This window comes from Euphorbia lathyris, chromosome 6 (assembly GCF_963576675.1).
Source record: "Euphorbia lathyris chromosome 6, ddEupLath1.1, whole genome shotgun sequence".
Classification (NCBI taxonomy): Eukaryota; Viridiplantae; Streptophyta; class Magnoliopsida; order Malpighiales; family Euphorbiaceae; genus Euphorbia; species Euphorbia lathyris.
This window is the reverse complement of record NC_088915.1, coordinates 46,561,740-46,633,828: the sequence shown is the minus strand read 5'-3', so window position 1 is coordinate 46,633,828 and position 72,089 is coordinate 46,561,740. Positions and strand designations below refer to the sequence as shown.

The following is a 72,089-nucleotide window of genomic DNA, read 5'->3' as shown; positions in this document are numbered from 1 at the left end:
TAACCGAAGGTATGAACCAAAACCTTATTGCTCCTTTTAGAATCGAGGAGTTCAAAGCAGCTGCTTTCTCCATGCATACTGATAAATCGCCTGGGCCTGATGGGCTTAGTCCAGGATTTTACCAACACTTCTGGGAGTTAATTGGGGCAGACATTTTTAGGTCAGGTGTGGATTGGTTGGAGAAGGCACAGTTTCCTGCGCACCTAAATGATACAACAATTGTGTTGATTCCAAAAATTGAGGTTCATGTGTCAATAAAGGACCTTAGGCCTATCTCCATGTGCAATGTTTTGTACAAAATAATTGCAAAGGTCTTAGCCAACAGGCTCAAAGCCTATTTACCTGACATCGTGCACGAGAGACAATCGGCTTTTGTGCCTGGTAGGTCTATAATTGACAACGTACAGATTGCTTTTGAGACTATACACCATATGAATAGGAAGAGTAGAGGGAGAGAAGGGGAGATTGCCCTAAAGATTGATATTAGCAAGGCCTATGATAGAGTTGATTGGGGATTCCTAAAGGCAGTTTTGGAGAAAATGGGGTTCCATGAGAAGTGGGTTGGTTGGATTATGCTTTGTATTACATCGGTAAACTATAAGGTATTGGTAAATCAGAAGCTTGAGGGACCCATTTTACCAGGCAGGGGGCTCAGACAGGGGGATCCCCTGTCACCTTATCTGTTTATTTTGTGTGCTGAAGTTTTGTCAAAATTAATTGTAAAAGCTGAGCAGGAAAATAAGATTCAGGGAAGCAGGATCTGCAAAGAGGCGCCATCAATTAGCCACCTTTTCTTCGTAGATGACAGTTTCTTGTTCTTTGGAGCAAGTACCACACAGGCACAAAACATAGTTGACATTCTTCATGTGTATGAAGCGGCTTCGGGTCAGGCGATAAATTTGAACAAATCAGGAATTTTTTTATAGCAGAAACGTCCAGGGGAGTCTGAGAGAAGAGATTGGCACTGTACTAAACGTGACCCAGCCACTTGATACGGGCAGGTATCTAGGGCTGTCGTCTTTGATTGGTAGATCAAAACGGAATATTTTTTCATTCCTTATTGACAGGCTCAGGAAAAGATTTGGAAGCTGGGGGTTCAGGTTTCTTTCTAGTGCAGGTAAGGAGGTTTTGCTAAAATCGGTCGCACAGGCTCTACCAACGTTCTGTATGAGTACGTTTCTGATCCCAAAATCTATTTGTGTAGAACTGCAAAGAATGATGAATTCGTTCTGGTGGGGTACGAAGGAGGGGGGTGTTGGTCCCGTGTAATTAGTTCCAAGGGGGGTATAATATAACTTTTTCGTTAATTATTTATGCTGACTTATATGTTTTAGATGAATTGGTCAACTCAGCTTTTGGTCAGCTTGGGCGAGCTTAGTGCAAAATAGCTTTAGTCAGATGTTGAATAAGGCTATCAAGCTTGTGAGTTAAGAATTGACACTTTAAGGGGTCAACTTCTAACTCAGCACCTTAATTTACTCAGGGTCAGTTTAGGCAATTTATATGTTGAGTAAATATGTCAAACAACACATGCAATATATATATATATATATATATATATTTTGAGAGAGAGTTTAGAGATTACTCAGTATCACTTATCCTGGTTCGGCCTCTCTGCCTACGTCCAGTCCCCAGAGTCCTCCGGGCTTTTTGAATCCAATACTGAGCTCTTTAACGGTAGAGCACAAACCGATTACAAGGCAGTTGAATATGCAAGAGTACCGTCCTCTATTTGTCTATTCAACTCCTACTAAGCACTACAGCCCAGTACTTAGATTTCTCTACCACAGAATGTTTATAACTAAACACTCTGCACAACTCTCTCAATTTTTACAATTGATAAACACTTGTTCCTTTTCAAATAAAGAACACTTTAGAAGATTGCAAGTAATCACTCTAGCATTTACACAGGAATATAAGATGGGTGTAAATCTCTTTTTGTATCTAAGTGTTTTTGTATCTTTTCTCTCTTGTACTTTTCTTTTCTTTTCAATCGACAATGATCCAAGGAGTTTGATTGTCCTTATATAGGGGAAAATCTGTGTTGGATCATTTTGAAATGATTTAGCCGTTGATGTCAAAACGGCTCTTTTAGGGGACAACTTCTGGTCAGCTTCAGACTGTTCTGGCCATTCCCTTCCTCTGTTTTCCTTCAGACGTCAGGCTTGTCTTCTTGCGTCAGGCTTGTCTTTTTGTGCCAGTTGTCTTTTACCAATAATCCATTGACCCACACATCTCGGAGTGTGTCTTTTGTGTAATTCCAAAGTTTCAATTATTGGTGTAGAGGGGTGGCATTCTTTGTCTTGTAGCAAACGACTCTTTCATGCTATCTTGAGGAATCACTCAGCTTCTACTACGTAAGTCTTTGTCTTCGGCAATTTCTAAGCTGAGTATATTTTTAGTCAGCTCAGCTTCGTAAGACAATTGTTGTTGCAGCTTCTTATGCTGAGCTTTATTTCACTTCTCTTTGTTGGGCGTTTATGTCTTAGTCTTTTGATGCTAAGTTTGATTCCACTCAGCTTGATACTATGCTGACCTTCATTCCACTTAGCTTGTTTTGTTCATCTCATGCTGACTCCGTCCTGTCTTGCTTTTTATATTTATCTTTATTTATATTTATACTCAACATTGAACAAACGGATTAGTACAATTAAAATAAAGCACTTAAATTTAATTGTCTCTTAATCATGGATGATTTTGTCAAATCCAAATCTTGTGGAAAGGTGTTTCAACAAACTCCCCTATTTTGATGTTGGCAAAATGCATAATTATGGAACTCAGTTTTGAAATTCCCCATGATTGATTTATTTTTCATATTTCTGAAATTGCTCCCCCGTAAGGGTTGCATCTGTTAATTTACCTCTAAACCTTCCAAGATTTATTTGGGACAAACTAAGAATGTGTGTACTGACTAGATTCAGTTCTAATTTATTTTGAGTCTAGGTCCGCTTTCAGAAATGCTTGAATACTCAGTTTGATTTATTCATTATTATGTATACTGAGTATTTGTTTGTTCAATTTGCTTATGTTAATGTGCATTGATAAGCATGGCATTTGGACAGAATGAAAGACAAAGTTCATTGGATAGATAATGAGACATACAAAATATTTGTGCCTACAGAATAGAAAATCTTAAGTTTCACTAGTCTCTCTTCTTTAGATTCACTTGTGCTTCATGCACAGCCTTACCCTTTCCTTTCTCTTTGCTCCCTAATGTACCTGCCCTTTGTTGAGTTCCATCTTGAGTTCTCTCCCTCGTTTTTCCAGCATCGGGGGTATAGACAAAGGTGTTATTTCTCGTAGCAGAGGATAGAACATTTGAATAGCGTTGTAATCTCTTTGTGCTTTCACTCAAGCCATCAATCACAGGAACACAATCATCTCGAACGTGTCGAGGAACTGGTATTGACCCAGTGGTCAGGCTGATAATGCACTCATGGGACTTACTAAGCCAAGTAAGAGAGCTGGTAATTTGAGCAAAGGATTGATGATACATCTTTAGTAGGGCAGAGTCATAGAAGATGCGTTGAGCATTGTTGATGCGCATGGCCTGCAGAATACCTTGTGAAAGTTTCGACAGATTATCATTGGTGATGGGGTCAACATCCATCTGAGCTTTGTTGACATTGAAAAGACTCACGGCTTCACTCAGTTGATCAATTGTACATTGAGAAGTGGAGGAAACGAGTTCACGTGTACAAGTGAGATCAGCAGTCAGCTTGGCAAAGCATTCGTGCAACTCAGCATATGTGGCATACTCAGGAGTGACCGTTATCCCAAGGTTGGGAAGTTCTGTTCTCAGTTTGGCAAAGTGTTGATCTAACTCAGCCGAAGTTGCATATCTTGGATTTGGTGCAGAGAGATTGTTGATTTTACCTTCAAGGGAGTTCATGTGGTTTATCATCAGAAGTAACAGCTCAGTCAGTTTGGCAATGTGATCTTGCTTAGGTTGCTGTGTTTGGACGGAGGTCATAACACTGATAAGATCCTTGAGTCCTTTAATTTCAGTAAGAAGTTGAGTGATGGCAGAGACATTTGGTGACTCAAGATGAGCAGACCCATCAGCATCAGAAGTGCTGAACTCCTGGAGAAGAGATTGAGCAGTTTTTATGATTCGACGACCAAACTGAGTTGCACTAAGATATGCAAATTGACCAGTGGAATTTGGCTCAGACGCAGGAATGGAGGTGGAGCTGGATGGTGGTGGAGTTGGCTGCTTATTAGCTTGAGTAATTGGTTCTTGATGTGGTTCAGTACCAGGAGCTGAGTGTTCTTCATGAGGTTGAAATTGAGTAGGTGGATCCATAGTTTTCTCCCCGTGTTGAGTGGCTGGATCTTCGAGCTCTTGCTCGGCAGGATTTGGATTCTGTGGAGTCTTGGCATGTTCCTCAGTACGAGTAACAGAGGCTTGATTTTGCTCTGGTTCCTTAGGAGGAGACTCAACATGGTGGGAAAAATACTCGAACTGGATATCGGATAGATTCGTAAGTTGCTCCAGAGGTGGAGAATCTGCCAAGAGATCAATAAGAGGAGCTTTAAAAGCTTTCTTTTTCAGTCTTTTGAGGGACTTAGTTTTTGGAGGTGAAAGGTCAGTTTGAACATTTATATCCTCAACCTCGGCTTCAACATCCAGATCCTCACTTTGCTTATCTTCTTCTTCTTGGTCAGCATGTACCTCCTGATGTTGCTCAACATCATCCGACTCAGCATGATCTTTTTCTTCAACATTAGGCTGAGTATTATCCTGTCTTTGTTCTTCCCCTTCATCAGCTTGCTCAACTGGAGTTTTCTCAAGATCAATCCCAATGTTCTGAGTGCAGTGAGATTTGGGTGTCACAACCCAATCAATGGGATCATCTTCAACAATTTTCAACCCAGAACATCGACTTTTCTTCTTTAGAGGTTGTTCTGGGGATTCTTCACTTTCTTCTTCGGGCTCACCTTGCCCTTTCCTTTTCTCTGCTGACTTAGGTGTACCCTGAGGTTGGTCAGCATCAACATTCTTTCCTCTGGTCATAGCCCGCTTCTTCCTAGGCACAGTTTCAATATCCTTTGCATATGTTGCAAGTGCTTTTCTCTTCTTCTTTGCCTTAGGGGACTCAGCAGGAACCTCCTTCCCTTTCTCAGGCTCAGCTTCCTGCTCAGCATCATCAGCTTCTTCTTCTTCCTCAAGTTCTTCAACCCCTTTTAATGGCTGGTTGAAGATTAACCCAAACAGCAGAGCTGCGGTTATTTCTGTTCCCAGACTCTTAGTCTCATTGATTGTCTCTATTTTGTGATCTTCAAGAATTTTGGTGATTAGAGAACCCAGTCTGAGTTTCTTACCTCCTCGTTGAAGTGCACCAACCAGAAATACAGGTAGATTGAGTGGGTTATAGGTCAGCATGTGCCATATGAAGCACTGTTCGAAGTTGGATGCCGACGAGGCTGAGCTGAGTTTGGGGAAGATGAAGTTGGTCAATATGTAGTGCGCCATCTTCTGGTTTTGCCCCAAACTAGTGCTGGGTATTTCTCCTTTGTGATTTTTGGGTTTGCAGAATCCCTTCATCTGGTCAAGCTGTTCCGTTGATACCTTTTCCTTTGTTGTTCTAAACTTGGTTCCTTTGTTAGGCAAGTTGAGTAAGGTTTCCAAGTAGGAAGGAGTGATTACAATCTTGTGACCCTTAACGTGCGTCTCCAGATAGTCAGCATCGTCCTTATCAACATGGAGACTGGAGTAGAATTCCCTAAATATCTGAGGGTATGTGGTTCCGGGGAGAGAGAAGAGGCATGTCCACTCGTTCTTCTCAATCCATTCACAGAATGGTTTTTCGGCGGTGATGAAGCTGGGAGAGAACCAGCGGAATTTTAGGACTTCCAAGTTGTTGACTTTCGTGTGAACCTTTACCATGGTTCTAGCCTTGGGTTTCTTTTGTTTTGAGGAGCTTGCTGGGTCAGCTTGACGGCGTTTGCTCGGAGTTAGGTTAGATTGAGGAACAGATCTCGGGCTTTCATCGGTGATCAATTTGCCGGAATTTTCACCGGAGATGTTCTGAGTGTTGGACATTCTCAGAGATTTTTGTGGAAGTTTTGAGAGAGAGAGAGTTTCGATAGCTTCCCTTAGTATGTTGAATTGTTCACGTGCCAAGGGCTTGGTGAAGATATCTGCAAGCTGTTCATTTGTTGGCACATAGGTCAGCTTAATCTCATCTTTTAGTACGTGATCTCTGATGAAGTGATGCCTTATGCTGACATGTTTCATCCTGCTATGTTGGATTGGATTTTTGGACAGATCAATGGCACTCTTGTTGTCACATTTGATCTCTATTGTTTCAGTCTTCACTCCATAATCCTCAAGCTGTTGCTTTATCCATAGAACTTGAGCAACACAGCTTCCAGCAGCCACATACTCAGCTTCAGTTGTAGATAGGGCTACAGATGATTGCTTCTTGCTGAACCAAGATACTAGACAGCTTCCAAGGAAATGACATCCTCCCGAAGTGCTCTTACGTTCTAGCTTATCTCGTCCGTATTCCGCATCAGTATATCCAATGAGGGTGAAGTCATTTGAAGTTGGATACCATAGACCTGCATCAATTGAGCTCTGCAAATATCTAAAAATTCTTTTTACAGCCGTTAGATGAGATTCTTTGGGGTCAGCTTGATATCTCGCACAATAACATACTGAGTACTGTATATCAGGTCTACTAGCTGTGAGATAAAGTAGGGAACCTATCATACCTCGATAGAGTTTACTATCTATTGACTTACTTTTCTCATCTTTGCATAGAACAGTATCAGTACCCATAGGGGTTGATATGGGTTTGCAATCTACCATGCTGAATTTCTTTAACATCTCTTTTGTGTACTTGGACTGACTTATGAAGATGTCATTCTTACCTTGCTTAATTTGAAGTCCAAGGAAGAAGTTGAGTTCACCCATCATGGACATCTCAAACTCAGTTTGCATCTGTTTCTAAATTCTTTACACAAAGATTCGTCAGTAGCACCAAATATTATATCATCTACATATATTTGTGCAAGTAGGGTATGTTTACCCTTTTTCTTAATAAACAAGGTTGTATCAGCTTTTCCTCTGACATAGTTCCTGGTTAACAGGAAGTTGGTCAACCTCTCATACCAAGCTCTTGGAGCTTGCTTCAGGCCGTACAAGGCCTTCTTGAGTTTATAAACGTGGTTCGGATATTTTGGATCTTCGAACCCAGGAGGTTGATTAACATATACCTCTTCGTTTATAACACCATTAAGAAATGCACTTTTGACATCCATTTAGTATAATTTAAAATTCATAAAACTAGCATAGGCACACATTATACGTATAGCTTCTAGCCTAGCAACTGGTGCAAACGTTTCTCCATAGTCAATACCCTCTTGTTGACTATAGCATTGGGCTACAAGTCGAGCTTTGTTTCTAACTACGTTTCCATGCTCATCTAGTTTGTTTCTAAAGACCCACTTAGTTCCTATAGGCTTTTGATTCCTAGGTTTAGGCACTAAATCTCATACCTCATTTCTGGTGAATTGGTCAAGCTCTTCTTGCATGGCATTGATCCAATATTCATCGTGCTCAGCATCAACAAAGTTCTTTGGTTCATGCATTGAGACGAATGCAACATTGCTGAGGTATTTCCTAAGCTGATCTCTGGTCATCAGCTTGTTGTCAGCAGCATCAAGAATGGACTTTTCTGAATGTCCTCTTGGGATTTTTATTTCTTTGGGCAATGTTGAGTCATTTGGAATAGGTGTTTCTACAATCTCTATAGGAATAGATTGGTCAGTAAATGTTATTTCAACTTCTTGCTTACCTTTGGTCAGCCCTTGTATAGATGACACAGAGGCTCCATTTTGATCAGCGGAAGCTGAACTTGGTTCATCTTCAGTGAGCTGAGTTGTCTTTCCTGCAGGGCCAGCTTCATCGAACTCAATATGAACAGACTCTTCTACAACCTAAGTTCGTTTATTATAGACTCTATATGCTTTACTGTTTGTTGAGTACCCTAAGAAGATCGCTTCGTCAGCTTTAGCATCAAATTTTGCAAGATTGTCTTTTGTATTGAGTATGAAACATTTACACCCAAAGGCACGAAAGTAACCAATGTTGGGCTTTCGTCCTTTCCAAAGTTCATATGGGGTTTTCTTAAGTATAGGTCTTACTAGAGCCCTATTCAGTATATAGCATGCTGTGTGGACAGCTTCACCCCATAAGTACTTTGGAAGCCTATTTTCACTCAGTATGGTTCTAGCGATTTCGACAATTGTTCTGTTCTTCCTTTCAACAACCCCATTCTGTTGAGGCGTTTTAGGAGCAGAGAAATTGTGGTCAATACCACTGGTTTCACAGAATTCATCAAACTGTTGGTTTTTGAATTCTCCACCGTTGTCGCATCTAATATGAGCTACTTTTAGGTCTTTGTCAATTTCAAGCTTTCTAATAAGTGTAGTAAACATCTCAAAAGTTTCATCCTTGCTACTCAGCAAGATGATCCAAGTGTACCTAGAGAAATCATCTACAATGACCAAGGAAAATTTCTTACCTCCCAAGCTGAGTGGCTGGATAGGTCCGAAAAGATCCAAGTGTAGTAATTCCAATGGTCTCTTGGTTGAGACAATATTTTTACTTTGAAATGACTTTTTGGTTTGTTTCCCTTGCTGACAAGCTTTACATAATTGATCTTTCTCAAATTTTAATTTGGGTAATCCCTCAACTAATTGCTTTCTAGCTAATTTGGCAAGAAGGTCCATACTGACATGACCAAGTCTTCTATGCCATAGCCAGGAGTTATCCTCTTTAGACACCAAGCATATATTTTTAGAAAACTGTTTTTCCAGACTCAGCATGTATACATTTTCTACACGAGGAGCAATTAATATCAATTCGTTTGTATTTCCCTCGAGTATTTGACACTTAGTATCATCAAATATAACCTTTCTGCCGCTCTTGCAAAGCTGAGCTACACTCAGTAGATTGTATTTGAGACCTTTGACTAAGGAGACAGACTCAATGGTTGGGTTACCTCCGATAGTACCTGAGCTGACTATCTTACCCTTCTTATTGTCTCCGAAGCTTACACTTCCACCTCGTTTAAGTTCTAGAGTGATGAATTGAGTTTCATCACCTGTCATGTGTCTTGAGCATGCGCTGTCTATATACCACAGCTTTGACTTCTCTACGCATGTCAAGCTGACCTGCATTTTAAACTATTCATTTTTAGGTACCCAATTCTTTTTGGGTCCTTTCTTGTTAGTGTAAACAGGTGCAAAATCATACTTTAACTTGTGACGACATACTTTTATAGTGTGGCCTGGCTTATCACAAAAGTCACAAAAGATTACCCTTTGGGGGTTGTACTGAGTGCGGTCAGCATTGTTGTGCTGGGCATGCCAGCATACCTTTGTGGAATGTCCTTTTCTTCCGCAGAAGTCACATTGGACAACTCGCTGTTATGCCAACACACTTCTTTTGTGTGCCCCCTTTTTCCACAACATTCACATTGAGTGAACTGATTATGCTGACTAGTACTTGCGTACTCAGCATGGGGTTTATTTCCATTTGAGCCTTTTATTTGACTCTGTAAGGTTGTAACATCCTTTCTAAGTTTCTTTGACTCGGATTGAACCTCCGTGACAAACTTATGCATTATTTGTATTTTGGTGTGTAAGTTTGAGTTGTCTTGGAGGAGATGTCGGAGGTCACTCAGTTTGACCTCTTCAATCTCGTCACATCGCCTGCTGAGTGTCTTTATTTTCTTATTGCATTTCTTAGTTAGCTTATATAAATCACTCAGGGCATTTACCATCTCATTTCTAAACAGTAGTAAGGGAGTTACCTCATTGTTGTGTACCTCTTGGTCAGTTTCATCAGAGAGGTCAGCTTGCTCAGATTGAGATTGGTCAGCTCCATCATCTGCCATGAAACATATATTGGCAGTTTCATTTTGCTCAGCTTCTGATGAGGTTGACTCATCACTATCACTCCATGTTGGCACCATTGCCTTTTTGCTTCCTTTCTTTTCTTTCTTTAAATTTGGACAGCTTGACTTGATATGCCCAGTTTGGTGACACTCGAAGCAAGTGACAGACTTGGAGCTATCTTTCTTATATCTGTTGTCACTTGGCTCAGCTTTATACCTATCACCTCTTTTGTATGGACTTTTGCTGTTCCTGTCATTTCTTCTGAACAGCTTCTTCATCTTTCTAGTGAACATAGCTATTTCCTCATCATCAGTTGACTCAGCTTCTGTGGAGTCAGCTTTCATCACTAGAGATTTCTGTTTCTTATCTTCAGATTTTTCTTTTGCCTCAAAATTTTTCATAGAGATCTCGTGGGTCAGCAGGGATCCGATCAGCTCATCATATTTGTAAGTAGTCAAGTCCTGAGCTTCTTCTACAACGGTTTTCTTTGCTTGCCAACTCTTAGGTAAACTTCTCAAGATCTTCTTCACTTGTTCTTCTTCAGTGAAGTTCTTTCCAAGCCTTTTAAGCTCATTTATAATATTTGTGAACCTTGAGTTCATTTCAGAGATGTCTTCGTTCTCGTTCATCTCGAACAGCTCGTAGAGTCTCATATGCTGATTGACTTTGGACTCCTTAACTTTACTAGTGCCTTCATAGGTCACTTCAAGCTTTTTCCAAATCTCCTGTGCTGAATCACAACCTGAAATCTTATTATATTCTGCAGCATCTAACGCACAGTGAAGCATATTTATAATCGAAGCGTTATTTTGTAATTTTTTAAGATCATCCTCTGTCCACTCAACTTCACTCTTAACAACTTTCTCATTGTTAACAGTTTTGTATGGCACATGTGGACCTTGAACAATTGCAAGCCATGCACTCATGTTTGTGGCTTGAATAAAGTTCTTCATTCTATTCTTCCAGAATGTATAATTAGACCCAAAGAATAAAGGAGGTCTAGTGATTGATAATCCCTTAGGGAGTATCTGTGTTGTTTGGTTTCCTGGAAGGAAACGAGTGCTATTCTCACCCATTGTTCGGGATCAGCTCAAGATTGTTAGATCTTTGAGTAGTGAGCTTGGGCTCTAATACCACTTGTTGGTCCCGTGTAATTAGTTCCAAGGGGGGTTAGGAACTAATATAACTTTTTCGTTAATTATTTATGCTGACTTATATGTTTTAGATGAATTGGTCAACTCAGCTTTTGGTCATCTTGGGCGAGCTTAGTGCAAAACAGCTTTAGTCAGATGTTGACTAAGGCTATCAAGCTTGTGAGTTAAGAATTGACGCTTTAAGGGGTCAACTTCTAACTCAGCACCTTAATTTACTCAGGGTCAGTTTAGGCAATTTATATGCTGAGTAAATATGTCAAACAACACATGCAATATATATATATATTTTGAGAGAGAGTTTAGAGATTACTCAGTATCACTTATCCTGGTTCGGCCTCTCTGCCTACGTCCAGTCCCCAGAGTTCTCCGGGCTTTTGAATCCAATACTGAGCTCTTTAACGGTAGAGCACAAACCGATTACAAGGCAGTTGAATATGCAAGAGTACCGTCCTCTATTCGTCTATTCAACTCCTACTAAGCACTACAGCCCAGTACTTAGATTTCTCTACCACAGAATGTTTATAACTAAACACTCTGCACAACTCTCTCAATTTTTACAATTGATAAACACTTGTTCCTTTTCAAATAAAGAACACTTTAGAAGATTACAAGTAATCACTCTAGCATTTACACAGGAATAGAAGATGGGTGTAAGATCTCTTTTTGTATCTAAGTGTTTTTGTATCTTTTCTCTCTTGTACTTTTCTTTTCTTTTCAATCGGCAATGATCCAAGGAGTTTGATTGTCCTTATATAGGGGAAAATCTGTGTTGGATCATTTTGAAATGATTTAGCCGTTGATGTCAAAACGGCTCTTTTAGGGGACAACTTCTGGTCAGCTTCAGACTGTTCTGGCCATTCCCTTCCTCTGTTTTCCTTCAGACGTCAGGCTTGTCTTCTTGCGTCAGGCTTGTCTTTTTGTGCCAGTTGTCTTTTACCAATAATCCATTGACCCATACATCTCGGAGTGTGTCTTTTGTGTAATTCCAAAGTTTCAATTATTGGTGCAGAGGGGTGGCATTCTTTGTCTTGTAGCAAACGACTCTTTCATGCTATCTTGAGGAATCACTCAGCTTCTACTACGTAAGTCTTTGTCTTCGGCAATTTCTAAGCTGAGTATATTTTTAGTCAGCTCAGCTTCGTAAGACAATTGTTGTTGCAGCTTCTTATGCTGAGCTTTATTTCACTTCTCTTTGTTGGGCGTTTATGTCTTAGTCTTTTGATGCTAAGTTTGATTCCACTCAGCTTGATACTATGCTGACCTTCATTCCACTTAGCTTGTTTTGTTCATCTCATGCTGACTTCGTCCTGTCTTGCTTTTTATATTTATCTTTATTTATATTTATACTCAACATTGAACAAATGGATTAGTACAATTAAAATAAAGCACTTAAATTTAATTGTCTCTTAATCATGGATGATTTTGTCAAATCAAAATCTTGTGGAAAGGTGTTTCAACAGGGGGTAGGAGGAATCTGCATTGGTTTGATTGGGCCACTTTGTGCCGCCGGAAAGATCAAGGAGGGTTGGGTTTTAGGGATCTTCACTTGTTCAATCTGTCACTATTGGGCAAGCAGGGATGGAAGCTGATCAATAGTCTGAATACACTGGTTAGTCGAATGTTCAAAACTAAATATTTTGCTACTAACTCTTTTTTGTCCTCCAAATTAGGCAATAATCCTAGTTTCGTTAGGAGAAGTATTTGGTGTTGTTCCCGTGTGATTAGTTCCAGGGGGGGTTAGGAACTAATATAACTTTTTCGTTTAATTGATATGCTAACTTAGTTATTTTGCAAGTTTGTCAACTCAGCTTTTGGTCAGCTTGGCCAGATATGCTATAAGACAGCTTTGGCCGGATATTGACTAAGGCTGTTTTATTTGTAAGTTAGATATTGACACTCTTGGAGGTCAGCTTCTAACTCGGCACTTGAAATTACTCAGAGTCAACTTTAAACAATTTTATATGCTGAGTAAACTTCACACACAACACATGCACATATATATATATTGAGAGAGAGTTTAGAGATTACTCAGTATCACTTATCCTGGTTCGGCCTCTCCGCCTACGTCCAGTCACCAGAGTCCTCCGGGCTTTTAGAATCCAATACTGAGCTCTTTAAAGGTAGAGCACAAACCAATTACAAGGCAGTTGAATATGCAAGAGTACCTTCCTCTATTCGTCTACTCAACTCCTACTAAGTGCTACAGCCCAGCACCTAGATTTCTCTACCACTGAATGTTTACAACCAAACACTCAGCACTACACTCTTAATGTTACAATTGATAAACACTTGTTCCTTTTCAAATAAAGAACACTTTAGAAGATTACAAGTAATCACTCTAGCATTTACACAAGGAATAGAAGATGGGTGTAAGATCTCTTTTTGTATCTAAGTGCTTTTGTATCTTTTCTCTCTTGTATTTTTCTTTTTGTGTTTCGGCAAATGATCCAAGAGGTTTGATTGTCCTTATATAGGGGAAAATCTGTGATGGATCATTTTGAAATGATTTAGCCGTTGCTGTTAAAACGGCTCTTTTAGGGGACAGATTCTGGTCAGCTTCAGACTGTTCCGGCCATTCCCTTCCTCTGCATTCCTTCAAACGTCAGGTTGTCTTCTTGCGTCTGGCTTGTCTTTCTATGTCAGTTGTCTTTTACCAATAATCCATTGACCCATACATCTCGGAATGTGTCTTCTGCGTATTTCCAAGGATTCAATTATTGGTACAGAGGGGCGGTAATCATTGTCTTTTAGTAAACGACTTTTTCATGCTGTCCTGAAGAATCACTCAGCTTCTACTGCGTAAATCATTGTTATTGGCAATTTCCAAGCTGAGTATATTTTTAGTCAGCTCAGCTTCGTGAGACAGTTGTTATGGGCGATTATGTCTTTGTCTTTTGATGCTAAGTTTGATTCCACTCAGCTTGATACTTTAGGCTTCTATGCTGACCTCTTCCTGTCTTACTTTTTATATTTATCTTTATTTATATTTATACTCAACATTGAACAAACAGATTAGTACAATTAAAATAAAGCACTTAAATTTAATTGTCTCTTAATCATGGATGATTTTGTCAAATCAAAATCTTGTGGAAAGGTGTTTCAACAAACTCCTCCATTTTGATGTTGGCAAAATGCATAATTATGGAACTCAGTTTTGAAATTCCCCATGATTGCTTTATTTTTCATGTTTCTGAAATTTCTCCCCCGTAAGTTTTGCATCTGTTCATTTACCTCTTAAACCTTCCAAGATTTATTTGAGACAAACTAAGGATGTATGTACTGACTAGATTCAGTTCTAATTTATTTTGAGTCTAGGTCAGCTTTCAGAAATGCTTGAATACTTAGTTTTGATTTACTCGTTATTTATGTATACTGAGTATTTGTTTGTTCAATTTGCTTATGTTAATGTGCATTGACAAGCATGGTATTTGAACAGAATGAAAAACACAGTTCATTGGAAGAATAAAACATACAAATGCAAAATACTTTGTGCCCACACAAAATAGAGTCATACAAAATTTCACTAGTCTTAAGATTCACTTGTGCTTCAAGCACAGCCTTAACCCTTTCTTTTCTCACTCTAAGGCCTTACCCTTTCCTTTCACTTTGCTCCCTGATGCACCTGTCTTTTGTTGAGTTCCATCTTGAGTTCTCTCCCCCGTTTTGCCAGCATCGGGTTTATAGACAAAGGTGTCATTTCTCACGGCAGAGGATAGAACATTTGAATAGCGTTGTAAGCGCTTTGTGCTCTCACTCAAGCCATCTATCACAGGAACACAATCATCTCGAACGTTTCGAGGAACAGGGATGGACCCAGTGATCAGGTTGATAATACACTCATGGGACTTACTAAGCCAAGTAAGAGAGCTGGTAATCTGAGCAAAGGATTGATGATACATCTTCAGTAGAGCAGAGTCATAGAAGATGCATTGAGCGTTGTCGTAATGAATGGCCTACAAAATACCTTTTGACAGATTATCATTGATGGGGTCAACATCCATCTGAGCTTTGTTGACACTGAGAAGACTCACGGCTTCACTTAGTTGATCAATTGTACATTGAGAAGTGGAGGAAACGAGCTCTCGTGTACATGTGAGATCAGCAGTCAGCTTGGCAAAGCATTCCTGCAACTCAGCAGATGTGGCATACTCAGGATTGGCCGTTGTCCCAAGGTTGGGCAGTTCTGTTCTCAGCTTGGCAAAGTGGTGATCTAACTCAACCGAAGTTGCATATCCTAGAGTAGGTGCAGAGAGATTGGTGATTTTACCTTCAAGGGAGTTCATATGGTTAATCATCAGAAGGAATAGCTCAGTCAGTTTGGCAATGTGATCTTGCTTAGGTTGCTGTGATTGGACGGTGGTCACAACACTGATAAGATCCTTGAGTCCCTTAATTTCAGTAAGAAGTTGAGTGATGGCAGAGATATTTGTTGACTTATGATGAGCAGACCTAGCAGCATCAGAAGTGGTGAACTCCTAGAGAAGAGATTGAGCCGTTTCTATGATTCGACGGCCAGACTGAGTTGAACTAAGATATGCATGTTGCTCAGGGGAAGTTGGCTCAGACGCAGGAATGGAGGTGGAGCTGGATGGTGGTGGAGTTTGCTTCTTATTTGCTTGAGTATTTGGTTCTTCATGAGTTGGAATAGGTGGATCCATAGTTTTCTCCCCATGTTGAGTGGCTGGATCTTCGAGCTCTTGCTCGGCAGAATTTGGATTCGGTGGAGTCTTGGCATGTTCCTCAGAGCGAGTAACAGAGGCTTGATTTTGCTCTGGTTCCTTGGGAGGAGACTCAACATGATGGGAAAAATACTCGAACTGGATTTCGGATGGATCCGTAATTTGCTCCAAAGATGGAGACTCAGCCAAGAGATCAATAAGAGGGGTTTTGACAGCTTTCTTTTTCAGTCTTTTGAGGGACTTAGATTTTGGAGGTGAAGGGTCAATTTGAACATGTGCATCCTCAACCTCGGCCTCAACATTCAGATCCTCTCTTTGATTATCTTCTTCTTCTTGTTCAACATGTGCTTCCTGATGTTGCTCAACATTATCCGGCTCAGCATGATCTTTTTCTTCAGCATTAAGCTGAGTATCAACCTGTCTTTGTTCTTCCCCTTCATTAGCTTGCTCAATTGGGGTTTTCTCAAGATCAATCCCAATGTTCTGAGTGCAGTGAGATTTGGGTGTCACAACCCAATCAATGGGATCAGCTTCAACAACTTTCAACCCAGAATTTTTACTTTTCTTCTTTAGAGGTTGTTCTGGGGATTCCTCATCTTCTTCTTCGGGCTCAGCTTGCCCTTTCCTTTTCTCTGCTGACTTAGGTGTAACTTGAGGTAGGTCAGCATCAACATTCTTTCCTCTGGTCATAGCACTCCTCTTTCTGGGCACAGTTTCAATATCCTTTGCACAAGTGGCAAGTGTCTTTCTCTTCTTCTTTGCCTTAGGGGACTCGGCAGTAACTTCCTCTGGTTCAACTTCTGGCTCAGCATCATCTGCTGCTAGCTCAGTTTCAATTTCTTATTCAGCATCGTTTTCTTCCTCATCTTCCTCTACATCTTCAACTCCCTTTAAAGGCTGGTTGAATAGCAACCCAAACAATAGAGCTGCAGTGATTTCTGATCCCAAACTCTTAGTCTCAGAGATTGTCTCGATCCTGTGATCTTCAAGGATTTTGGTGATTAGAGAACCTAGTCGAAGTTTCTTACCTCCACGTTGGAGTGCACCAACCAGAAACACAGGCATATTGAGTGGGCAATAGGTTAGCATGTGCCATATAAAGCACTGCTCGAAATTGGAGGCAGACGAAGCTGAGTTGAGTTTAGGGAAGATGAAGTTTGTCAAGATGTAGTGCACCATCTTCTGGTTTTGCCCCATACTAGTGTTGGGTATTTCTCCTTTGTGATTTTTGGGTTTGCAAAATCCCTTCATCTGTTCAAGCTTTTCCGTTGATATCTTTTCCTTTGTTGTTCTAAATTCGGTTCCTTTGTTAGGCAGGTTGAGTAAGGTTGCCAAGTAGGATGGAGTGATTACAATCTTGTGACCCTTAACGTGCGTCTCCAGATAGTCGGCATCGTCCTTATCAACATGGAGATCGGAGTAGAATTCCTTAACCAACCGAGGATAGGTGGTTCCGGGGAGAGAGAAGAGGCATGTCCAATCGTTCTTCTCAATCCATTCATAGAATGGCTTTTCGACGGTAATGAAGCTGGGAGAGAACCAGCGGCATTTTAGGACTTCTAGGTTTTTGACTTTCGTGTGAACTTTAGCCATGGTTCTAGCCTTGGGTTTTTGTTTTGAGGAGCTTGCTGGGTCAGCTTGACGACGTTTGCTCGGAGTTAGAGTAGATTTAGGAGTAGATCTGGGGCTTTCATCGGTGATTATTTTGTCGGAATTTTCACAGGAGATGTTTTGAGTGTTGGACATTTTCAGAGATTTTTCAGGAAGTTTTGAGAGAGAGAGAGAGAGATTCTGAATACCATAGGATTTACACGTGAGGAGATTTGAGGAGTAATTCTTCCATTTTATATATATCTAAAACGGCCCTATTTATTGAACTAGCCGTTTTTCCTTGGGGCGTTCAACCGACAGAGATTCTGTTATTTATGACATTTTCGGCGCATGGGTTGTCTCATAATTGTTTGCCTTTTTCAGGTGCCAATTATTTACACGTGTTGGCATTTAATGGTGCAAGTGGGTTTTAGCGCAGTTTTCCTAGAAAATGAACCATTTGTGATACTGAGAACCTAGTTCTAATCAAGGCGAATTTCCTAACTTAGTATAGTTGCTCAGTATGTGTACCTACTCAGGATAATCACACAACATGTATGTCAACTCAGTATGGGGTGATTTTTCTACATTTCAAGCTCAGTAGGTAGTAGTTACTTAATTTACTCAGCATGGCATTTGCACAACGTTCTAATTTTCACTTAGCATGGCAATCACTCAATATTCACTAGAGAATTATTGAAGGGGATTAGACATACCGATAGCCTCTCTTAGTATGTTGAATTGTTCACGTGCCAAGAGCTTGGTGAAGATATCTGCAAGCTGTTCATTTGTTGGCACATAGGTCAGCTTGATCTCATCTTTTAGTACGTGATCTCTGATGAAGTGATGCCTTATGCTGACATGCTTCATCCTGCTATGTTGGATTGGATTTTTGGACAGATCAATGGCACTCTTGTTGTCACATTTGATCTCTATTGTTTCAGTCTTCACTCCATAATCCTCAAGCTGTTGCTTTATCCATAGAACTTGAGCAACACAGCTTCCAGCAGCCACGTACTCAGCTTCAGTTGTAGACAGGGCTACGGATGATTGCTTCTTGCTGAATCAAGATACTAGACAGCTTCCAAGGAAATGACATCCTCCTGAAGTGCTTTTACGTTCTAGTTTATCTCGTTCATAGTCAGCATCAGTATATCCAATGAGGGTGAAGTCATTTGAGGTTGGATACCATAGACCTGCATCAATTGAGCTCTGCAAATATCTAAAAATTCTTTTTACAGCCGTTCGATGAGATTCTCTGGGGTCAGCTTGATATCTCACACAATAACATACTGAGTACTGTATATCAGGTCGACTAGCTTTGAGATAAAGTAATGAACCTATCATACCTCGATAGAGTTTAGTGTCTATTGACTTACTTTTCTCATCTTTGCATAGGACATTATCAGTACTAATAGGGGTTGATATGGGTTTGGAGTCCATCATATTGAATTTCTTTAACATTTCCTTGGTGTACTTGGACTGGCTTATGAAGATGCCATTCTTACCTTGCTTGATTTGGAGTCCAAGGAAGAAGTTGAGTTCCCCCATCATGGACATCTCGAACTCAGTTTGCATCTGTTTGCTAAATTCTTTGCACAAAGATTCATCAGTAGCACCAAATATTATATCATCTACATATATTTGTGCAAGTAGGGTATGTTTTCCCTTTTTCTTAATGAACAAGGTTGTGTCAGCTTTTCCCCTGACATAGTTCCTGGTTAACAGGAAGTTGGTCAACCTCTCATACCAAGCTCTTGGAGCTTGTTTTAGGCCGTACAGGGCCTTTTTAAGTTTATAAACGTGGTTTGGAAATTTTGGATCTTCAAACCCAGGAGGTTGATTAACATATACCTCTTCGTTTATGAAACCATTAAGAAATGCACTTTTGACATCCATTTGGTATAACTTAAAGTTCATGAAACTGGCATAGGCACACAATATACGTATTGCTTCTAACCTAGCAACAGGTGCAAATGTTTCCCCATAGTCAATACCCTCTTGCTGACTATACCCTTGGGCTACAAGTCGAGCTTTGTTTCTTATTACATTTCCATGCTCATCTAGTTTGTTTCTAAAAACCCACTTAGTTCCTATAGGCTTTTGATTCCTAGGTTTAGGCACTAAATCCCATACCTCATTTCTGGTGAATTGGTCAAGCTCTTCTTGCATGGCATTGATCCAATATTCATCGTGCTCAGCATCAGCAAAGTTTTTTGGTTCATGTATTGAGACGAATGCAACATTGCTGAGGTATTTCCTAAGCTGATCTCTGGTCATCAGCTTATTGTCAGCAGCATCAAGAATGGACTTTTCTGAATGTCCTCTTGGGATTTTTATTTCTTTGGGCAATGTTGAGTCGTTTGAAGGAGGTGTTTCTACAATCTCTACAGGAATGGACTGGTCAGCAAATGTAATTTCAACTTCTTGCTTACCTTTGGTCAGCCCTTGTATTGATGATTCAGAGGCTCCATTTTGATCAGCGGAAGCTGAGCTTGGTTCATCTTCAGTGAGCTGAGTTGTCTTTCCTGCAGGGTCAGCTTCATCGAACTCAACATGAACAGACTCTTCTACAACCTGAGTTCGTTTATTATAGACTCTATATGCTTTACTGTTTGTTGAGTACCCTAAGAAGATCGCTTCGTCAGCTTTAGCATCAAATTTTGCAAGATTGTCCTTTGTATTGAGTATGAAACATTTACACCCAAAGGCATGAAAGTAACCAATGTTGGGCTTTCGTCCTTTCCAAAGTTCATATGGGGTTTTCTTAAGTATAGGTCTTACTAGAGCCCTATTCAGTATATAGCATGCTGTGTGGACAGCTTCACCCCAGAAGTACTTTGGAAGCCTATTTTCACTCAGCATGGTTCTAGCAATTTCGACAATTGTTCTGTTCTTCCTTTCAACAAGCCCATTCTGTTGAGGTGTTCTAGGAGCAGAGAAATTGTGGTCAATACCACTGGTTTCACAGAATTCATCAAACTATTGGTTTTTGAATTCTCCACCGTTGTCGCTTCTAATATGAGCTACTTTTAGGTCTTTGTCAATTTCAAGCTTTCTAATAAGTGTAGTGAACATCTCAAAAGTTTCATCCTTGCTACTCAGCAAGATGATCCAAGTGTACCGAGAGAAATCATCTACAATGACCAAGGAAAATTTCTTACCTCCCAAGCTGAGTGGCTGGATAGGTCCGAAAAGATCCAAGTGTAGTAATTCCAATGGTCTCTTGGTTGAGACAATATTTTTACTTTGAAATGACTTTTTGGTTTGTTTCCCTTGCTGACAAGCTTTACACAATTGATCTTTCTCAAATTTTAATTTGGGTAATCCCTCAACTAATTGCTTTCTAACTAATTTGGCAGGAAGATCCATGCTGACATGCCCAAGTCTTCTATGCCATAGCCAGGAGTTATCCTCTTTAGACACTAAGCATATGTTTTTGGAAAACTGTTTTTCTAAATTTATCATGTATACATTATCTACGCAAGGGGCAGTTAAAATCAATTCATTTGTGTTCCCCTCGAGTATTTGACACTTAGTATCATCGAATACAACTTTTCTGCCGCTCTTGCAAAGCTGAGCTACACTTAGTAGATTGTATTTGAGACCTTTAACTAGGGAGACTGACTCAATAGTTGGGTTACCTCCGATAGTACCTGAGCCGACTATCTTACCCTTCTTATTGTCTCCGAAGCTTACACTTCCACCTCGTTTAAGCTCTAGTGTGATGAATTGTGTTTCATCACCTGTCATGTGCCTTGAGCATGCGCTGTCTATATACCACAGCTTTGACTTCTCTACGCATGTCAAGCTAACCTGCATTTTAAACTATTCATTTTTAGGTATCCAATTTTTTTGGGTCCTTTCTTATTAGTGTAAACAGGTGCAAAATCATATTTTAATTTGTGACGACATACTTTTATAGTGTGGCCTGGCTTACCACAAAAGTCACAAAATATTACCCTTTGGGGGTTGTACTGAGTGCGGTCAGCATTGTTGTGCTGAGCATGCCAGCATACCTTTGTGGAATGTCCTTTTCTTCCTCAGAAGTCACATTGGACAACTCGCTTGTTATGCCAACACACTTCTTTTGTGTTCCCCCTTTTTCCACAACATTCACATTGAGTGAACTGCTTATGATGACTAGTACTTGCGTACTCAATATGGGGTTTATTTCCATTTGAGCCTTTTATTTGACTCTGTAAGGTTGTAACATCCTTTCTGAGTTTCTTTGACACAGATTGAACCTCCGTGACAAACTTATGCATTATTTGAATGTTGTTATGTAAATCTGCATTGTCTTGGAGGAGATATCTGAGGTCACTCAGCTTGACCTCTTCAATCTCGTCACACCGCCTGCTGAGTGATTTGATTTTCTTGTTACACTTTTTAGTTAGTGTGTATAAATCACTCAAGGCATTTACCATCTCATTTCTAAGCAAAAGTAGGGATGTTACCTCATTGTTGTGTACCTCCTGGTCAGTTTCATCAGAGAGGTCAGCTTGCTCAAATTGAGAGTGATCAGCATCATCTTCCATGAAGCATATGTTTGCCGTTTCATTTGCATCAGCTTCGGATGATGTTGACTCGTCACTGTCACTCCATGTTGCTACCATTGCCTTCTTGTTTCCCTTCTTATCTCTTTTTAGGTTTGGGCAGCTTGACTTGATGTGCCCAGTTTGGTGGCACTCAAAACATGTGACAGACTTGGAGCTGTCCTTCTTATATTTGTCACTAGACTCAGCCTTGTACCTATCACCTTTCTTGTATGGCCTTTTGCTGTTTCTGTCATTTCTTCTGAACAGTTTCTTCATCTTTCTAGTGAACATAGCCATTTCCTCATCATCAGTTGACTCAGCTTCTGTGGAGTCGGCTTTCATCATTAGTGATTTATGTTTCTTATCTTCGGACTTTTCTTTAGCTTCAAAGTTTTTCATAGAGATCTCATGGGTCAGCAGAGATCCGATCAGCTCATCATATTTGTAGGTAGTCAAGTCCTGAGCTTCTTCTACAGCTGTTTTTTTTGCTTGCCAGCTCTTAGGTAGACTTCTCAGGATTTTCTTCACCTGTTCCTCTTCAGTGAAGTTCTTTCCAAGTCTTTTGAGCTCATTTATGATGTTGGTGAACCTTGAGTTCATTTCTGAGATGTCTTCGTTTTCGTTCATCTCGAACAGCTCGTAGAGTCTCATATGCTGATTGACTTTGGACTCCTTAACCTTACTGGTGCCTTCATAGGTCACTTCAAGCTTTTTCCAAATCTCCTGTGCTGACTCACAACCTGAAATCTTATTGTATTCTGCAGCATCTAAAGCACAGTGAAGCATATTTATAGCCGAAGCATTATTTTGTAATTTTCTGAGGTCATCCTCTGTCCACTCAGCTTCGCTCTTAACAATTTTCTCATTGTTAACAGTTTTATATGGCACATGTGGACCTTGAACAATTGCAAGCCATGCACTCATGTTTGTGGCTTGAATAAAGTTTTTCATCCTATTCTTCCAGAATGTATAATTAGATCCAAAGAATAGAGGAGGTCTAGTGATTGATAATCCCTCAAGGAGTATCTGTGTTGTTTGGTTCCCTGGAAGGAAACGAGTGTTGTTCTCAGCCATTTATGGGGATCCGCTCAAGATAGTTATATCTTTGAGTAGTGAGCTTAGGCTCTGATACCACTTGTTGTTCCCGTGTGATTAGTTCCAAGGGGGGGTTAGGAACTAATATAACTTTTTCGTTTAATTGATATGCTGACTTAGTTATTTTGCAAGTTTGTCAACTCAGCTTTTGGTCAGCTTGGCCAGATATTCTATAAGACAGCTTTGGCCGGATATTGACTAAGGCTGTTTTATTTGTAAGTTAGATATTGACACTCTTGGAGGTCAGCTTCTAACTCGGCACTTGAAATTACTCAGAGTCAACTTTAAACAATTTTATATGCTGAGTAAACTTCACACACAACACATGCACATATATATATATTGAGAGAGAGTTTAGAGATTACTCAGTATCACTTATCCTGGTTCGGCCTCTCCGCCTACGTCCAGTCACCAGAGTCCTCCGGGCTTTTAGAATCCAATACTGAGCTCTTTAAAGGTAGAGCACAAACCAATTACAAGGCAGTTGAATATGCAAGAGTACCTTCCTCTATTCGTCTACTCAACTCCTACTAAGTGCTACAGCCCAGCACCTAGATTTCTCTACCACTGAATGTTTACAACCAAACACTCAGCACTACACTCTTAATGTTACAATTGATAAACACTTGTTCCTTTTCAAATAAAGAACACTTTAGAAGATTACAAGTAATCACTCTAGCATTTACACAAGGAATAGAAGATGGGTGTAAGATCTCTTTTTGTATCTAAGTGCTTTTGTATCTTTTCTCTCTTGTATTTTTATTTTTGTGTTTCGGCAAATGATCCAAGAGGTTTGATTGTCCTTATATAGGGGAAAATCTGTGATGGATCATTTTGAAATGATTTAGCTGTTGCTGTTAAAACGGCTCTTTTAGGGGACAGATTCTGGTCAGCTTCAGACTGTTCCGTCCATTCCCTTCCTCTGCATTCCTTCAGACGTCAGGTTGTCTTCTTGCGTCTGGCTTGTCTTTCTATGTCAGTTGTCTTTTACCAATAATCCATTGACCCATACATCTCGGAATGTGTCTTCTGCGTATTTCCAAGGATTCAATTATTGGTACAGAGGGGCGGTAATCATTGTCTTTTAGTAAACGACTTTTTCATGCTGTCCTGAAGAATCACTCAGCTTCTACTGCGTAAATCATTGTTATTGGCAATTTCCAAGCTGAGTATATTTTTAGTCAGCTCAGCTTCGTGAGACAGTTGTTGTGGGCGATTATGTCTTTGTCTTTTGATGCTAAGTTTGATTCCACTCAGCTTGATACTTTAGGCTTCTATGCTGACCTCTTCCTGTCTTACTTTTTATATTTATCTTTATTTATATTTATACTCAACATTGAACAAACGGATTAGTACAATTAAAATAAAGCACTTAAATTTAATTGTCTCTTAATCATGGATGATTTTGTCAAGTCAAAATCTTGTGGAAAGGTGTTTCAACATTTGGGGGCTATTGATTTGTTGAAACACGGGATAAGGTGGAGGGTAGGAGATGGGAAGTCGATACATGTTTGGGGGGATCCTTGGGTCCAGTCGACGCAGAACTATTCTATACACTCGTACTGTATTGAGGGAATGGAGGGGATGAAAGTAGAAGAGTTAATGAAGGAACGAGAAAAGGAGTGGGATGTCGAAAAGGTGTATGGGTGCCTAAACGAGGAGGAGGCTAGAGAGGTCTGTGCTATAATGTTGCCAGTAGGGGATATAGAGGATGTCTTGATGTGGAACTTTACGAAGGATGGGCGCTACTCTTCTAAATCTGGCTATCGAGCTTTCGAGCATGTTCTCTATGACAGAACACCAATAGAAGGGTGGGAGAGGGTGTGGGAACTGAGGATTCCACTAAAATGGAAGGCGTTTGTATGGAAGTTATGTTCCGGGTGCTTACCTACAAGAGCGAATCTGATCAGACGTCACGTTCCGGTGCCTCCTGAATGCACAATCTGCGGAAGGGAGGAGGAAACGTGTCAACATTTATTCTCACAATGTTCTTTTGCAGGTAATTGCTGGAGAGAAGCGGGAATTCCTCAACCGGAGGGAGACTATACCACAACACTTCATTGGCTTCTAACCAATAATGAAGCCGTGATGGTGAAACGAGTGATGGTGATTTGTGCAATTTGGAGACAAAGAAACAACTACTTGTGGAATCGAAAGGAAGTTCCGGCTGCGGAATGTGTGCGACAAAGGAATCTGTACTTGCAAGAGTGGAGGACAGCAGAACTATCGATCCCGCCGAGGAGAAGAAGCACAGACGCAGGTGATCAGCGCCGAACCGAGTCACCAAGAGCAGATGCGCAAGCCGTGGGAGAAACAGCGGCAAAAGATAGGGGCGGAGGGAGGCGTCTGAACCGGGATTTCATACAGAGCCAACGGGTGCAAGGGGAAGAGTTCGCAGTTGAGGCGGAACTGAGGACGAGAGCAGCAGAAGATCAGCAGGTCACGTTTCGCAGCAGGAATAATGAGCAGAATTGGCACAGACCAGCGACGCCATCTGGTTTACACCAGCAGCGAATACAGTGGCGGAAATCGAAACAAGGCTTCATTAAGTGTAATACGGACGGAGCTTTGTTCAATGATCCGAGCGTGGGAGGAACGGGGGCAGTAGTACAAGATGACTCAGGTACTTTCTGTTGTTGCCTAAGCCGTGTGCGGACAGGTACGTTCTCCCCATCGTTAATCGAAGCTCTACCTATTAGGGATTGTTTAGTTTGGTTGGTCGGAACCCCTTGGGAGAAGATTGAGATAGAAACAGATGCAAAAGTAGTTGTTAAGGAAATTCTGAACCACTCAAACGATCTAACCGAATTTGGATTAGTTGTTCAGGATTGTAAAGAGATGTTAGCAAACTACCGAGATTTCTCGGTATCATATGTTCCTAGATTAGCGAATGGGTCTGCTCATGTAGTAGCAAGGCATTCCCGTTCCAATGCTAATTATTTTTTCTCAAATGTAATGCCTAATTGGCTGTCAGATGTTTTTGAACAGGATTTGCGAACCTGTTCGTTTTAATTGAAAGGCATCAGTTTGTTTCAAAAAAAAAACAATTGAAAGATTGGCCTTTACATTACCACTCTCCACTTATCTAAAAAGTTTGATTGGCCCTTGAACTTTCAAAATATATCGGTAGTCCTTGAACTTGCATAAAATATTCATTTAGCTCCCTGAACTTGCACAAAATGTAATCAATTGATCACTGAATTGCAAAAAAGTAAGTTAAATGCGAAAAATATATTGCACACGTCTTAAAAAGAGTAAAACAATCAAGATTTGAGGTATGCAGTTGTAATATTAGAGAATATAAAATTTATAGTTGAGTAAATAGTAACTTTATTTTTAATCTATTCTTGAATTATGTAATAACATTTTAAGACATGTATAGTACATCTTCCGCATTTAACTTACTTTTTTGCAATCTAGTGATCAATTGATTATATTTTACACAAGTTCAATGAGCTAATTGGACATTTTATGCAAATTTAGAAAGCTATCGAAACGCTTTAAAAATTCAGAGAGAGTCAATCAAACTTTTTGAACAAGTTCAAGAGAAAATGATATTTTAAGCCATATATAAAAGCTAAATCATTTACAAAAAAAAAAAAATATATATATATCAATAGCATCTTAACTTATTTCAAAAGTTTGATTCCCCTTTTAACTTAAAAAATGTTTTGTTATTTTTTCAATTTATTTATAATAACATACTGGTCATTTAAATTTGTTTAAAGTATTATACTGACATTATAAATTTGTTTACAGTAATCCATTAGCCTGATGAACTTGTTTAAAATGATATACATTTCAATTTGTTTAAATCCGTAACAAAAAAATCAAAACTTAAAAAATGAATGTCTGATTCACGATTCTACATTTTTGAAAACAAATAACCTTTCAATTTTTAAAACTTTTATGACGTTTTTATAGTTTTAAAGAGTCAATCAACTTTTTTGGACAAGTTTAGAAAAAATAGATGTATTAAGCCTTTTATATATATATATATATATATATATATATATATATATATATATATATATATATATATATATATATATATATATATGACAACCCAACTTTATTTGTTGAGATATTAAAACATTGAAAAACACATATCAAACTGAAGAATTTTACTACCTAAATAATCAAGTGGACTCAAATACGGGTTTTGGACATTAAGCAATTCAAATTATGTAAACTACCTAATAAACCCTGTTCGGCCAACTGACTTATTCCATCTAAGTATATATGGTCTAACTTAGCATGTCATCACATCATTTTCTTCATCAGATATAGGAGACGAAATTTTAAGTGGGAAAAACATTGTTATAGAAATTGATGATGTCAACGTCTAAATAACTTAACCATTCGAACTATAACTATAGCCATGAAATGTACTTTTCCAAACACAACCTTATATCTCTTATCCTTAAGATGAATTCTAAGTTCAGCATAGTTATGACAGGAAATAGATTCCTTCGAATCTTGGGAACATATACGATATAATGTGAGAGGAGGGTCCAACCACCATGTAGAACTAAACTAAAGATTCTGGCCCCTCGTATTTGAACTCTTGAGTTGTTGTCCACATATATCATTCTTGATCTGACTAGGATTAGTCGAATCTAAACAAAAGAATCTTGAACCTTTCTCACAAGGTCCATAATACCTGAATCAATAATTCATAGATGGTTGGATTCTGTTAATAGAACATTACTTGATACATAAATATATTATTCATTTGTAAGTTAAATGAATGTGTCTAATCAACAAACTTGTGATCTATTGCTTGATGCCAATTAAGGCATTTGAATCATTTCACTTGTGAAATGTTTCATTTCCTATTCTTGGACCTCTTGTTCCATTTCTGCGTCATATTTTTAAACTTCTTTAGTCTGTTTCTTACCTTTACTGTTGAAGCGCTACGCTTCTTGCCTTGATCGTTGGAATTATTTCCAATTTGAAAATGCCTTAAAATATTATGGCTCAACATCGATCTAAATCAACGGTAGGCAATCCTCCTCGAGTTTGAGGTGGCTAACAAATATCATTAAAAGTCTTGATGTTTTGTATGTATTATGTGCATTTTGGTATGCTCCCAACTTAGAGGTAAGGAACATATAACAGTTTAGACCTTATGTTTTTTGATCAACTTATGACCAACATCATTAAGTTCAATTGTCATATTTGAAATCGCCATTAGAGGTTTTAACATAGACGGCCATGATGTTTACGGTAAGTGTCGATATTGATTGTTAGAGAACATGATTATGTGAGAGTCATGTCTCTAAACTTGTCCTTCAAAGTAGTCCATAAATGTTTTTGTTCTCACACTTACGAAACCTATTAGGAGGCATTTGGTTCGCACATAGGTAACAGAAAGGAATCTAGAAAGTAAAACAAGGAAAATGAATGGAATGACCATGAATTTCCCTGTCTGTTTGTTTTGGTTTCAAAAAGGGAATGACATGTCATGATTCTCTTTGTGGCTATTTAGTTCAAATAAGAGAATGAATCAAAATTGTGGATTTTTTAACAAAAAAATGTGTACATGCATTAATAAATTAATTACGTGCGAATATAGGAATTAAAATCAATTACTTCAACCATTAAAATCAAAAGATGATGAAGCAAATGAAATTGAAATAAAATTAATCAAAGAAAATGCATAAATTAAAAATAATTAATTATTTTAAAATAATTAAAAAAATAAATATTGAAACTGAAATAATATGATAAAATAAAAAAATGGCCTAAAGTATTTTTTGAGGTAAAAGTAAATAAATAAGTACAAGGATCAAAAGTGAAATTAATCCAGGGATAAAAAAAGTAAAAATAAATAAGTATAAAAACAAAAAGACCAGTACTTCTAATTTAGAATTGGAGCAGCGTCTTCTCCACCAGCTGCGTCTCCTCTTTGCGGATCTCTGTCGTGTCCGTTCTTGGCCACCGCCGCTCCCGCCTCTCTTCTTCCGCCGATCCGCCGCCCGCTCTTGGGATCTCGCGGATCTCCACTCTCGATCTTGCGGCTCTCCGCCTCTTTTCTGCCTTGGTTTCTCTCCGCCGCAGGCTTCCTCTCCGCCGCTTTCTCGTCGCTCCGGCTTTCCTTCGGTGCCAGGGGATCGCCTGTCCGTCGCCGGCCGTTCGTGAATCTGGTTTCCGCCGCCGTCGTTGTTCTCGCTGCTGCCTTGCTGCTTTATGTTTCTGAACAATAATTATTACTAATAATAATAATTAAAAATAATAATTAAGAATAATTATTATTTTGAAATCCTTAATTGGAAAAGAAGTGGACCCTGGAGCTTGTGCTGTGGTTATGCAATTATTATTATTATAACTTGTCAACAATTTTTTGGTTGATTTATCGATCGAACTCGCGAATCTGGTTGCCGTCTGCTCTCTTTCGCCGCTTGCCTTTTGTTCGGATTTTTTGCGCTCGCAGATCTGATGGAGATGGATTGCTCCATTGCTCATTTTTTTTCTAGATCGTCTTTCTTGAAACATGCCTTGTCTGGATCTCGAGATGCTGCATTTTGTCCTCTTTCGCAACCCGGGCCCTCTGTTGGGCCTAAGTCCTATGCGGCTACCCTTGTTGTTGCTACTCCTTCTGCGGCTGTTTCTCCTGACGTTCCTTCCCCCGTGGATCGATCTCTTATATCTGAAGAAGGCGGCTTTAAAGCCGTCAAAATACAACAGGATATTTACAATGAAAGGCTCAATCTTTATAAGCATTCTATCATCGGCCATATCACTCTTGCTAAAGGGGAATCTCCTTGGAAGCAGCCGGACTTGAAGGCCAAACTTACATCTATTTGGGATTGTTCTCCTGATTGGAAATTGATTTCTTTGGGTAAAGGTTTTTACCACATCATTCTTTCGTCCGCAGAGGCTCTCCAATCTGTTTGGAGTCGTGGTGCCATTGCTCTTAGACCTGGGATTATGTGTTTCATTCCTTGGAGCCCGGGATTTAATCTTGACTCTCATAAATCCACATCTGCTCAAGTCTGGGTCCGATTTTATAATCTTCCTTGGGAATTCTGGGATAAACGGATCATGGCAAGCATTACAAGGGCGATTGGGGTGCCACTTTGTTTTGACAAGAATACCGTGGAGAGTGAAATGGGCCATTATGCTCGTATCTTGATTGATGTGGAGCTTTCTAAGGAAATTCAATACAAATTAAGGGTGGATACCGACACCTCAATGCATTGGATTTCCCTTGAATATGAAAGGCTTCCTGACTTATGCTCCATTTGCCATTCCGTTGGTCATTCTGCTGGAGCTTGTAGGAGGAACCTTCATCGTGAAGATCATGTTGACATAAAGTAAAGAAATGGAAAGCAAAAGATGGGATCTCCCGAGCCCCGAGCCCCGAGGTAGGTCTGTTACTCGGATTTGGAAACAGAAGCCATTAGTTCACAATGATATTGGTCAATCCTCTAAAAGAGCTCCTACTAAAGGAGAGTCTGACAAACCTAATAACTGTGACTTGCAGATGGTACTTCACAGTTCAGTTAAGATTAGTGAGTTGGTTCTTGACTCTGATTCTGGCACGGCCCCCGCCTCTCCTTCTCTTGGCTTTCCTTCTTCCCAACTTGATAAAGAGTTGGGAACCTTGGGTTGGCAAACCTCTCACCCTAATCCTCCGGTTTTTGAAAATCCTAATTTGCAAATCATTGTGCATTCAGAAAACAGTGACAGTTTGCAGGTGGTGAATGATCCTGAGGAAAAGACTTGGTCTAAAGTCCAGAAAAGGAAGAAACACAAAGATAACAACATTCCCCTTGAGGTCAGTGGTAACGGCATAGCAAGCTGCCTATGCGGTTTCAATGATTGTGTTATTTTGGAATTGTAGGGGCATCGGTAATGATCGCACTCAACGAGCCCTGAAGCTTCTATGCCAACAACATCGTCCTGATTTTTTGTGTCTTGCAGAACCTCTTGTTTGTTTTAGTGACACTTCTGATCGGTTTTGGAGATCTCTGGGTCTTTCTCTCTTTGCCTGGAATGACAAGGATTCGCCGACTCTTTGGCTTCTTTCTAGGGATGCTTCTTCTCTTTCTCTTCATTCTTCTCATGTCCAACATGTTACTGTTCAACACTAGATGGGTGGTAAGTCTTTTCTGCTTTCTTTTGTTTATGGTAGTAACCTGGCTTCGGAAAGAAGGGAGTTTTGGTCTTCTCTCTATAGTTGTGCCTTTCCATAAAATAATTGGTTGGTGTTTGGGGATTTCAATGCTATTACGGGCTCTCATAAAAAGCTTGGTTCCCCTCCTGCAGCTACTTCCTGTAGGGAATTCAAGAATTTTATTGATGATTGTGATCTTATTTATATTGATACTTTGGGTCAGAGGTTTACTTGGTCCAATGGTCGGCATGGGGCGGCTCATGTTGAATGTCGCCTGGATAGAGCTTTGGTGTCTGAGGGCTTTTTAGATTCTTGGGACTCTATCTCTTGCACAGCTTTGGCAAGGTATAGTTCTGATCATTACCTGATGCTCCTTCATTGCAGAATTGGGGAACCTAGGATGGCTAGATTCAGATTCTATGCCATGTGGACCACTAATGATTCTTTAAAGGGGGTAATTGCTAACCACTGGTCTGAAGGAAATTAGGGCTAAGGTATAGCAGCGGAAATATAAAAATTTTAGCCTATTTCCTTTTAACCATAGGATCCGTTAATCGTTATTTCATATAAAGAGGGATAAGAAGGAATACCTTTCGATGAACAATCTACCGTTGTTAAAGAAGCGCCCACAATTCTTCTCTGAGGTTCCAACCACAAAGTTTAATACGGTGAGGCTAAGATGAAATCAACCCTTATGAGATGCAACCAAAATAGATTGCCTCTAATTAACCAACACAAGATCAAGGAGAAAGAGGGATGAATAAGATTAATCAATCGATGGAATGCCGTATGAATTCTTGTCCATGAACTTGGGGATAGAATTCTTTTCTCTCTCTCTCTAAGAAATTTCGAAAATCACAAGTGTGGAGGCTTAGGGCTTGGTCGAAATTCACTATAGGGAGGGGTATATATATTAGCTTGTATCTAAAGCCTAGTTAGATAGGAATAGGTTACTTAATAGGAATCCAATTCGGAAAAGGATTCCTAATTATTATCTCACTATATATCTAATATATTTAGGATAATAATAAATAACCTAATTGGATAATAATAGGAGAATATTAATCTAATTAAAACTCCTAATTAAATTATCTCTTAATTAATTTAATTCATAATCCTAATCAAATTAGGATTAATGGAATAAAATCAATCCCTTACTAATACATACAAATTTCGGCCCCCTCCTTGTATTTGGGCCTTACTGGGCTCAATTGGGCTTCCATCTATTAATCATATCAATCTCTCTTTTGGTTCCAAGTCTTATGTGTGATCCATTAGGTCCTTACTACTTCTGGCCGTATGCAACCTATTAAATTAATTTCTTCAAGAATTATATTTAATCCCTTGCATAACGGAATGATGTACAGAGTATGTTATTGGCAAGTCTGTAATCATTCCCCCAGAGTCCGTTAAGAAGACAGGTTGATTCTGTCGTTAACCCTTCCGTATTAGTTACGGTATAATACGATCCTTTATCAACTACATCCTTGAACTGAATCTTATGACTATGGGTAATGTCAAGTCACATATAGCGAGACGTTCATTTTACTTGTTATTGGCCGAGTCAACTCAAAAAGATAGGTTAAGTGAAATCTGTATTTCTACTCTTAAGCTATCACCTTGCAAGGGTTTAGAGTCAAGTCTTCCACAAGCGATCCTTGGATGTATCTCCCATTAATCGGGAGTGATAAATGCTCAATCCAATGTATAACTACCCTGAAATTACTTCCTGTGACACCCAACCTTTGCAGTTCACACCCTAGAGTCATCTCTGTTAAGGATCGTGGGACCACAGGATCAAAGTCTCACATTTAGTAATTCAGGATGACCAATTAACATTCCTTTGAGTCTGAGGATTAGTTATACCTATTAATACCAATGAGATGAACAGTTGACAAGGATGAATCTACCCATCCTGTTATCCCAAATCGGATCCCCAATCCTAATGAACAACGTTTCATCGGATCTATGTAACTGTCCAGATATCTGTATATATGAAGCTTGTGAGATCAGCTTTCTGTCGGACAGAAGACATTGTTACATACAAGTCTCAACAGTGATATATCAATCCTAAACATATCACTCGACTTGGGGTGGTTTTAAGTTTATTAGTTTATTATAAAGTTTTGTCTCACTTCATGCTTGTATGAACACTTTATAATCACTTTAAACAAACTTACGGATTTCCTTTTATTAGACTTTATTTAGTGCTTAAAAGGGATTGCCTTTATATAGTTATAAAACATATATCTCATTAAAACAAATGATATAAAGAACAATTCATTTACAATAAGTTTGTATCCTGCAACAATTGACTATAGGACACAAAACCCCAACATGGTCAACATCCCACATCTCTCTCCCTCCTGCACAACTATTATGTCATAAACTTCGCATTCTTAGGCCTATTCTCGGGGATTGGAATAAAAACGTGTTTGGCAGAATTGATTCTAATATCCACCTGGCTGAAGTTCATCTTGTAGATATTCAAAAGCAAATTTCAGAACAAGGAGATTCTCCAGAGCTGAGTAGTGCTGCTTCTGCTGCCTGCTCCAACCTTGATTTACAGCTTCTTCGGCAAGAGATGATGTACAAAGAGCAAAGCCGTGTTAAGTGGGTTAAAGAGGGGGATCAGAACACTAGTTTTTTCCAAAGGGCTGCCAGAGTTAGAAAAACATGGGCCGACATTCATCATTTGAGGATCGGAGATGAGGGTCCCACTTCTGACACGGTTAGATTATCTGATCATGTAATTGAGTATTTCTCTAATCTCTTCCGTAGTTCTAGAGAACATATTGATCTTTCTCCAATTAATGAGGTAATTCCTAACTTAGTAACTTCTTTGGAAAATGATGAATTAACTTCTAAACCTTCCATTGAAACTATTAAAGACACGGTCTTTTCCATGGATCTTGATAGTGCTCCTGGCCCTGATGGTTTTGGGGGAATTTTTTATCGTTTCTTTTGGGATATTATAGGGAAGGATGTTTGCAATATGGTTCAGACTTTCTTTGATCATGGTTGCATCCTGCCTGGTTTAAACTCTAGTATTATGGCTCTAATTCCTAAAGTTGCTGAAGCTGACAGAATTGAGAACTTTCGCCCAATTGTGATGAGTAACTTTGGTTTTAAAATCATCTAAAAAATTCTTGCAGATCGCCATGCAGTTATTACTGCAAGAATTGTCTCTCCCAACCAGTATGGTTTCCTTAAAGGTAGAAGCATTCATCAGTGCATTGCCTTAGCTTCTGAGGGAGTTAATATGCTTGACAGAAAAGGTTTTGGTGGACACATGGCCTTAAAAATTGATATTCTTAAGGCTTTTGATACTTTAGATTGGAACTTCCTCTTAGCTGTGTTGGATTCCTTTGGTTTTTCTCTCACTTTCAGGGATTGGATCCTAAACATTTTGGCATCTTCTCATATTTCTGTGATGATTAATGGTTCTCCAAAGGGTTACTTTTCTTGTTCTAGAGGGGTTAGACAAGGGGACCCCCTCTCTCCTCTTCTGTTTGACATTGCTGAGGATTTTTTCTCTCGTTGGCTTGCTAAGATGGTGAGTGAGGGTACTTATTCTCCCATGTATTATTCTAGAGTATATTCTTTTCCCTCTCATCTTCTTTTTGCTGATGACATGCTCATTTTTGGAGTGGCATCCTTGAGCAACTTGCATGCACTTAAGGATTTCTTCCTGCTCTATGGACAAATCTCCGGTCAGCAGGTTAGTTGGGACAAATCTGCTATCTTTTTTGGTTCTCGGGTGAGTCCTCCGAGGAGGGTTAGTCTTGCTCACTGCCTTGGCATCCGTTTGGAGTCTCTCCCTTTCAGTTACTTAGGAGTCCCTCTATTCAAAGGAGCTCCAAGGGCTCGTCATCTCAGCAGTCTTACTGACAAATTTCTCTCTCAATTTAGCAAGTGGAAAGGTAGCTCTCTCTCCTTTGCAGGGCGTTTAACTCTTATTAAGTCTGCTATTACTGGTTCTCTGGTTCACTCATTCTTGATCTATAAGTGGCCAGTGGGATTATTGAATAAGCTCAATAGAAGTGTTAGGAATTTCCTTTGGACGGGTTGTATTGATCAGAGAAAGCTAATCACGGTTCCCTGGCAGATGTGTTGCAAAAGTTTAGAAGGTGGAGGTTTGGGCATTAAGGACTTTAGGATCTTTAACCAAGCTCTCTTGGGTAAGATGTGTTGGGAGTTGATTCAAGGCACCGGTCTTGCTGTTTCTCCGATGAAGTCTAGATTTATGGTTGTCTCTGGTTTGCCTAAAGCTACCATTGCTCCTTCCTCGATTTGGTCCTCTTGTAAGTTTGTTTATTCTTCCATTTGGGACCAGACCTTTTGGTGGATTGGCCAGTCTTCATCGCTTAATTTCTGGACAGATAGGTGGATCGTACCATCGGTGGCGGACAGATTGGGTCTTGATCATCAGGATAAGCGTTCTCGCTATAATTCTGTTGATGATTTTTTGGTAAATTCGGAGTGGCTTGGCTTAGGTACTCTACCTTCAGTTGTTCAAGACAATATTCGATTTATTCACCGGGGTAGAGATGATGTTGATTTTTGCGCTTGGCAGCCTTCTACGAAGGGTATTTTCTCTGCCAAAGAGTACTATTCGGTTCTCAGTCCTAGTTCCTCCTCGGTGGACTGGTATAATTTTGTTTGGAATGCTCACACTCCCCCTTCTCATTCCTTCACTTTCTGGAGAATTTTGCATGGACGAGTTCCAACTCATGACCTCTTGCAGCATCTTGGATTCTCCATTGCCTCTCGTTGTGCTCTATGTGGTATGGATGCTGAGTCCATTAACCACTTATTCATTAGCTGTTCTTTTGCATATTCTCTTTGGAGGGCCATTGAGGCTCATTTTGACTGCTCTTTACCTCGTTATTCCCAATTCACTCACTTCTTCAGCACTCTTCGTAGCATTCATTTTAGCTCACAAGTGTCGATGATCTGGCGTGTTGCCGCTGTCACTTGCGTCTGGTTAATTTGGCATTGCAGGAATGAAGCAATCTTTAAGGAAGTTTCTCCTTCTATTCAACACTTGCAGATCACCCTCTTTCGAATGATTCGGGAGTCCTTGGTCACTTCTAAAGGTTTTTGCTCTTCTCGGAGAGATGCTGCTATCTTATCCCGCCTTCTGGCTTCTCCTAGGCCGCCTCCTGCTCCCAATATCATTCCGGTCCATTGGCTTAAACCTCCTCCGGGCTGGGTTAAATTCAATGTGGACGGCTCTGCTTTTGGCACTCCTGGCGAGGCAGGAGCGGGTGGCATTTTTCGCAACTATCGTGGCTTTCCCAAAAGGTTGTTTTGCTTTTTCTACCCCCCCTTCTTTTGCTTATATGGCTGAATTAAGAGCCGCTATTTTTGCAATTGAACTTGCTTGGGAGAAAAATTGGAATCAGCTTTGGGTTGAGTCAGACTCAATGTACGTTGTTAATCTGCTTAGACACCGCTCCATAGATGTCCCTTGGAGTATTCGGCAAGAGTGACTCCATTGTCTCAGCATTTGCTCTAGGATGAACATTATCTTTTCACACATCTTTAGGGAAGGAAATAGAGTTGATGATGCACTGGCAAAGTTTGGAGTCTCTTCCTCCGTGATCAATTGGTGGCCTTCAGCTCCTGCTTTTTGCCACAGGTTTATCAATGATGACATTTGTAATATTTCACAATTGCGTTTTTCTTGACTTTTCCTATCTTTTCTCCTCCCCCCTTCTTTTGTTTGTTCTCCTTCCTCTTCTCTTGTTCAAACACTCACTTTTCTTTTTTTTTATATTGTGGGTTTGTCAGTTCTTGGGCCATGGGTGCTCACCCCGCCCAAGTTCTGTCTCGTCCCAATTTCTATCAAAAAAAAAATTAAAATTAAAAAGTAAAATAGAAACTAAATTAGAATTTTATAAGCATGGTAGAGTTGCAAGGTAGTAAAAAATAGAAAAGCGAATAGAAAATATTAGGGGGTTGGATAAAGGGATTAGAGGAGTTTGGGGTAAACCGGAAACTAAAAAGTGGTAAAGAGATTGATTGTACTAGTAAAATAAACACTAACAAAATGAATGAAATCTTCTCTTTCCCTTACCCTTTCTTGAAACCTCAAAACAAACGTCCCGTTAGTGATGTTATAATCATTACACTCAGCAAGATGGCTCGAGCTATGAAATCCTTCTATCCCATGCGAATATAAGCCTTTTGGTCCATTTTATGCTTAGTTGTGGCACCTTTTCTGGGTTTGTCATAACTAACTCCTAAGGTTCTTTGACATATTGGATTTTTAATGATATTCCTGACCGTAACTATATCTTCATTAAGATTTAGATTTAGTTCAGTAACGACATCTTTCAAAGCTGAAATCATTGTAGAAGGTTGATCTACAATGGAAATTTTAATTGCCCGAGTTAACTAGAAGTTCATAAACAATACACGCAAGTTCTCTACGCAACCTACACATAACCAATAAAGTTTTCACACTAGATATCGATTTGAAAATAAAACCATAGCATGCTCAAATTATCCTTTACACTCTAACGTTCGCCTAACTAGCTAGATATTTATGCATAAAGAACCAAATTATATGATATAACTTGTCTTGTGATGCATTACAATGGTGTTGTTACAGCTTTGGGTTGACTTTGGGTTTACTATTCAATGCTCATTAATTCTATTCATGAGTATGATTAAAGTTTATGTAATTAATTATTCTTAAATAATAAATTACAGAAAAAAAAACATATTCAAAACACATGTAAGCAATAATAACTTTCAGAAACTAACTAAAATTTTCTTACAAAAATTCTTCACCAATATGAACTAACTAATAAAGTTCGTTAATTTATTAATTAATTAATAACATTTATCCTGATCGAGATCAATGTATTGGCCTTATTGTGCAAACTCATCGGAAAACAGATAAGCTCTCGTTTGTACCAAGGTGCAAACATAAGTTATATTTTGTTTGAACGTCATGCAAGACGGGCAGACGGGAGTTGTAACTCTTAAAGTGCTCAACTGTTTCACAAATCAAATTAAGACTCAGTCATAATGATTTTTTACTTTTCAACTCTTTTAACATCCTTTTGGGGCTACGCCCTTGAAACAACTACATTCTCACTTATATCATAACCAAGTAAAGTAGTAACCAAATGTACCATATGAGATGTGGATGTCTTCCTTGTGGATTTGAGGTTGTGAATCTTGCATGAAGGGGATTACTATCGTCCAAAACTGGAAAATGATTATTTGTGGTATACCCTAAGGAAACCTAAAGGGTATTACCTCTAAAACCACAAACGATAACAAAGAGTTTGTTATCGAAAGGTTGTATTTCTTGAAAATGAATTTATTCTCAAGAAAAATAGTGGTAGTAGAATTGAATTCAGAGAAGTTCAAAACACCAGTTTCTGAACATGATATTTTGGAGATTGAGATGGATTCACAAAGCATTGTGGAATCCACACCAGATTCAGCTAAATGACTTGGAGCCATGGAGGCTGAAATATAATCAATGGAGGATAATCGAGTTTGGGACTTGATTGATCCATCAGAAAGTCCTACTGTCATTGATTATTAATGGTGTTTTAAATCGAAAGCAGATAATACCTTCAAAAAGGCAACTCATTGTGAAAGGTTTCAAACAAAGCTCGTGACAATGACTATGATGGAATTTTCTCACCCGTCACTATGCTCAAATCCATTAGGATATACTGCTTGCCCTACCTGCATATTTTGACTACGATATATGGAAAATGGATGTTAAAAGGGTTTTGTCGATCCTAAGTATCCCAATCAGGTATGCGAACTTTAAAGGTCCATTTATGGACAAAAGTCGGAATCCCAAACTTGCAATATTCATTTTAATGAGGCACTCAAAAAGTTTGGCTCCATAAAAAAAAAGGGAAAAGTATAAAAATAAACCTTGTGGTTACACCTGTTTTCGATTACAGTCTTGTGGTTTAAAAGTTTACAAAATGGTACCTTGAGGTTCATTTCGTTAGCAAACACAGGCCAAATTGACTAACGGTGTTAAAAGTCAAAGAGAAAAGAGTTAATTTAGTCCTTATATTTATTTATTTTATAAATTAACCTCTCTTATTATCTAATTATCACAAACAATCCCCAAAATTAAAAATAAAAATCAAATACACCATCTTCTCCATCTCTCTCAAATGTTTTACTTTTCTTCTTCTCTCTCTTCTCTCTCTAAAAATACAAAACCAATTTTTTATTTTTTTTCTTCTCTCTCTAAAAATACAAAATCAACTTTGAATAATAGGTAACATAATCTGAATATTAAGTTAAAATTAACTTTCTGGAAGACTCCGGAAAGCAATGATAGAAGACTTCACTTTCCTTGCAATCACTCCTGAAGGCTCCAGAAAGCTTTAGGAAATTATAATAATGTCCGGAGCTTCAACAGTGAGTCGAATAGTCGAAATAATTACTTCATAGATTTTGGGAATTCCCCTAATTTACTATCTGATAATTGATTCGTACGGCTGTCATGTCTGTTCCAGGCTATTTGATGTCTACAACAAACTTCAATTGGGGTTTTTGGTGGAGAACATAGCGAAAGACGATGGAATTTTTGCCGGTGTAGAGACTAATTTACACGGAGCGAAATTGATGAAGAAGTTGATCAAAAGGTCATCTTATAGTTCTTTTATTGTTTTCAGAATGTCGGTTTCGTTTAACCGGTTAATGAGGAATCGAACCGACATTTACTATGATAATAGCGTTGATGCTTCGAGGTCATTACGTGAAGATGATAATCAGTGAGATACATTATAGCAATGTGGTTTGATACTATTGCCTGACAATGAAGTAAGATACATTATAATGTATCTCACTGACAGAGCAGAAGATGAAGTTACCAGAATTTCCTTGTTTAGACCTGTAGAGATTTGATTTTTATTGCGAGGAATTGAAGCCCAGATGGATTGATGAGAACCATGATTAGTACTGTAAAACGAGTATTACGAAGCTGTTGTGAATGCTTTCGTGAAGGAGCTATCTGGTGTTACGAGAGTTGCATCCATTGAACAGACCCAAAACAGCTATTAACCCAAAACAAAGAATTAATTTGGTCATCGATCTAGAAACTAATTAAAAAGATTAAATTTAGAAAGAGATAGAAATTAGTGAGAGAAATTAACAAAGAGAAAAGAGAGAAACAAAAGAAATTAAAGAGAGATGTAGAAGATGGTGCATTTGATTTTTATTTTTTATTTTGGGGTTTGTTTGTGATAATTAGATAATAAGAGAGGTTAATTTATAAAATAAATAAATATAAGGATTAAATTAACTCTTTTCCTTTTGACTTTTAACACCGTTAGTCAATTTGCCCTGTGTTTGCTAACGGAATGAACCTCAATATATCATTTTGCAAACTTTTAAACCACAAAGGTGTCAATCGAAAACAGGTGTAACCACAAGGTTTATTTTTGTACTTTTCCCTAAAAAAAATTGAAGATGGCCCTTGCATTTTGCAAGAAGGTTAGTGGAAGCAATGTATCAATTCTAGTCCTACAAGTAGATAGAATTCTACCCAACTTGGAAACGACATCCCAACACTTTTAAAGGTTGACCAGTGGTTAGGAAGTGTTTCAAAGTAAAAGACTTAGGAGAATCTGAAATTATACTAGGTATAATGATCTATAGAATTAGGTCACAACGACTTCAGTAGCTATCCTTTAGTACTTGAAAATGACTAAAGAAAGATTCATAAGTATACATCGATTAGGAAGAGCTCATTGTAAGTAATTACACCAATGTTGGTTCTGAATTTGATGCTGATCATAGTTGGAAAGCATGTTCATTTTAAACGGATGAAGTGTCTGCTAGAAAAGTTCCAAGCAAGACACAAATACAGATTTTATCACATAATATGAGCATATTGTTGCATAGGATACAACATAGTAGGCTATTTGGATCTAAAAGTTCATGTCGAACGACTAACGGACACCAACCCACACATTGACATGTTGCTCACATGCATCATGTGGCGCCGCTAGTTGCCACGTGTAGCGGCGTGATTGGCATGTGCGCCACATGGCAGACACCTAATTATAAGCGTGTGGGTCCATGTGTCGTCTTTCCACCGTTTGTTGGTTTTGGAATTTATTTTGATCAAGGGTTTTGGGGTCTTTGATCACATTGGTGAAGTTCATACGACGAACATAAACTAGGGTACGAGGCACACAGATTCTTGATTGAGACTAGAATACATACTATTCCAAATCAAAACCCTAAATTGCAAATACACACTATTTCATGCAATTCTAGTGTCGTTTTTCACAAAACAAAAGGTGCAAAAACATGTTTACATGCCAATAAATACAAATATATATATATATATATATATATATATATATATATATATATATATATATATATCACTTTTAGCATGCAAAAACTACGTTTTTCTTCATATTCGCGGATCAAAACTGACAGAATACAACATATGTGGCTCCGATATCAATGAAGGTTTATTACACATATATAAACGAATATGAATATGGGTTATCCCTTGTATTGCAGAAACTCATTAAGTTGATTGCAAATGAAAGAGTATCAGAAGAATGAAAACCACGATCTTTGTATTACCGGTCATGAATCAACTACAACAAGGTTAGTCGGAAGAATACACGATAGATCCACGAACTAAGAGCACAGTCGAGAGAGAAAAGGAGGCTACTCTCTCTCTCCCTCTCTTAACTTGTGCATTATAGTTTAGTTAATAGGGTGTTGCTATCTATTTATAGTCACTAACTAGGCATTAACCCTAATTACCCATTTAACTTATATCCAACTCGTTTCCCTTACAAACAGATTATATTTGTTCCATATCAAATATTTCTAAAAAATTTAATGAAACAATTTCTACACCACTAAATTAAACTTTTATAATTATATAAAAATTAATAATCAATGGATATATATTAAAGAAATTAAAATTATATGGAAAAGAAAATAGAAATAAATAAATATTTTATAATTTTTTTTATTAAGAGATAGAGGACAAGGAAAGGAAGCCCGGGGCATTCCAACTAGGTTGGCACCCCAGACAACCACCCACGAACCCAAATCAATAAAAAAGAAGAAAAAATAAAATCAATATCAAAGAGTTGAATAGGCAAATCTAAGCAAACTAATACAAGTCTCGGTCGTTATAATTGTCCCAAATAAAACTAGAACAAAATTAAGGATGTGAATCCCACCAGTGAATCTCCGAACTGATCCCGCCAAAGTTGGCCAATGCATCTGCAACCTGATTATCCTCCCGAAAAACGTGTGACACAATAAAATGCATTTCACAAAGCAATGCGCGACACTCTAAAAGCTCTTGATGCTGCTCCTAGGGGCCAATAAGTCAACATGTCGAAGGAGAGATACCACATAGGTCGAGTCACTTTCAAGCCAAAGATGGTGCCAACCCTTATTGTATACCATGCGAATTACATAGAGTGCACCAGAGAGTTCCGCAATATGCACCAGGGAGCAAGTAGACGGAAAAGCAAAAGAACCCACTGAGTGCCCTATAGAATCCTGAAACACACCTCCACAGCCGGCATTGACAGTGGTAACCGAGGCATCTGAATTAATTTTAATCCATCTAGACGGAGGAGCAGACCGGCAGAATCCTAGGCGCTCAAGACCGATGAGGCAACAAGTGTAGCATGTGAAGCAGATCAAGTTCAACAGTTGAGTTCCAAACAGAGCTGAATGACAGAAGATCGGTCCGACGAATTTGAAGCCAAAGAAGTCTTAGCGCAGAATGAATATTCGGGGACAAATCCGAAAAAATAGAGTCATTACGGGTCTTCCAAATTACCCAAAGCACATGTAGGACTGCACTGCACCAAAGAGCCAAAATTTGGGAGATAAACATTTGATCCACAACCCAGCTAAGCAACTCTGCGACAGACGATGTGATAATTCGTCGGCCAAACTGTGAGGACAAACTCTGCCAAAATGCTTTAGCAAATCGATAATCCACAAACAGATGCTGCATAGACTCGCAATTCTCAAGGCATAAACAGTAAAGAGAAACAATAGACATACCTCGAAGCCGCAAAGCATCGTGGGTAGGGAGATAATGAAGCAGAGCGCGCCAACAAAAGAGAGAGTGTGCAGACGGAAGGTATATTTTCGCCAAAGGAACCGATAAACCACTAATGAAGACGGTGCATTCCCCAGCCATGCATAGAAAAGCTTGATCGTGAAGCCACCCTTATCCGCCAGACGCCATATACAAATGTCAAAGGGGTCACGACCTCTCTCGATGGCAGTTATCGCACACAAGACCTCCTGAGGTAAATCGAGTAGATCCATCCAGACTCCATCCACCAGAAAATCCTTCAAAGGAGCAATGAGACGGAGTTGATTAGAAGGAGAAAGCCCAACCTATCAGCAACCGTCAGAATAATCCACTCAGATGTCCAAAATTGGAGCCAAGTATCCTCTCCAATCCACCACAAACAATACTTCATGAGAATATAATAGACAACACGAACCAATCCCCAAATGGAAGAATTAAGCACACGACCCCAAGGCAGCCCGAAAGCCACAAGGAATCGCGAACGTAACAAAGATAACCAAGCAACATCAGAGGAGAGCAGACCCCAAGCCAGTTTACCCGAAAGAGCAGTGTTAAATCTCCCAAGTTGTTTAACACCTAAGCCGCCATCTCTGACCGACTTAATGCATATATTCCATGGGATTGTTACCAATTTCCACTCAAATATATATCCACTCCAAATAAAGTTCCAAATGTGCATGGTTAGACGTTTCAGAGGACTCGAATGACATTTATAAACTGCAAATGAACGAGTCAGGGAGCTAGTGATGACAACGTTGACAAGAGTAAGCTGACCTGCCATGGAGAGCGACTTCCTCTTCCAATGGCAAAACTTGTAAGAGATCTTATCAACAATGGCCGACAAGTGAGACAATCTGGGGGCACCACGGAAGAGAGGGACACCAAGATAGCGGGACGGGAGCAATCCAATCCGTTTTCCACGAATCCTAGTCAAACGACCCCTCCGCCTAACCGTAATAGCACTACTAAAGAAGGATTCTGACTTCTGCTAATTAACATGCTGACCAGAGAGAGAACCATAATGTGAAAAAATCTCATAAAAGATCCTGACATTAGAATAAGAAGTTTTACAAAATAGTAGGACATCATCAGCATAGAGCAAATGAGTAGGAAAGTTAGACGAATGAGAATAAGTCATAGGAATAAGTCTTTATACCGACACCAAAGACGAAAGCAGACTGTTAAGGTGATCCTCAGCAATCCCAAATAAAATTGGGGACAAAGGATCCCCCTGGCGAATTCCCCTAGAGTAGGAAAAATAGCCTTGGGGACCCACTGATGTCATAATAGAAATCCGAACAGAAGAAAGAATATTAAGAATCCAATCGCGGAACTGAAGAGAGAAGCCAAAAGCCGGAAGAACCTCGAGTAAAAAATTCCAATCAAACGTGTCAAAGGCCTTTCAAATGTCAATTTTTATACCCATATTACCACAAAAACATTTCTTGTCAAGTATATTCACACTTTCAGAAGCCACAATAATACAATGATGGATGTTCCTTCCTTTTACAAACCCAAACTGGTTGTCAGAAACAATCCTGCTAGCTACCTGAGCCAACCTATCCGCAAGGATTTTTTTTATTATCTTATAGCAAAAATTGCTCATAACAATCGGGCGAAATTGGTCAATTTTAATTGCACCATCCACCTTGGGAATCAGGGCCATGATGTTTGAATTCAGACTCGGGGTAATCGAACTATGTTCAAAGAACCAAAAAACCATAAGACACACATTAGCCCCAACAATATCCCAAAAGGACTAAAAGAGCTCACCAGTGAAGCCATCCAGACCATGGGCGCTACAAGGGTCCATAGCCATGACAGAGTCCCTAATTTCAGAACTGCTCGGAACACGGGTAAGGGAGTCATTATCGTCAGCAGACACAAGACTCGGGATAATATCATGAGCTTGCGAAAGATCCACCAAACCCGAGGGGTTAGAAAACATGTTGGAGTAACAAGAAACAATTTGAGCAGAAATCTGATCAGGATCAGTGATCAACGCACCGTCCACCTCCAATTTCGCAATGCCCTGTGAAGCCTTCTTTCGGTTGGCAGTGCGATGGAAGAAAGCGTTGTTCCGATCCCCCGCCTTGAGCCATCTAATTCGACTCTTCTCTTTCAGTTAAATCTCCTTTTGCAATAAGTGACGATCCAAATCCGCATGAGCAGAAACCTCGAGACTATGAAGATCAGGAGAAAACCTAGAAGCATCAATTATCCAACTGAATGTTATGAAGCTTCTCCTCACATCTGGAAATGTTGACATCAAGGTTACCAAAGACCTCACGGTTCCACTGCTGAAGCACCTGACGAAGACCTCTCATTTTATAACCGATTAACTGCATTGGTGCAAGCAACGGGTGCGTAAGAGACCAGTAGTCTGTGATCACCTGCCGAAGCCCAGGATGAGTCAGCCACATTTTCTGAAACCGAAACCAAGCAACCCATGGCTCACCTTTGGTAAAACGAAAGAGTAAAGGATGGTGATCCGAGCGATATCTGGGGAATACCGTACTGCTATAAGACCAAAAGGTCGAAAAAGGCTCAGATACAATAACCCTGTCAAGTCTACTGTCAACCCGAGCTACACCCTGACGACCATTACACTAAGTGAATTGGGTCCCGAAGCAAGAACATCCAACCAATTGTTCCGTTCCAAAAAGGTGCAAAAACCCCTACAAGGGTGAGATGCAGGCGATCGGCCGGTTTTTTCATGACGAGCATTGAAATCACCCAAGAGGAGCCATTGACCCGGAGATGCACTATATTATAGATTTATATATATTAGAAATTGAAATCGAAACTTGAGTTGAAAAACTATATTCCTTTTTGTTTCAGTTAAATCAAATTTACTTAACCAGTAACCAGATAATGGTGAGAGTGGGAAATTAGATGAATATTGCAATTCCCATGATTAATATTCATGTATCTGATAATAGTAATAATAATAAATGAGTGGATAAAGGTTAAGAAAGAAAAAGAGGAGGATGAAAATAGAGGGAGAATTAAGGCTTAAAAGAATGAATAAATAGAAAATAAAATATAGAAGTGTATTAACATAGAGAGACAATGTGGTACAACTAGAATATTTAATTATTATGTTAAATGTGTAGCAATTACTTTCATCTCTCTAACCAAGTGTTCCATTGCGAGGATCAACTCCCATTGTATCAAAATAAGATTTCTCTGCATTATTCATTCGATCTTGGAACATTGCCCATTCTCTTCTACACCTCTCCCTCACCTGTCATTTCATTTCTTTTCATTCTACTAACATTTTGCAATACAATAATAACAAACATTTTATTACTTACCCCTTCCCATGGTGCCCTCCCATTATATGCTTTCCCCTGTCCAAATCAGAATACAAATAAAAATAAAAATCACTTCAAACAACCATCTCCTAATTCATGATTGCTTTCTGTTCTACCTGGTTCCCCAGCGATGGAACACCTTGATGAACAATCCATTGAGCATCTACCACTCCTATTTTCTCATGTGCTGGCTGTTTCACAACAAATAAATAATTAAATCATTCACTTTTATGGAACCAAACAACTGCTTACTCACCTCCACACATTTCCTCATTGCAAAATCTAAACCCCATCCATGAACCAAGTCATTCTGCAAAATCATAACATTTTCAGGAATAACTATATATAGTATACACAAGGGACCCAAACTTAAGACCGTTACCTGAATCATATGCCAGACACAACGCCATGCGTCCCGAGAAAACACAGTTGCCATTATCTCCACAAATCTGCTCATTTTGTATTTTACATGTGACAACCCAATCATTCATTATTTGCAGGAGTTACAAAAAAAAATAAAAAATAAATGAAACACTCATTTTGCTAATTAGATAACATCATTTCACATACGCTGCACAAGGCGGCAAGTGCGGGTCACTGCACCAACCAGGCTTCTCTTCAGTTTCCCTAAAGGAAAAGAGGAAAAAAGAAAGGGAGCAATCAAGCCAGAAGGACAAACACTACTAGCAACTGAATAGTGAATATAGATTAGTGTTTTGGTACTTGTGAACTTCAGAGTCATCTCTCTTTTTTGTCATTGCCCATGTTGTTCCTCTCACTGGATCTAAACCAGGCTGTGAAATCTCCAAACTGTGTTTCTTCACTAATTTAATGTATCTGAAACAGAGAAAAGCATTAAAACTCAAACTTTCTTTTCCTTGAACAGTATTCTAAATTCAAGCAGGAACAAAGATTATCCAAACTTACTCCTCTCCGTCAAAATTATCCACCCCAAGATCTTCATCCCACATGAAAATATATTCGTAGGGTGCAACAATGTCAGGATGTAGAAAACGTTTTGCATACCACCTTGATAAATGTTCAGGAAGCTAGTGAGAAAAACACAACTTGCAATCCGTTCAGGTCAACTGAAAACTCAAGAACAAGAGCTAAATTCTAACCATTTAGTTTGCTTGCGAACGCTCACATGGATAGCTCGCTTCGACCATTCGTACTCATTCCATTCACTCGTCCAGCCATCATAGTGAAATAATACAATAGCAAAGTTATCTGAGAACTGCAGATATATATTTTATATTACAAAAGGCACAAGCAGAATTGAGATGGAGAGAGAGAGAGAGAGAGAGAGAGGAGATACAATGGAAATTAAACCTTTCTAATTGCTGCATCAATGTTCTCTTTTTGATTGTAACCAACTGTAAAAGTAACTAGGTACTTTTGTTTTTTGGATAAGTCCTGCAAATGCCACCTCCATAAATAAAATATTGAAGTTACAGAAGAAAATATCAGCATCGTGTCTACATGAGAAATTCTTAAGAATTTGAGAAAAAAAATAACAAAGTACATTTTAATATTTCAATGGGATAGCAGGCAAAAGGAAAAAATTTAAAAATAAGAAACAAATAAATAAAGGATTCTACATATAGCTTAATGCAACAAGGGCTATTTGCATACATCCTATTTTAAAGAGACTGTACAGGCAAAGATTTTGTATCCACTTCTACTACCTCACATGCATTTCAGACTTTCTTCAGAAAAGTTCATAATCCCATTTCCTCTCCCACCCTCGACTTTAAAAAAAAAAAAAAACCCCACAAATGGGATTTGGAATGAAAAGAAAGATTTTTAAGAAATAATACGATTCTTTCTTCTAGGAATTACCATAGGTTTCAAATCTCCTCAAAAGGAGGGTCGAAGCAACCAGGTTTGCGCCCAACTCATAATTGGCAAACTCCTAGGAGGTTGTGTTTTAGGAACCTCATTGATTAAGAGAAAATGAATTATATTAACCTTCATTAAGAATAACTAAAATTTTGTCTACATGCCAATTTGATTGTCTAAAGTTTGAATTCAATTCGTGTAGGCCAGATGGGTCGCTAAGATGCAAATAGTGTTCAGTTCAAGTGTCAACCAGATAATTAACAAACACTTAAAACATGGATAATACTTGATATTCTACAAAGACTAAGCAACTTTCCCCCAACTCCAGTCCAAGCATTCTTATACCACTTCTTCATATGCATATTTCCGCATATTCTCATCATGCTAATAAAAAAATATACATGAATTTGATAATTGACAGCCAGACCCATGACATGATGTTACAGCTATAGCATATCTTTCATATCGAGTCATGCTGAGAGTTGAGCACCTCATCAGGAAGACCCCACAGTCGGCGGAGGTAGAAATCTGACTCAGGTACTATTATATCAGGAGGAAGTCTCTCTGCTCCTCGAGGATTCGTTGGAACCCAGATCTGAATGAGAACCAAGGGATTATTAGCAAGGCCACAAAGTCTGCAGAAAAATCTTATTCAATAATTCAATAATCAGACTAAGAAAATGTGATCTCTCGCACCACTATTTCTGTGCAATCATAACTTCACAATGCAATGCAACAATGACGATGGCACAGTAATGCACCGGTACCAGAAATTGCTGCACTGACATTAATTTGCAATTTGGATAATATGGATAGTCAAAAAAGAAGTCTGATTTTATAAGATGTATAAACCATGGATAGAGAAAATTTTGTTCACAAAAAAGATCAGGATTTTTTTTTCTTAAAGCAGAAACTTTTGGGTTTGGATAACATTGAAAGAAGTCAATATAGCAAATTTATTTTTTTTTATTTTGAACCATATTTGCATTAATTCAATTGAAAGTAACTTGTTATGCTTACAAGTATTTAGTATAAGTTTATGGTCATTTTTGTTTCATCTCAATATATGAATGTATGCTAGCATGACGTTTGTTACATAACTTAAGCAATCAATGGAACACTCTAGACAATTGAATTATGCACACCATGCAATAGACTAAGTCACATTTCTAGATAAGGAAAGCTATGTATCTTAGGTGCTAGAACAATTCATACTCCAGTAACCCCACTGGGTGACTATCAAAATTTGTTCAGAGAGAACGCAAAAAAAAAGAGGTTTTAAAATCACACAGTATATTTATTTGGTTGGGAAAAATGTTTTGCTTCAAGGATATCTCTTGACAAACCATTTCAGCCATAAAACAGCAAGGCCAGAAATCAATTAATAATAGAACTAATTAAATGAATTGAAAATTCTGAAATGAGGGTCAGTTGATGTTTATGGACAAAAATTTAATAATAGGAGGCAATGCCTTTTAAGTGGTGCTCTTCCAACTAGTCAAACTAGTTGAGATTGATGGACAAATTATGCTCCTATTTTTAGAAAATGCACTGGAGTACTCCTCATTCTAGATATGCTCAAACAGAACGCAAAAGATTACCACAGAAATAACAACTGAAAAAGGGAGGTTTCTTGATTAGATGAGATGAGAGACAAGACTAGAGGAGGATAGGCCAAAATGTTTCTGCTGCTAGGATTTATGCTTGCTCAAGAATCCATTTCAAGCAACTCTGTTCTATGAAGTCAACCTCATTATCAATTATATTTTAAAGAAGAAAAATCAAGGCAAATGATGCCACCAATCAATTTAAATTGCCCGAAAATGAAACATAAATTCTTCAAAGAAATCATCTCAATTCAGATTCATGTACTCAAATTCAAAGAGAACTGGAACCTTAAAGTGCTATTTTCAAGACTACTTACAGAAGTTGGCCAAAACTCTTCTCCATCAAAAACTAAAATCAGGCTTTTGGTTTTTCACTTTTCTCTTTATATAGGACTTGTTGAAAATGATTAATAACAATAGTATAGTTGCATCTGGGGGTGCTACAGACTCTTGTTCTTAAGACAACGAACCAGCTGAGACTTTACTGCAAGAGTATATAATAAAATAAGTAGTACATACCTTAGTATCATCATGATATTTATGCAAGGGAGAGTTGTCTTTATTGCCCTTCAGAGAAGATAGAGCATTGAACAGTGCATGGGTTGAAAGATCAGAGTACTTGTCCTCAATATATGTTAGATCAATGGAAGGAAATAGACTCGATGGAAGACTCATCTATCAATTTGAAACATTGTAAGATGAGCTTACTGAATTTTAGCCACATTGAAACCAAATGAATGAGAAACATTGTTACATGGATGGATGATAAATAAAAGAATATATTTACCTTAGATAATGAAAGTGTTGGAAATGATATTCCTAAAAAGAAGCCAAAAACAATTCCAACAAATGTCGTCATGAAAAGCTTCATTGTCTCACTAGGTTTTCTTGTATATCCGCTGCTGCAGAAAAGAGAACAAATTCTCTTAAATTGCTTTCATTATTAAACAACAAACGTCTCCTTATCTGAAGGAGGGAAATACAATCATCAATATAAATGTTCGAGGAATGAAGCATACTTCCGGATAGGTAACCGCATTATAGTCAAATCTTCAGATTCTAGAAAGCAAAATATACAGTATGAAATCCTGAAAATAGTAGCTGCTCAACTTGCTCATCAAGTTTGCAATGTTCAGTCGGCTTGAGATAACATGAACTGCATGGCAATACCACCTACTTCAAAATTGCTTTCAGAGAATAGTCCAAGAGCTGAGAAGCAATCCCCTGCATTAACTTTACTTTAGTGTTTGCACCCCATAGAAAAACTAACCAAAAAATTACATGCTGAAACTTGGCAGATGTCACAAAGGAAGCTCTCTATTCTCCAACAAATGAAACATGAGCAAAAATATATGACTTCATTCACTTTTTTCAAAGAAAAGAAAAAGAAAAAGCTTCAGTTACCCCTTATCATTCCTAGCACTAGTTTCCCTTTTCTGTTCCCAGTAAACTTTATACACAAATAAATTGATATTTTTTGAAATTCCAGATGCAAATCAGTGAGCACCTCTCCCTTAAATTATAGAGATCATAGATTAGGTAAAGCATTTCCCACATCAAAATATGCAGAAACATTCCAACCACCAATAAAATAAAATATCATTCAAGAAAAACATGTGCAACAACAAACAACCAACCAACATGTGCACTTGTATACCAAAATGGTCAGCTGATTCTAAACCTTAATCGAAATTAACATTCAAAAGAAGCAACCCTTACCCTTGTTTTCATCGAAGAGAAAGCATGGGATTAGCTGAATTTGAGGTACAAACATATAAAGGCAAAACAAAGCATCAACCTTGGGTTAAGTCGCACCATATAATATAATATAAAGTTGAGAATCAAGCAAACAGAAATACGGTCGAAAGCTAATTGATAATAATAGAAATGAAAACATTGTACAACCATGGAAAAAGAGGAAAATGAGGCTTACTTTGATCGGAAGGTGAGTGGGAAATATATTGAATCTGTGAATCCTCTTTCGGATGGAGGAAAGAAGCTTCTGTTTGTGAGCTTCTTCGTTATGTTTGAGGAATGTTTTGTTTTTCATATAATAACTGAAGAAGAAGAAGAATTGGGAATAAAGAAGAAAGAGCGATTTAATGTTTGGATTCTCCTTCCCTCCTCCCTGCAACTATTTTCCTTTTTTGTCTTTCCTATTTCGTAATTATTTTTCCCATTTTGGTTAGTTGTGGTATATTATCGTAGGTTAAGTTTGTAAGTGAGCGAGTTCAGATTTCATTTCGATTGTAGGGCCCTTTTCGAGAATCGTTCGATCAAGTGTTAAGGTGTGAGTGAATGTAGCAAATCCTGCTTTCTCTTTCATTTTAACTTTTGAAATTGATTATATTGTGAGTGGGACTCCAACGAAAGAGAGGCTTTTTTTTTCTTTATATTTTGTCCCCCAATATTTTGCACGTTTCTTTATTTATTTTACATTTGTTGTAATTAAGTTTTTTAAATTAGAATTAATTCCCCAAATAAATTTTGAAACTCATAAATTTGGCACACGAACTCTTCGAATCTATCTATATTGTATAATTATCCTCAGAATCTACTTTTGAAGTGTTTGAAAATTGAGGCATAAGATTAAAAAAAAAAAAAAAATTATATTTGAGGCATGGTTAAATATTAAACTAGTAGGATGTCTGTGTGTACAAATTATTTAATAAAGTTTAATTTTATGACTAATAGTAATATAAAATTTTATTATATTTTATGTTTTTTTGTTGTGATAAGGAAGGTTAAGTCCAGCAAAACAAAACAAAGAAAAAAAAACTACGTAACTCTATTCTTCTAGTCAATTGACTGAACCTGTCTCTATCAAGAATAGCCTGGAGGTCTACAGGAGGCGCATCACACTCGTGATACCCTAGTTGGAGCTATCCTGCGAAATTTGTCATCCAATCTGCTGTCTGGTTCCCTTCACGGTAAGTATGACTAAACCTTACCTCCCAACCTTTATTCTGTATCTCTCGTATCTTCCATAAAAGCCAAGCCTAGGGGTGATGACAATCCGTATCTCCTTCCAAGGCTTTAACGGCATCTAAAGAGTCCAATTCAACAATCACTCTGCTAAATCCTTTCCTCCATGCCATGTCAAGCGCGTGGAAAGCTCCCCACAGTTCTACAAGAAGGACCGAGCCAGTGCCCATATTCTTCATAAATCCACCTAGCCACCTCCCCAAATGATCCCGCATCAAGCCGCCCGCCATTATTTTCCCTGAGCTTCCTTTGCACGCCCCGTCAGAGTTTAGTTTGATCTAAGGCTCCTCCGGGGGGTGCCATTTGACCCAACAAGTGCTTAAATTGATCCTGTTAGGGTCTCCTTTCTTTAACGCTTTAAGGTACTCTACTGCAAAAGTTAGAATATGTTCAGCCTTGTTATATCGGATTTTATCCTCTTCAAAGACATTTAAATTTCTCCACTTCCAAATCCACCAGGTTGCAAGGGCGAAGCAGGTCGACCAGCCGAGGCCATGAATCCGGTAATTACTGTGTCTGTTCTCCCGGAGCCAGTTAATCAAATCTGAATGGAAAAAAGTAGACATTAGGTGTCGGGGAAGAAGCTCAAGCCACACAGTTCTAGCTTCGTAATAGACGCGAAGAGTATGGATTATTGACTCGACTTCTCCACATTCATAGCAAGCATTCGATTCAGTTATCCGACGGCTGAAGCGGGTTGAGTTTGTCATGACGGCTTGGTGTTGGGTTTGCCATAGAAAGACACGTATCTGATAGTAATATAATTTTTTATTAAAAAAATAGTAATATAATTTTTTATTGATAATATTTAAGTTATTATTATATTTAAGTAATAAGTTATTTTTAGTTTTGATTAAAAAACATAAGTTATCTTCAGTACTGTTTTGAGATAAAATATTACACTGATTAATAGTTATTGTAATTGATAGATGAATAGTTTTTTTTAAACAGTAATCTTATATTAATGAATAACAAGAATGACATCATTACATACAAGGTTCTAAATTGGGGTAGAGTCCTCCATAAACACAATCGATTCATTTATATCAACAGCCAATGCAACAAGGGAATGGGCTACTCTATTGCATTCTCTATGCAGAAAAAAGAAAGTACAACTACGAAAAATAGAGCTTCACTTATGAACATCTTCGTACAGGAAAAAGAGATAGGACTTCGGGAAGTCATCTTTCTGTAGAGCTTGCACGACAATTTGGGCATCAGATCCAACAATGATACAATTAAAGCAACAATTCCTTGCAAGGAGTAATCCTTCAAGAATGGCTTGAAGCTCCGCCTCCTCTACTGAAGTGCAACCACCAAGCGAAACTCCAACAGTCGCTATAATCTCACATGTCGCATTTCTAATGACCAACCCCACCCTACACGTATGGCCATTCATTCCAATTTTGGCGTCACAATTGATTTTCATAACGCCACTCGGAGGAGGATTCCATACTCTTGCAGGTCCACGGGTTAGTGAATTAGAAAGTGGGTCATTTGTCGGGTTAGTAGAAGTAGCATCCATACCAGTTCCGTATTCTTAAATAAAAGCATCAACCTTGTTAAGTAATATCCTTGATTCAATCCACTTGTGCTCGTGAAGAAATTTATTCTGTCGATACCACAACCACCAGAGAATGACCACCATGCGTCTGATTTCTTCCACAGGCAGTCCCTTTCCACAAATGTCCAGCCAGCTCCGAACATCTTCAGATAGGATCTTGTCTACTCGTATAGACAGGTTTGCCATCTTCCACACCCCATTCGCCACAGTATATGATACATAGTTTCGGCGGAATGTAATCATACCTGACAATTGTAATTGCAGTTAATCCCTCGTCTGAACAATTCCGTTGAGCAAGGAAAGATTCCTTTTAGCAGCTTCCAGACAAAATGTAATACTTTAGAAAGAAGATTTAACCGCCAAAGGTCCCGAAAATTAGTATGATCCTGAGTTGACATTTCAGGATTATCCCTCTGCTCGCCTATTTGCTTCTGCCAAGTAATACGCACTACGCACTATGAAACTACCCCTCTTTTCTAACCCCCAGTATAACTCATCCGGAGGGAGATGACAACTCAACTGAATCTTCCTAACCTCTTCCACATCCGATGGAATCATAAAATATTCCAACTTTGCCATATCCCACGTTCCCTTCGAGCTGTCAATGAAATCTTTAGGTAACGTAACGAACGGAACGGACGCTTTCACACCGTTGGTTGCTACTATTCCTTTCATACTCAACGAGACGATCCTATTGCCGATGTAGTAAACGAAGAAGAAGCACGATCTTATTAAAAAAAATTTATACTTCCTTAAATGCAGAAACAAGGCTAAATAAGCTGCCTGAAGAAAGCCATGGTCCTAGGGCTCATAGGCGGTTCGGGCTAGGGTTCCTAAGCGGGAAAGGCGGCCCATAAGTTTACCGTAGGAAATAATAGATTCTACGAACTCTAAAAGAAATGGGATAAAACCCTGTTAGGCTGATTAGACAAAACTAAGTTCTAGCTTCGCCGAATAGGCATAGAATGTTGGCACTGGTCCCGGGTAAGAATGTTGGCACTGGTCCCGGGTAAGAATGTTGGGTCTAAAGCCAGTTCTCAAAAAAAGTTGCTCCAATCTGACCTAGCTGGCGAGCGATCCCAGTTCGCGGCAGAGAACAAGACAGCAAGCGAGCGTACCTTTGTTCGCTTCTTCTCCACCAAGCACGGAAGTTTAAGGATAACTGTAGGTCGGCGGCTACCTAAGGAAACTCCGATTCGATCCGCCCCCCGGCTGGGAGGCATTTACCTCATCCCGATCACAAGGAGAGGTTCACCATGATGGGGGGTACTTTTCTTTTTTTTCCCTTCCGGAAAGAATGAAATGCATAGGGGACCATCCTTTTGTTGCGGCATGCTCTTCAGATTTATGGATTCGCAAGGGGCCTGAGGCCCTACTTAGTTGACTGACAATGACAAAGGCTTGCGAAACATAAGTAGGGCCTTTTGAATTGAATCTTAAGTAAGATATCAGTGGTGCGAAGAACTCTGACAGATCAAAATCTGTTAATTCGCTCATTCTTCTCATCAAATGCGTATCTAATCCTAGGAAATACCTTGGGACAAGTTGCCCGGAGCACCGACATCGTTAGACCTCTGCATGGACTCTCTACCGGCTGTCTCCAGAGGATGGAAGGAGAACAGCTCCACAATCTGACATGAGCCAGAGGTATGCTTACCAACCTTGTCCCGAGCGCAGGAAAGTGCCTCGCCGTGCCCTATACCTATGTGAATTGAATGAATGAACATCACGGCTGCTTCTAGGCAAACCTCCTGGTTGTCTCTGCACCCCTACCTCCTTTATCACTGAGCGGTCATTTAGGGGCCTTAGCTGGTGATCCGGGCTGTTTCCCTCTCGAGATCGTTCCTTCAGTTTAGCAATAAATTAGATCCCGACTGACTTAGCTTGAAGCATGGCTTGACGTTTCGGGGCTCGATGCTACTCTTGGGAACATTGAGACATCGACTTTCAAGCATCTCCTCCTTCTCAGCTTAGCAAGTCAGACCTGCCAGCCAGCAAGTAAGTTTAAGCAAGGCGATAGCCGATCCTTTCTGTTTCAAGAGAAGTTGCTAAGTACGCACCAGATTCGAGTAGGTCTTCCCAGGAGGATAGTGGGCAAAGGGAACCTCGGTAATCAATATTGGCTTTCAAAGCCTTATCGAGCTTATTCACCCCATGTACTCAAAACCAGAACATTAAAACTCATCCGAAAACACTAAAAAATAGGTCCTAACCTATAACCTTTGAACACATCCACTACCTAGCCGCCAAAGTATGACTTTCTTACTGGAACATATCTCATGACACGTATAATATACCCATCAATGTTCCTAGTCAAGGTGTTGGTGTACACACGAGTTAAGATTATCTTTTCCCGATCGCAGAGTCATAGTCGAACTGTTTCGACGAACTCTAACACCCCTATCTCCCAGCGTGCTCATGAACAACCACACAGTCTTTCTGTAGTTGTTCTCGTGAGTTACCCATGTTGCGTCTAAGATTCTCTAAAGCTTCTCATGTTGCAATGATCCGCAGAGTCGCTTGAATAGGGTATACTCGCCGTACCCTCTAGATAAACCACCTGCTTAAGTGCACTCTTGCATCTGAGTATGCAATGACTCCATGTGGCACGTAATCACCTCAATATCATTCCAGATGATATGCTTATCTAAGCGGCACCTTCTTATGTTCCTCTCCATTCTTCTCATTCTAACACGTTGCTCTATGAAACGAGCAAGGAGTGGGATCATGGTAGTGCTGAATGTACACTTTAGTGGAAATCACCCATAAATTGAGGTAGTATTGTATGAAAAAATGAAGGTTGTACACCAAAATGTGAAACAAAGTAAAAATTATACACTATGTATGTAATTTACCACAACATAAGAGATTATGCATATGACATCAATTAATTGGAAAGGTGTATTGCTCCAAAAATATTGTAAAATTTCTTCAAAACTAAAAACTAATTTCTTATATCTTCCTTCTATTTGAAGCTAAACTTTTGTTGTGTGCAAGTTTAATTGGGTTTGGAGATGAGGGTTGTGATAGAAATGTTTGGTTTTTCCACCAAAAAGAAGATATCAGATCGCTAAAATAATTGCAGATTTTACATGTGAAGAGGTTCAACTAAATAATGATTTATACTTGAGAGTCCAGCAAATGATGGCAGTATTACAGCTGAAAAGCTTTCAAATGTGCAGGCAGCAGTTACATGTAATTTTTATTGATGGCCTCTTCCAGCTCGTTGAAGTCCCACCCATCATCTGCCGAGTATTCTCCTGTTTTCATTCATTCTTTATTACATTACAACCCTCTTTTATTTTCCAATTTCAAATATCACCAAAAAAACAACTTACCAATCGAATCTCTTCGAAGAGCAGTTAGGTGAGCACAGCTGCAAGTCATAATCAAATTACAAATAAGAAAAACAACCACATCAATAACAGAGATATACTGCAATATGTATACCTCCCAACAGCCTTCCCCAAATCTGCACACAGCGATCGAATATATGTTCCTTTAGAACATATCACTCGGAAAATCAAATTTTGCCTGCAACAATCACACAAACCAAATGACAAACCAGTTGCACAGAGCGATCGAATATATGTTTTCTAATTTCCATCTGCCAGAGTACAGGGAAGAAAATAATCAAATAGAATTTACAAATAAATTTCAGTTATTTATGTAATTAAATTCTCAAAATTGAATAATCATAGACAGACATGGAAATTCATTTTGTTTGAAAATTTTGATAGGAAGAGCTCTCATGAATAGACAGACATCGTTGACCTCTGTCTACACTAAAAATTTAAACAGAAGTGCCTGAAAATTAATCATAAAGGATACTAAAATTGCTGGCATCTTATCTTATGCAATCAAATCAAACCAGTTAAGGACACATATAAATAGTGAAAGTAATAGATCACAGTAGACAAACATAAAAAAAAGGGTTTCTCTAGAAGAGCACAAGTGCTTATAGATGTCAAGCAAAAATCAAAAGAACCTGTCCTCTAAGCTTCGCTCAATGTCAAACTGAAAAATTGAAATTCTTCTAGGTGAAAGCTCAATGCTTTCTCCTCTCCTTGCTTTCTCATACATCCTTTCACCTCCCACCTGTCAAAGGTACCATAACTCTGAGCAAACAAAGAGTGTATGTATATTGTATAACAGGGTATCCTTCTAAGCCAATGTGCATTCCTGCTTTCTTGACCTTCATATTGACCTAGTGTTTCTGAAACAACTCTATTCAAAATGTGACTTTATCAACAAGTCAGATGTACCTACGCCTACTTTTTCAAGTCAGTTTCAATCTTGTGTTCTCATATTTGATAACACTAACCCCTTATACCTGGCATGATTATTTATCATCAATATTCTTATGTCCAAGTTCACCTCTCTCTGGAATTGATTTCCTAATTTTGTGAGCAATGGACACAAAATAGGTATTCTTTTATATATCCATCATGATGCTAGTACATAAATATATTAACAATATTACCATCCATTTTCATTTTAGCTCCTACTTGTGGGCTTTAATATTACTATCCATTCTCATCTTTCAAAATAATTAATTTTACAGCATGTATACTTCGAAAATATACATATAAATATAACGGAAGGCAATCAAGGATCCGTCAGCAAATCTATAAACCATTGGCTACTTATCTCACATAGTCATCACTTATACAACAGTAGCTCTTACTTTAATGGCAGAGAACATTGGAGGAACTTGCCATATTTCCCCACTAAAAGAAGCAGCAGCTTTCCTTATATCTTCATCTCTGATATGCTCCCAAGGCTCACGCTGGATAACCTAAACAACAACAAAATTACAAGTAAAGATAAGAGACAGATGATGTAATTAGATTAAAACACAAACTATTGAAATATTTATCATTCTCAACCAGACAATTTTAGTGACTATCAAGTGAAAAAGGTTTGAAACAGCTATGTGCAGTAAATCAGTTCAATATATGGAGCGTATGCTCAGGAAGAAGTTATTGGCTGCATCTTGCAACATATCATGAGTATGAATTTAATGTAATGATGTCATAGTGAAAAGGCTGTTATTCAAAATATAAAAAGTAAAAGCACACCGGTGACTCAGCATCCCAAGTTGAAGTTGCCTCTCCTAATCTGAAAACACCACTATAACCCTTAATCATGCCTTGATATCTGCACAAAAATATCTTTCAGAGGTCAAAAGCACAAGCAAAACAAAGTTATATTTCTAGTCTATGGACAATTAGGATAAAGGATATAGAAAGAAAACTGAAAGCTTTTACCTGTCTACCACCTTTGTGGCTTTACCAACACATACAATCAATAAACCAGTTGCCATAGGATCAAGTGTTCCGGCGTGCCCTACCTTCAACCAAAATTAGGTAAATTAGGAATTTTTTAACAAAGAGTGCAGATAATGGCAACTAAGTATAGGAAATACACCTTTTTCACTTTGACTAAGCGACGCAGCTTTCCACAAACTGTAAATGAAGTCCATCCTGGTTTCAACATCACAGAATTACTTTTCTGATAAACATAAAGATCAGAGTTGGTAAAAATTGCACATGTAGCAGATGTTATAATGTATGATATCTGACCCTAAACCTACCAGAGCGGAGGACATGAATCTATATATTCATACCGCGATTAGCTTCAATTTAGGGCCAAGTTAATCCTAGCAAAACCTTGAGAGAGTAACAAAGCGATACATTAAGGAATTTAGGAAATAACATAACAGGAACATGTATAATACTATAATAGAATTGCACAGTATGCATCCCACATAAAAAAAGGGCTGCCCGGTGCACTACGCGTCCCTGCTTAAGCAAGGGATGAAGATAAATTCTACATTTCCATTTCATGCATAATTATTATTTTTGCAGAACAAATATCTAAATGCAGGTCAAGGGTGATGGGAAATTGCAAAAACAATTCACTAGTGCCTTATACCTATTATTCATAGATGCAGTAGAACTTGTTGATGAACTACCTCTTCAAAAAAAAAAAGATGCCACTTTTCATATTTTTTATTACAGCTCATTAAGGTGTTGGAAGTGAAAATTTGAATCAAACCAGATAAGGGGGAATAAGAACAGATTCAATGTATTATGAGAAAATGACACAACAAATGAAACTGTCTTCCTAATAAAATATAGTACTAATATACAAGAAATGCTTTTTTCACTGTTGCGTCCGATTACCAACAGATGCATTACTACTTAATAGAAGAACGCCACAAATGCATGAAAACGTTCATAACGAAGAACACTGACAAAAAAAAACAGCTTTGTATTGCAAAGTTCCCTCGTCAAAGTCTTTAGTAATTTATCCCCTTCTATCTATGTTGCACGGAAACTCTTCTTCATTAGCGTTTCCGTGTTTCATGTCTGTTTCCGTTTCCATTACTGTTTCCTAGCTAATTTTTCTTAGAAATAACGTTTTTCGGTATCCATTTTTGTTTCGTTTCCCGTTTTCGTGCAAAATAGCCTTCTATTGCTCAATAACAATTACTACAAGCATTTATCATATCCTACATCGTATCTGATAACATCCGAATTTATACGTGATGTCCTCATCCTCTAGTGAATGAACAAATAAATGGAAGATAAGAAGCAAGAAGAGCCTACAAGTAGGGCTGACGGATCCGCCTCCAATTACCTTATCATGTTAGACATGCCAAAGGCTATGCATATCCGGACTCATAAGAAGGATCTGCCACAAAGAATGGATCTCCATTGACATGTGTGATTTGAGCGGTTACAAGGAAACTTAAAAGGAACTATTCCTTCTAGTGAAGAATAAAGGGTACTTAATGGAGAATAAATAGCCATTAATTATTAATGGTGCAACAGCTCAATTAAGTCCCAAAGTCCCATTAAGGTAAGACGTTGTAGAAAGCTATATATATACCCTAAGGTGGACATTTTTCAAGTAAGCTAACTATCACTTCCATTCCTATACTTTTCTATATTATACTGACTTTAGCATTTGAGTATCCAGGCCGAACCCAAAGGGACGAAACATGTGTCGACAAAGAAAGGGTAGTTAAACAAAAATGCAACTTTATCTTCGTACTGAGCTCTATCATCTAGAGTTTACATGAGCTCTGCAGTGTATTAAAATTGCAATTCTAAGTCAAATGTCTAAGTGATTACATTCATCAAATTGGAGTACAGATATACTAACAATTCCCAAATTTCCCGTGAAAACGTCCACAAGTATATAAAGATAAGAAATCCAATAACAGAAGAAGCAGGTATTGACTCACCTTTAGGCTTGTTCACTAACACCACGGTTCCATAAGGACCATCCCACTTAGGTGGAAGCTCGGTGCTCCTTGTGGCAAGATACGGTTCTCCATTGCTGATGTCATTATTCTTATTGGGAACTTTTTTCAGACACTTGAAGAACTCCTCCACTTTCCTCTCAGTAACATCTTTGTTTGCTGAATCAGCCTCAGCCTCAGCCTCTTTCTCCTCAAAGAACAGCAACCTTTTATCCTCTTCTTGGACCCCAACCCCTTTATCTTCTTTCTCTACTCTGATACTATTTTTTGGTTTTGCATTTGGATTCATATTAGATTCTTTAGGATCAATAAAAGCTTTATCAAGGCATTGGTCAGGAAAATACTTCTTCTCCAATTGATAAACCATCTTGTAATGCTTATCTTTCTCCCATGGATAAGCAAATGTATCATAGAAATACAATTCCTCCTCTCTCTTGTGCAAACTCCGAAGCTTAGCAACCTCAGGCTTCAATTCAACAAAACCTTCCTCTCTATTTCTACTATCATCATCAGAATCTGATCCGTACATTCGCTTTCTCCTCTTATTGTAATATTTTCTCTTAGACTTATCAATCTCCATGTTATCTTTGTCCAAAGACAATTTTTCATCGACCCATGAATCAAGACCCAATTCTGAATTGGGGCTACGCGACGAGTCTGTCTCCGGGGAGCTATCTGGGTCGGATTTACTGAGCCTGGCGGGTCTGCGGCGAGTTTGGTCTGTAGGGGGCTGCGTTGGGCGACTGATGATCATTTCATATTGAAAAGGGTATGGAGTGGATGTGGTGGAGAATAGGCTCTGCGAAAAGGAGAAGACAATTTTATTTAAAGATTTGGGTTTTGAAGGAATTAGGTATGAGGAGAATGTGGGTTTCATTGTTGATGAGAAAGCCATTGGTTTTGGTCGAAGAACGAATTGAGAAAGGGATTTGGCCATTGCTACAGATCATATGTTTCGCGTTCTTGTTTGAGGTTTAAGCATGGTTTTAAGCCACTAGCGTTTCTCATTGTCCGAAATAAATCGCAAATTTTAATCATAAAAATTCAATTTTTTAGAGTAGATTAGAGTCCTAAACTATCAAAATCATCAACCAAATTATTCAACTAAGCAAAATCATCAATTGAGTCAATATCTTATTATAAAATCAGAAACGATGATTATTTGATATAAACTGAAATAATCTTTATGTTGGTTCTATATGGGTATCGGGAAGAGGGATTGAAACTGTTCAATCGACTGATTTTCGATGAGAACTCAATTGATGATTTTAGTTTAGAGACCTAATCGATGATTTTGATAGTTTAAGGTCATAATTAACTTTGAAGCCTTAGTTTTTAAGCAAAATTGCTCGAACTTAACACATAATACTAAAATATAATACTTTATTTTCTCCGATCCCGATATAATACTTTATTTTCTAACTCATCCACATTACTTTTGACAACTTTTGTTAAAAAATACTCTAATAATAAGCAACTTTAAAAGTTGTCACTATAACCCCACAAATCATTATTTTATATATATTTATTTTAATTATAAATGGTGTCATAAAAATGTATGCAACTAAATCAATTTTTTATATTAACAAAAAGTTAAGCAACTTTGCCAAAACGTTGCTAAAAAGCGGCAACATTGTTTGAAAATTTCAAATACACCAACCACTACTCCAATAGATGGAACTCTTTAATAGTTGCCAAAACCATTGTCACATTACCAAGCACTCTTCTAATAGAGATGCTCTAAAAGGTTTATGTGAGAAAGCATAATAGCTGATAAAAACGTAAGGCTCAGTGTGACAAAATATTGGCAAATCCACAAACAAGGCAACACCACTCAACTTTATTTGGTTTTCTAATAAAAAAGACTAACTTATGTGATACCTTATGAGTTTTGCTATTTATCGCTCCCAAATTACATTGGACAATTTTGCCCTTAGCATAAATTTTTTTTAAAATCGAGAAAAAAAAATTTGAGAGAAAATTCAAAATTTGGCCTAAACGGATGCGGCATACCGCCCGACCCATGGCGGGAACGGATGCCGCATCCGTTCCCACCATGGGTCGGGCAGTATGTCGCATACATTTCCACCATGGGTCGGACGGTATGTCGCATCTGTTTCCGTCATGGGTCGGACGGTATGCTGCATCCGTTCTCGTCATGGGTCCGGCGGTATATCGCATCCGTTTAGGCCAAATTTTGAAATATACAAAATCGTAAAATTTTTAGTGCCGAAAAATACTAAATCATTTAATTTTTTGTGACGAAAAATGAAAAAATCTCCTATCTTTTGTGACGAAAAATACAAAATTGTCATGAAAAATATGTATATTTTCATGAGTTATTTGATAAAAAGATGTAAATCTTAATGTTTCCGACTCGTAATCATCCATTTTCAGGGTTCGGATTGTCACACATCAATTATTTTTATAATTTCAATTATTGTTGTTCGGGTTTATGATTTTGGAGAGAATTTTCAGTTTTTGATCAAAATTATGAAAAGGATAAAAAAGTTCCAAACGGGTGGTGATAAGTAATTTGAGAGCGGTATTTAGCCGTTGACTACCTATGCGAACCTTTATCAAAGGTAACTGAAACCTCAAAACATTGAGTAATCTAGCCCTGAGTCACATGGCACCGACCACCATACTAGCATCCATTTCAATCAAAATTTTGAACAATCCCCTATCAAGGATGAACATGAGTGCTCATTGAAGGATGAAAGCTTCGTCGATACGAGGAGAGAACGATCTATTTTTAAAATAGAAAAAGCACCAAAAAAATCGACCCCTCCTATCTCGACAACATTACTAGATGAATATTCAACTTCAGGCAACTAATGTCCGACGCATTCCACCTATGATCTCTGTTAACCACAATTCCATCGATAGAACCGCCTGACGCTAGAGTAAAACAATGCAGAAAATCTCTACAAATATTTGCAACGATACTATGTGGAGAATCCCTTGTATTCAATAGCAGATGTTCTTTTGACACCACAGTTCCCATAGGCTCATGCAAACAAGTTGGCAATCACCAAGAGACCGATTAGCTAGGTTCGATAAGGAAGTTAGTACCTCTCCCTTAGGACCACACACTCTTGATGGGGAAGACGGGTTCCTAGAGGAGTGATATGCTAGGTCAAATATGAGGTTATAGGTTGTGTTCCATCCTCTTGAGACCTCTCATGTGAGTAAAATTTATGTGAATTTTGCTTAAGATATATCGGTTTTGACCTTCTTGTCATGCAGGTACCCCACACTAACATGCAGCATATGGTCGCTGCTAGGTGCAGGTGGATGACGAACGATGCTTAAAGCTAATGCTTAAAGACTCACTAACCCCATCATTATCAAGTAACAATCTCGGTGTAAGTCCAGGTATCGAATATATGGGATTTATACCACAAGGATCCTTACATAGCTTTGATGTTGTAATGACCATCATGCGTGTGTGTGTTTAAAAGTGGGTTTGTAGAACGAGTAAAGGAGTTGGAGTTACTCACCTTGCTTTCGTAAGGTAACTTGATATTGGGCGGGTCTGAGGCATGAGCCAAGGTGCAAAGTCAATGTAGAGTGTAGGAGAATCTGTGTGTATATTTTCATGGTTATTAGTATTTAGAGGGCTCAGAAGCACTTCTCTCCAATCATTTTTTACTAGTTGGAGTTCAGAGGGCTTGTGGGCTTATCTCTTGAATCCTTCTGGTCAACCAGTGGTGTGCTCTTGAAAACTAGGTCGTGAACTTGTAAAATAAAACATTCCATCATTTTTAGGGATTATATCAGATATATAGACGAGGTACCTGAATCGATCATTAAATTGAAAGTTTGATGCTCGGTGTGGGTTCCCTTCGGCTCGTTGATAAGCGTGCGTTCACTTAATTGATAAGTCCCAAAAGAATTTTACCTTGGAGTAAAGTTAGAAATTAAAAGGAAAGAGTTAGACAAATCTGAGGCATGTATTAGCAGTTTCATTGAGACAGATGTCGTCGTTATTGACGATCGTCTCCCAGGATACAACAAATTACGCAAGCGAACTCAAACCGTGTGTAGCCTAGTTATCACCGGAGTAGGAAAACAAGAACAATGTGAATTAGACAATTCATTCTATATAAATAGTACTTGAAAGAATACGTCTTTTTACGAACGAACACGACTATACACGGATAGGCACGACTGTTCATATACGAACACGACTTTTGACGACATACACGACTGTTCACGAAAGGAGGTGTTTGTTGGTATATAAATTAATTATATAATTTTATTCAAAATTTTCCAACATCTTCAACAGAAGCATCTTCAACCAGGGGCATTTCTGTACCATAAATATCTTTATATATGGATCTTATTGGATCCTCCAAAGATGCATAATATAGGGCTTCTGCCCTATAAGGATATTAACTTCTGGTTCAGAAAGCTCAACATCAGGATGGTCTTGCTTATACGCCATATGCATTATCTCTCTAAACCAATGGATATAGAGCCTACTAACACACTAAAGCTCATGCATATCCGCCTTACAAAAGTCATATATCACGGCCTTTGTTTAATCTTAAGGTTATTTGCTAGAAAGGAGTCGTAGAGGATGTTTATCCGTTGGGATGAAGCTTGTTGGGGTTTAGTGTCCTATAGACAATTGTTCTAGGATATAAACTAAATATGAATGAAGTGTTCTTTATATCATTTGTTTTTAATAAGATATGGTTTCGTAACTATATAAAGGCAACCCATTTAAAGAACTAAATAAGTCTAACAAAAGGAAATCCCTAAGTTTGTTTAAAGTGATTATAAAGTGTTCATACAAGCATGGAGTGAGACGAAACTTTATAATAAACTAATAAACTTAAAACCACCCCAAGTCAAGTAATATGTTTAGGATTGATATATCATTGTTGAGACTTGCATGTAACAATGTCTTCTGTCAAGACAGAAAGCTGATCTCACAAGCTTCAGATATACAGATAATCTGGACAGTTGCATGGATCCAATGAAAGGGAGTTCATTAGGATTGGGGACCCGACTTGAGATAACAGGATGGGTAGATTCATCCTTGTCACCTGTTCATCTCATTGGTATTAATAGGTATAAGTAATCCTCAGACTCAAAAGAATGTTAATTAGTGATTCTGGATTACGGAATGTGATGCTTTGATCCTGTTGTAACACGATCCATAACAGAGATGACTCTGGGATGTGAACGGCAGACGTTGGGTATCACAGGAAGTAATTGCAGGATAATTATACATTGGATTGAGCATTTGTCACTCCCGATAAATGGGAGATACGTCCAAGGATCGCTTGTGGAAGACTCGACTCTAAATCCTTGCAAGGTGATAGCTTAAGACTTGAAATACGGATTTCACTTAACCTATCTAATTGGAGTTGACTCGGCCTATACAAGTAAAACGAACGTCTCGCTATATGTGACTTGATATTATCCATAGTCATAAGATCCAGTTCAAGGATGTAGTTGATAAAGGATCGAATTATACTGTAACTAATACGGAAAGGTCAACGACAGAATCAACCTGTCTTCTTATAGCTCTGGGGGAATGTTTCGGATTTGCTAATCACATTTCGCGTACTCATTCCGTTATGCAAAGATTAAATATAATTCTGTGAAAATTAATTTAATAGTTGCATACGGCTAGAAGTAATAAGAACCTAATGGGTCACACATAAGACTTGGAGCCCAAAAGAGAAACAGATGTTAATTAATTGTTGGAAGCCCAACTGAGTCCACTAAGGCCCAGTAGAGAGAGGGGGGCGATTTTATGTATGAAAATACATAAATAATTTAATTTGATTTTAACAATTCTAATTAGATTATGATTGTGAATTAAATTAATAAAAGGATAAATAAGTTAGGAGGTTTAATGAGATTAAAATTACTCCTATTATTATCCTATAAGGTTATTATTATTATTATCTTTATATTTAGATATATTAATAGATAATAAATAAGAATTATATTCCGAATTAAATTCTTATTCAGTAACCTAATTCTATCTAACTAGGGTTTAGATACAAGAGAATATAAATACCCCCTATATGTGATTTTCGACACACACATACTCAACCCGGGAGAGAGAATTTTGACCCACACTAGAGGACGAGATTATCCACCGCTTCCTTCCGTTCAATTGATTTTCATCTCTTTCTCTTATTCTTTGATCTTGTGTTGATTTATTAGTGATAACATTGTGATATTATCCCAAGGATCAAAAGGGATATTTGATTGAAGAACGCCACGTGTTAGTCGCCTGGCCCAGGAATTCCGCGGCGTATCGAAGTAAAGAGATCCGACGGGCGAATCACCTAAAACTCGCCAAGAATGACCCGCTGGCGAATCTATGAGGCGGATCTCCATAAGCTCTCAATCCGCCATGGAACGGCAGAGCCGACCTTGTAATAAAGGCCATTAAGGAGCTATCAATTAGCTAACCGCCAACTTAAGGGTAACCAGTAACCGCCATTAATGGGGCATTAATGGAGACTTTCTAGTTACTGAGAGTTACAACTTCACAAACTATATATAGCCTATGTCTCAGGCTATCAAGGTACACATTCACTTACCCTTTGTCAATTCAGTTTGCTCTCCTGTTCTTCCTTACTGACTTTGGCATCGGAGCTTCCCCCCGTCGAACCCAACGACGCCCCCCACAGGGACGGAAGTTAATCAGAAATTCTCCGCTTATCATCAATTGGTGCAGTGAAGGTGGAATCCTCAATCAAATAAAGGGTTTCCATTCACGTTAGAGAGAATATGACAAATGGAGAGCAAAACCCCTCCTCAGGGGTTGAAACACCATTAATAACACCATCGAGTCAACCAGTAATTAGTGCTGGACGCACTGATCCAAATGCTCCCACAACACAAGCTGAAAGTAGTATGCCCCCGGATGCATTCATCAACATGTGTGCAGAAGCAATAGGGGAAAAGTTTGGCCCTGAAACAGGCGATCGCCTACGGTCATTCATGACCATTCCTCCGTTTTGGAGCTTGGCGCCTACATCTACGATATCTTCTTGGCCCCGGATGACTCTAGGACCAAACGCCCACAATTCTTCATTTCTCCAAGCCCACAATACGGAATCCATGGTAACTGCCACGTCGGCGTTTGGAGAACGACCGATCAATCGGGAATTATTCCCTGCTGGCGCAGGAGGAAGTCAAAGGAACGATCAAACTCTTCCTGGCGGATCTGCAAGCCAAGGGCTAAATCTAGGGGGATCAGATATCCCAAGGCGACCACGGTCGAATCTCTCTTTGGGAGGATCAGAGGGGCGAAAACACAAAAAACGTAGAAAAGAGAAGAGTATGCGGTCCGAATCACCTTCGCCCCGACGACCGAGATCCTCCCGAAAGGGTAGATCACCCCCATCTACTGGACATAGACAGAGCAAAAGGCCAGTAGAGACACCACGTTCGAATGGGCCACCGCCACCACCACACCAAGGAAATGAAGGGCACATTCCTTCAGGAGGCTCTGGAGGAGGTATCGGTCAAGCTCCCCCAGGCGGACAGGGTGGAGGAGGTGGAGGTGGAGGAGGAGGTGGACGTGGAAACGGAGGCGGACGCGGAATCGGAGGCGGACGATCACCCTCGGATCCGTCTTCGGGATCCAGCTCTTCATCTTCTCCAAGCAGATCTCCACGGAGGGGCCGCCCAAGGGCGGGTCCGGAGAATTTTGATGACAGAGTTCGAGCTGCGGTGCTCCGCATGAATGAGGAGAATGCCAGGCATAACCCATTCTCCAATAGAGATTCGCCCTTCACGGCTTGGATCGAGGCAGAGGAAACGGATAGGCATTTTAAAATACCTAATCTCCCAATATACACGGGTGCTGACAACCCAGAGGCCCACGCCAGAAAATACCGAATACTGCTTCGCCTCAATCGTGCAACTGAACCAGTGCTATGCAAAATGTTTATCACCACGTTAGGAGGTCCCGCTTATGACTGGTTTCAATCTCTACCTCCTGGCTCGATAAACAGTTGGGATCAACTAAGCAGGGAGTTTTGTGCTAAATTCGCCGGATGTATCCCTCCAGTGGTCAAGTCACGGAAGCTTTTTGAATTAAAATAGAAGCCGAACGAATCCCTTCGAGAGTACGTAAACACTTTCAACAAATTGTGTATACAAATTGTTGATGTCGATATCTCCATGGCAGTGGAATCTCTGGTAAAGAACACAACTTGTAAGAGTTTACAGGAGGATCTAATTCGAAAGAAGCCCAGCAGCATGGCAGAGTTGATAGAGCGTTGCAAGGACTTTATGGAGGTGGATGATATTCGCCGCGAGTCACTATCTCCGCCTAGAAAAGACAAAGGTGAATCTCGCCACCGAGATAGAGAAAAGGACAAGCACCAAGACTCTTCCTCTAGAGGCCGGCGAAGGGGTTCAAAGAACAAATCAACATTTGTCACGTCCTTCACGCCTCTCAATGCCTCTAAGAGTGAAGTGCTCATATGGATAGAGAATAACCAGCACAAACGAAGCATTTCATACCCCGAACCAAAAGGGGGGGAGTACACCAACACTGGTAAAAATCCGAAAAATTATTGTAAATATCACAGGAAAAATGGCCATGACACAGATGCATGCTGGGAGTTAGCCCGGGAAATAGAGCGTCTCATTGAGAGAGGCAAATTGGATCGGTTCATCCAAAATGATGGCAAGAAGGGAGATGGTGATAGATCCAGAGATGACCTGAAGAAGAAAGGAAAAGGGACCATCAATGTCATAGCAGGCGGACCTGGGTACCAACCAGTACTAAAAAAGGCAAAAACCACCGCTCTTGACAAGGCGTCACTGAATCGTCCCTTTGCAGATGTAGGTCCAGAGATCTCTCCTCATGCAGATGCCTTGGTCATTACTATGATAGTGGAAGGCTGGGAAATGAAAAGAGTGATGATAGATACTGGGAGTTCGTGCAATGTCATCACAAGAGGAGCATTCGCCAAACTAATGGTGGACTCGATCCAGGTGAAAACCACCATAGTAGACATCCTGGGAGTGACAGGACACACCATTCGCACAAAGGGCCAGGTAACGTTAGATTGTGAGCTAGCAGATGACGAACAAGTCTGGAAAGGCGATCTGGAATTCTCTATCCTGGATGGTCAGTTAGCCTATAATATGATCCTTGGGCGACCTTTTATCTCCGAAGCGGCGGCCCTTATCTCCATTCGCCACTTAACTCTTTACATCCCCACGGTCAAGGGAGGAGTAATGATCAGAGGGAGTCAAAAAGTAGCTCAGGAGACATATTCGGCATCATTAATGATTCGCCCCCAGTCAAAGGAAGAAGACGAAGAAGAACTCATCACAATGGCCTTAGGCGAAACAGAAATGTACCTCATGGCAGATGAAAAGCAGGTACGGATAGCTAAAGGGCTCAAGGGAGAAATTAAAGAAGCAATCACCAAAGTTCTCCATGAAGCAGAAGATGTCTTTGCTTGGAAGGATGAGATCCTCCCCGGGATTAGTCCAGATGTGATCACTCACAAACTCAACATCGACAAAGATGCAGTCCTGGTTGCCCAAAAGCGGAGAAACCATGGCCTAGAAAGGCAGAAGGTGATAGAGGAAGAAATCACCAAGCTCCAACGGGCGGACGCCATTGAAGAGGTACTTTATACACAATGGCTGGCAAATGTCGTTCTAGTGAAAAAAGCAGGCGGATCCTACCGTATGTGTATTGACTTTACAGACCTTAATAAAGCTTGTCCAAAGGACAGCTACCCCTTGCCGTGTATCGATATCCTCGTAGATGGAACCGCGGGACACGCTATGTACTCCTTCATTGACGTGAAGTCCAGCTATCACCAAATCCCGATGGAGCCCTCTGATAGAATCAAAACCTCGTTCGTGACTCATCAAGCCACTTATTGCTTCAAATTCATGCCCTTCGGACTTAAGAACGTAGGTGCAACCTATCGACGGATGATGAACAAAATATTCACGGAAAGCAAAGGTGATAACTACTCCGTCTATGTGGATGACATGATCATCAAGAGTACCACTGTGGAAAAGCATGCAGATGATGTAAGGGAGGTACTGGGCGTGCTCCGGCGTCACAATATCAAACTGAGCGGGTATAGGCATCGTAATCACTGGCCCTCAATATATAAAGCTAAGGTACGCAGCAAAATTGGATTTCATAGCAACCAACAATGCAGCGGAGTACGAGGCCTTAATATTGAGACTACGCCTGCTGAAAGAAATCACTCCCGAGCGGATTGTGATCTATAGCGACTCCAAGTTGATGGTCAACCAGGTGATCAAAAACTACGAGGTAAATGATGAGGT

The 72,089-nt window shown here is 39.0% G+C and overlaps 2 protein-coding genes across 5 annotated transcripts; both read right to left on the bottom strand.

The window, feature by feature from the left end:
- Window positions 1–46,195: 46,195 nt before the first annotated feature.
- LOC136234011 (uncharacterized) lies at window positions 46,196–52,135 on the bottom strand. 3 transcript variants are annotated; one of them, XM_066023760.1, is made up of 16 exons: window positions 51,887–52,134; window positions 51,673–51,706; window positions 50,973–51,177; window positions 50,741–50,855; window positions 50,473–50,628; window positions 48,837–48,941; window positions 47,837–47,920; window positions 47,626–47,741; window positions 47,432–47,533; window positions 47,228–47,341; window positions 47,075–47,131; window positions 46,887–46,953; window positions 46,761–46,814; window positions 46,621–46,695; window positions 46,505–46,540; window positions 46,196–46,434 (listed from the first exon to the last, which is right to left on the bottom strand). In XM_066023760.1, exons 3-16 carry the CDS (start codon window positions 50,990–50,992, stop codon window positions 46,321–46,323), a joined length of 1,215 nt encoding a protein of 404 aa, XP_065879832.1. In that variant the 5' UTR covers window positions 50,993–51,177; window positions 51,673–51,706; window positions 51,887–52,134; the 3' UTR covers window positions 46,196–46,320. The 3 variants fall into 3 exon arrangements, with proteins under 3 accessions (XP_065879832.1, XP_065879833.1, XP_065879831.1); XM_066023761.1 differs by lacking the exon at window positions 51,673–51,706 and having other exon boundaries at window positions 50,741–50,852; window positions 51,887–52,135; XM_066023759.1 differs by lacking the exon at window positions 51,673–51,706.
- Window positions 52,136–57,531: 5,396 nt separating this feature from the next.
- LOC136233564 (uncharacterized) lies at window positions 57,532–62,769 on the bottom strand. Of its 2 annotated transcripts, XM_066023268.1 has the most exons (9): window positions 61,758–62,769; window positions 59,933–59,988; window positions 59,773–59,855; window positions 59,584–59,662; window positions 59,190–59,300; window positions 58,491–58,600; window positions 57,953–58,036; window positions 57,841–57,878; window positions 57,532–57,762 (listed from the first exon to the last, which is right to left on the bottom strand). In XM_066023268.1, the coding sequence occupies exons 1-9, from the start codon at window positions 62,710–62,712 to the stop codon at window positions 57,692–57,694; spliced, it is 1,587 nt and encodes a 528-aa protein (XP_065879340.1). In that variant the 5' UTR covers window positions 62,713–62,769; the 3' UTR covers window positions 57,532–57,691. The 2 variants fall into 2 exon arrangements, 1 of the variants encoding a protein (XP_065879340.1); XR_010690900.1 differs by lacking the exon at window positions 58,491–58,600.
- Between the last annotated feature and the right edge of the window lie 9,320 nt (window positions 62,770–72,089).

Coding starts and splice junctions, on each gene's coding strand:
- LOC136234011 (XM_066023760.1), bottom strand. CDS start 50,992: ATGCGGTTACCTATCCGGAA. Junction 47,921..48,836: donor TGTGGGGTCTTCCTGATGAG/GTGCTCAACTCT, acceptor TGGCATTTGCAG/GACTTATCCAAAAAACAAAA. Junction 46,954..47,074: donor CACTTGCCGCCTTGTGCAGC/GTATGTGAAATG, acceptor CAAAATGAGCAG/ATTTGTGGAGATAATGGCAA.
- LOC136233564 (XM_066023268.1), bottom strand. CDS start 62,712: ATGGCCAAATCCCTTTCTCAATTCGTTCTTCGACCAAAACCAATGGCT. Junction 59,989..61,757: donor GTTAGTGAACAAGCCTAAAG/GTGAGTCAATAC, acceptor TGTTGAAACCAG/GATGGACTTCATTTACAGTT. Junction 59,301..59,583: donor CTTGGGATGCTGAGTCACCG/GTGTGCTTTTAC, acceptor GTTGTTGTTTAG/GTTATCCAGCGTGAGCCTTG.